This window comes from Phodopus roborovskii, unplaced genomic scaffold (genome assembly GCF_943737965.1).
Source record: "Phodopus roborovskii unplaced genomic scaffold, PHOROB, whole genome shotgun sequence".
Classification (NCBI taxonomy): domain Eukaryota; kingdom Metazoa; phylum Chordata; class Mammalia; order Rodentia; family Cricetidae; genus Phodopus; species Phodopus roborovskii.
This window is the reverse complement of record NW_026126415.1, coordinates 939,341-1,011,429: the sequence shown is the minus strand read 5'-3', so window position 1 is coordinate 1,011,429 and position 72,089 is coordinate 939,341. Positions and strand designations below refer to the sequence as shown.

The following is a 72,089-nucleotide window of genomic DNA, read 5'->3' as shown; positions in this document are numbered from 1 at the left end:
GCCAAGCTAAGGCCAGGCATTCACAAGTAAGACTCCATGTGAATTTATTTGGGAGCTGGGTGGAGCCCTCTCCCCCAAAGAGTGAAGAGTAAAAACAATCAGCTACAAGCATCCTCATTCAAAGTGGTCTCTGACTATGGTGACCACTGAGCTGCAGTCAGGTCTGCATGTTCTGGCCCTGAGGGGAGGCATGGAGAATAGGAGGTCACAGTTCTGACAACTCACTGCCCACCCCTGCAGTGTCCTCTCCGCTCACTTACACACCCGTGTGAACTTCTCCAGTGTTTAAGCTCCTCTTATTAACAGACTGTACCTTTCCGGGCGTCTATTGGCGGCCATTACCACCCTTATGAAGTCTACCAACTCTGAGGGTCACAGGTAGATAACTTAGCTCCCCCTCCCCAAAAGAACCATCTTTTATTTTTATTTATTTTTTATAATGTTTTATCTAAATTTGCAATAAGCTTGTTTTACATGTCAGTCCCAGTTCCCTCATCCTCCCCTCCTCCCCCGCCCCCCAACCCCCATCCCATCCCCTTTCTTCTCCCCAGGGAGGGTGAGGCTTCTGTGGGGCATCCTCAAAGTCTAAGAACCATCTTTTAAAGTGCTCATTGGAGAGGACTGAAAAGACATATATGCCAGATGCTAAAAGTGCAGCATATGTTTCTTAACCAGCATGGACGTCTAAGACAAAATGCCGTCAGATGCATGGTATAAAGGCCACAACAATTTATTTTTCACTGTCCTGGGGGTTGGAAAATCCAGATCAAGATGGTAGTAAATTTGGTCTGCTTCCTAGATTGTCTCTTTCCGCCCTAACCTCCTGGCAGAGGTGGAGAGTCCCTACAGGGTTGTTTTTTATTTTTGTTTTGTTTTTTGATCAGGGCTTTAAACCCATTAGTGAGAAACCCTGTTGTATGACCTTAAAAACCCCTACCTCAATTACTAACCCTTGGGAGATTGGATTGCTCCGCACGATTTAGGGGACACAAATACTCAGACCACAGACTGGCTAACAAAAGGATCTGTTACTCTCTTCCATAATCTTTTATGTACCGAGATGGTGAGAAAACATTGGGTATACATTTTAGGTGACTAGTAAGTAGCATAGACAGCTTAATAATTTTAAGCCATTCTTACACTGAGTTTATCTATTTAATTACTTTGTGTTTGGACACATAAATGCATGCTACAGCACACACGGAGGACCAGAGGACAATTAATTGAACGTTCCTCCATTTACCATGTGGGTCCTTGGGTGGAACTCAGGCCATCTGATGTGGTGACAAACACCCTTACCCAATGAGCTATATGCTGCTAGTCCCAGATTACTGACAGTTTTAAAAAAATAAGAGTTTAATACTTGCATCCTACCGGAGTAAACCACACTGGGTTGGTTCATGAAGCCCCCAGGACTTCCCCAGGCCACCACCCTCCTGACCAGGTCAGCATCTCTAACCAGCCATGACAAGGTCCTGAACTTTGTCATGTGACCAGCAGCAGAGACAGACACTAGTCGTCACATTTGAAAGCCAACTCTTTGACCAAAAGGCCACATCATCTCCTCTATGACTGCTTTGCTTGTGACAGAATTCAGTTGCCTGCTCTGTTAGATTAGGTCCTGTGTAATCACCCAGTCAGTGGATGGTTGCATACACAGTGGCATCTTCAAATGTGTGCGAGTGACAAATTAAAAAACAAAATAAAAACAACAGGGAAAGCATGGTTCTTTCCATCACCTCATTTACCATGCTCTGTTTTTGTTTTGTGCTGGTCTCAACAACAATTTGATTCCTAGGCCACTGGTGTCAAACTGGCATTCACAGTGTTGAGGCTCACTTTATTTCAGTGGATAATTTCCAACTCTATGTCTACCTGCTCTTTAACTAGCAAAGTCCAGGAGCCACTGATGACCAAAGGGAGATGTGTGCATAGACACAGGGTAGAGAGAATAAGACATGAAATGAGCAGAGAGACACATTCATGGTTATAGACAGAGATGCAAACACAGAGCGAAGCAAGGACAGACAGACAGACAGACAAAGCCTGTTGTGAACAAGAGGCTGTGTTGTGTACTCTGGGTCACGACAAAACCAAGGGCTGCTAATAACAACAGTGAAACTAGGAAACCTCGCCAGCTTCTTACAAAGTATCTGCCCATTTTACTTCTCCAGGGAGACTCAGGGGGCCCCTTGGTCTGCAAAGGTGTCTTTCATGCCATAGTCTCTGGGGGCCATAAATGTGGCATTGCCAATAAGCCTGGAATCTACACCCTATTGACGAAGAAATACCAGAGTTGGATTAAAAGCAAGCTTGCCCCATCAAGTGCAAATTGAGTTTGCAAATGGTTTTTCCTGGATCTGCCAATCACTTGCTTCATTTCTGGGATGTGCTGGGAGATGAACTTCATCTACAGATGTAGCTGGCTGCAGGAAGACTGTGGTGCAGCTGGGGCTCTGCCTTAAAAACCCGTTTCGTTTATGCTGTCTAGACAGCAGTGAATAAATAATGACTGAATTTGAGAGAAAAATTTTTTCAATCTTTTTGTTAAGGAACCACGCTCTTTTTCATGTGTATTGATGATTTATTTTTACCACACTGATTTCATCCTAAATAAAATATGGAAGCCTGTCTTTGTCTTTATGAATATGAAACAATCTTCACTCTGCTTCCAGCCACACTCCTCATAAGGCGTCTGCATGAGGCAATAATGGTACATCCTCCAACGACGTTTGTGTTGGTTTTCATCCCACGCTATTAGGGTGTTTTACATTATTGTTAGACTTTTAAAGGTGTTTCTAATGTTTTAAATGCTTTCTAAACAAATGTTTAATTATACTATATAGTATTAATTATAGACACTCAAATACAACCAATCTTCAGAATTTATTCATCCTGGAAACGGAAGTTTTATACTCAATGAAAAACGTATATCTCATTTTCTTCACTCCTCATTCCCTAGAAGCCTCCGTTCTGCTCTGAGCCTTTAAGAAGTGTAGTGCTATTGTGAAAATAATGAACAGAAATACAAGCTCAGTGCAAAAACTATCCTCATATATATGCACACAAACATTTGGATGGTAACTACTGACTTATGTCATACTCTGTTCCAGAAAGAGTTTATCTAAATGTGTAAAATTTCTGCAATAGAAAAAACACAGAATTAAAAATCAGTGGGAGAAAGGGGAAAAGACAGCAAGAAAGAGGATGAGGGAAGGGCAGAGAAAAGAAAGGAGGGGAGGGAGGGGAGGGGAGGAGAGGGGAGGGGAGGGGAGGGAAGAGGAGGGGAGGGGAAGAGAGGGGAGGGGAGGGGAAGAGAGGGGAGGGGAGGGGAAGAAAGGGGAGGGGAGGGGAAGAGAGGGGAGGGGAGGGGAAGGGAGGGAGAAAGGAGGGAAGGGAGGGGAGGGGGAGGGGAGGGGAGGGGAGGAGGGGAGGAGGGGAGGGGAAGGAAGGGGAGGGGGAAGGGAGGGGAGGGGAAGGGGAGGGGGAAGGGAGAGGAAGGGAGGAGAGGGAGAGGGGAGGAGGAGGGAGGGGAGGGGAGGGGGAGGGGAGGGGGAGGGCCCCATGACAGTGAGTTGCTGCCTGAATATTTGTTATTTGTTAGGAAGATTCACGTCTGGCCTTGTGCTTTGGTCTGTGCAGAAAGAACAAGTAATATGTTACATAAACTATGGTGTCGAGAAACAAAGTTAAGTTACTTGTGCAAAACTTAGGCTAGAGAGAACTTTCTCCCATGATCTTTTTCAGAACACTGTGACAATCTACACATCACTGAGGTGTCACATGAGACCCATTCATTTGTGTGGTTTAAGATGCTAAAATGAATCCGAAATGAGATAATAAAAAAATGTAATAGTATACCATGTTTCCCATACCATGATATTTTTGTAATAGATTGTATTGGCCTTTTGCCCCCAAAGTCTGGTTGAATGGACTTAAGAGTGAGCCTGAAACTCAAAGCAAATCAGTTAATCAGGCATGATGACACATGCCTACCGTCCCAGCACAGAGCAAAAGCAAATGGATCAAGAGTCCGAGGCCAGCCTGAACCTCAAAGAAAGACCATGTCTAAAACTCAAACATCAGCTGATTCTAATAAATTGAAAAATCAAGAAGAAACTGCTAATATGTAATATTCATAACATCTTACAATATATTCTGCCTTTTAAACTAGTGATTTACAACCAAGGTTTAAGTCCCTGGAGAAACTTAACTGTGTTGGCTTGTCAACAGCCACTGACCAGACTTGTGACATTTCTAATTTTAAAGGACTCCAGGTGTGGGGAATAAGGAGTTTTCTCACACTCAAGCATGAGGGCCACTTTTACCCTCATTTAGGGATGTTTGCTTCTAGGAGACAGCACTGTCAAGCTCTCTCACATGCATTAAGAAATGGATGTTTGGTTTGTGTCTGTGTGGTTTGGTTTTTGTTTGGTTGGTTGGTTGGTTGTTTTTTTTTTTTTGTTTTGTTTTGTGTTTGTTTTGTTTTTTGTTGTTGTTTTGTTTGGCGTAGTTCTTGGAAACCATTAACTAGCACCACCCTGTACTGCGGAGGATTACAGGGGCTGGGAGATGGCTCAGTGGACGGGATCACCGATAAGCACATGCAAGGACCCCAGCTCCCTGGTGCACACATAAAACGCTGGCCATAGCCTTGTGGGCTGGAATCCCAGCACCAGCTAGGTAGAGACAAAGGATCACTAGGGATTGCTGCCCAGGAGCCTCGCCCAGAACAAACAAACAAAAAACAGTGAGTTCCAGATTTAATGAGAGATCTTATCTGGGGGGGGGGGGGGGGCAGGGTGTGGGGTGGAGAGTGGTAAGACTAGAGTCCTTCCCTGACTTCTGTGCTCCTGTGCATGTGCATACAACACACACACACACACACACACACACACACACATGTGCGCCCTTCCCTGACTTCTGTGCTCCTGTGCATGTGCATACAACACACACACACACACACACGTGCGCCCTTCCCTGACTTCTGTGCTCCTGTGCATGTGCATACAACACACACACACACACACACACACACACACACGTGTGCACCCTTCCCTGACTTCTGTGCTCCTGTGCATGTGCATACAACACACACACACACACACACACACACACACACACACACGTGTGCGCAAACACAAATTTAAGATCCAAGAGAATTAAAAAATTAACTAAAATTCTGGAACTACTTTAATAATGAAACACAAAAGCAAGTGTCTTTAGATATTCTAGTTTATATCATCTATATTTACCAGAAGCATTGAGGATGAAAAATACTGCTTGTTACACACCAAACTATGTTGTATAATAAAAAGAAACACTGCAGACTCTCTGCTCTCACCATTAAAGTAATAATAGTCTGTATCTATTCCCTCTGAAACTTGAAACCATATCATCATTAATCTATACCCAAGAAGACTGTGACTTCCCCTTAGCACATGATGAAAACCCTGGGAAGTTGGTCCTAACAACTGTGAAGTGTGTTTTATTTTAGGTTCCATGCTGTTAGCATCTGCTACCAAGGTGTAAAACCAGATCAGGCTGGAAAAGACAGGCTTCTTTCAACAGCCACAGCAGAACTGATAACCCTGAAAGGGGACCAATAGTGTATCCTGACAAGCAGCTGACAGGGTACCCATTGGTTGCTCACTGTCAAAGGCATCCTTCATCCCTTATGAGAAAGTATTTTGATAAACACACTAAAGTTTTCCCCAGCATAGTCTAAAGTAATAGGTAGTATTTTAATTTGGTGGGTATGTCATTGAATGTTTACACGATCCTTTCTACAGTCTCAAAATGAAGCTGAGAGCTAATTCAAGGCAAATACTCAGATTTTAAAAGTGCTCAAGGATTTCAGGGGATAGTAGTTTGCCATGGTCGTTTGGAGCCCTTCCATTTTCTCTCCTTTGGGGGCATGTGCCTTCACCACAGAGGTAAAAGATGGCCTTATTTTCATCCACCCACCTCAGTAATGTGGACAGCACTAACACTGAGTAAGTGTAAACACTATTTGTGAAATAAACCAATGCTCATTCAGATAAGCCCAGAATCCAGCCTGGGAACAGGGGCAGAGCCCAACCTTCCTTCCTACTCTGTGCTTACAATTGCAGCTCACTCTGAAATGACTTGGAGAACAGTGCTTAGAACTTTACTGATTTAAGAACTATCTAATAAGAGGAAGATCATTCTTGGTTAATCCGAACAGCTCTCTGATGGGAGATGAGAATTCTGGGAAATGTAGGCAGATGGAGAGCCCAGGAGAGGGTGCAACAGGCACTCTCCCATAAGCCAAGACCACTTGGAAATACATAGATTAATAGAAATGGGTTAAGACAGAGCCAGCCAATAAGAAGCCCAAGCCACTGGCCAACAGTTTTATAATTAAGTCTCTGTGTGCTTATCTGGGGTTGAGGCTGCTGTGGGACCAGGCTGTTGGGGGAAAAAAAAAATCTCTGCCTACAGCTCTGTACTGAGATTTTCATAGCATGGTCCTATAGCACTGACGTGCTATGATAGGATCACATCAACTAAACAGCAACTGAGACCCTGAGGTGTTTATAATGTACAGCACAGGAAGAGGGCTTCACTGGCTCAGTAAGAGGTCCCTGGGCCAATGGAAGCCTTTGCCATCCCTCTGAGCCTCACCCCGAGGGAAGGCCTTACCAAATTCCCATTGGTCTGAGACATCATTGCTTGACATGGCTGTGCCCATGTCAACAATACACAATAATTCTGGACTTTGTCCAACCTATATCCATTCACTCAAGACCTCCTGTGCTCCTCAAAGCTCTTACTGGATCCAGCTCTGACTTTGGGAATAATAGTACCATGAACTGAATCACACCCCAGTCCAAATCCATATCCATGGACTGATGTCCTCTCTGTCACTGTGGTTGGAGCCAGAGCCTCTAAGGAGGTAACTGGGGCTGAAGAAGATCATAGGAAAGCATCCTAATGAGAGACAAATGCTCTAGTCAGAAGGACACAGGGAAGTTCATTTTCCCTCTCCATATGGAGACGCAGTGGCAAGGTGAAGGCCTTCCCCAGAAAACAAGTTAATCTTGGGCTTCCTAGACTCCAGACCTCAGAACAGTAAAATTCATCACTTAAGATATATTTGCATAAAAACCACAGCTCTCATCTTAAAGGGAACAAGAGATGGTGTATTTTAGAGCCATTATGGGAACACAGACATAGGCTATCCCAAATTCCGTGTTCCAATTTGGATGCAGTTTCGTAAGTATTTTAGTTTTGCAGGTCATAAATCAGGGCCAATTTACAATACACTGGTACACCAGAGAAGTGGGTATAGCGACATGCTATCTCACGGTGTTCTTAGCTCTTGGACTGGTGGAAGTCAGGGTTCTGCTAAGTTTTAATTTTTTTTTTAATTTATTATCATGAGGTGTTAGTTCAGCTACAGAAGGCTAGAACTAGCCCAAGATAAGGTAACTAGCCTCTGAATCCACAAAATTCTAGTCTCTCCACAGAACTGAAATCAGCCTCTGCGGACGGACACAGGCTCCTCCTGGGAGGTTTCTGTCCATAGCCACACACAGTTTCCTTTCAGGCACTTCTATTCACAGTTGCCTAAGGTGGGTCTTTAAAGGGCCCAAGCTTCTACACAGATACACAAGGGGGTAAGAGCCTGAGGCCCGCCTGTCTCAGGACAAAGCATCCCGAAGTCTCCCAAGGCTCAGAATTTCCCAGAGTGCAGCTTGGGAGAGGCCAACACGCTGCAAAAAGAACTCCCAGGGCTTCCGGGATGAAGCTTCAACACCTCCATTTCCTGTTGACAAAACCTACTTGTCTGCTGCTGCTTTCTTTGGGGGCTTTCTGCTGAGTCATTTCTTACCAATTTCTGACCGGAGCTGTATTTCCCCCTCTCCCCCAGAACCCTATAGAGACTGGTACACAGCAAACGAAAGTTTATTCTTTAATTTAAAATTTTAAATTATAGGGGTGGGGTATGTACATGGGTGCTCCAGGTGTTGGGTTCCCCTGGAGCCAGAGCTACAGATGGTTATGAGATTCCTGGCGTGGGTTCTGGGAGCAGAACTCAGGCTGTCTGCCGTACCTCCTGCCCCCAGGGAACAGTGAGAAACGGCCCACAGCTATTGAGATTAATACTAGCAGGTGCGGCCCTTCTTAAGAGCAAAGGGGGCTTTGAGTATTGAGTAGGGGGATTGATTGTGACCTCTGTAGGGAAGGCTTGGCTAGCGGGCCCACGATGGTCCTTTACAGCTGCCTGGTCCCATCCTGCCTACAGTCTTATGACAGCTGTACAATCCCAGGTGCCTTTCTTGTCTGGCATGGAATCAGGTCTGAGACCCAGCCGGCCTAGTAACAATCAGTTAACTCTGAATTGGCAGACTCTGCTCATCGTCACTCCTAAGGTCTCCCGAGGAGGAAGGATCACATTCATTTTCTGGTTTTAACCATGCATGTCTGTGCCACAGCCTGTTGGAGTCAGTGTGTGTATGGTGTTCACACTGTGGCTTGTCCTTAGAACTAATAAAATTGCTCTCTGGGAGTTAAATCTTGCACCCCCTTTAGCCTGGATTAGAGATAGCAAAGACGTTCTCAAGAGGCGTGGAATTCCGGAACCTTCTATAATGTGCTCAGAGGTCATGATTCTCATTTGGATGGAGAAGCATGAAGAAGGGGGATGAAGAGAAGGGGCTAGTGCAGGCTGAGGGCCGCAGCTCTCACCCAGGGAGGGAGTGTGGGCAGGGGACATCTCCCTGTCCCTCTTTGGTCTCCCGTGGTCCCAGTGCACACTCACGGGCACGTTCGCTTTTATCTGATCATCCCTGTGCCAGCCGTCTCTCATTGCAAATGAATGGACATTTTGTTCTTCTACCTTCAAGACTTTTGTCCTGGGTTGGGGGTCACTTGTGTTTCCTTTGTGCTTATGTGGAGACAGAAGACAATTCGGGAGAGTAGGGCCCATCATGCGGGTCCTTAAGAACCAAGCTCAGGTCATCGGACTTGTCAGCCAGTCTTCTCACTCACCCTTGAGTTTTGTTGTGAGAGACAGATTGGTCTTCGATTTGCTAGGGGTGAGGATGGAGTCTCGTTTCCTGCCGTGGTAAAGGTCAGGCCTTGCACTCTGGTCAGTTCGCTAAGATGAACAACCCCGTGAAGTTCTCGCACACGCCTGCTTTGGCATCACACACGCGCCTTGGTCCATGCTCTGGGTTCAGGAAGCCTTGCGTTTCTCTTTGCTTTGATCTTTAGCTGTGATCTGTCTGACTCACTCAGCAGAACATACAACTGCTCTGTTATTCAACAGACATCTCTTCTGTCCTGATAACAACAACGTTTAATTAAATTTGAAGCCACAAATATGCATGGCCAAAAGATGGCACGTCTAGCCTCTCTTCCTGCTTGTAATGACCGTTAAGAAATAAATGGCTGGGAACATATAGGAAGGTCCTCTAAAGAGAGGTGACTCAGCAGGAAGCAAAGGCCTTTTTTTTTTTTTTTTTTTTTTTTTTTTCTTTCTCCTTCACAAGTCTTTGGATTACAGGAAAGATTGATCGTCAGACCTCCAGCAATAAAGATGAACCGAGAGGCAGACTTAAAGCCAAACGCTAATGGCATCAAAGCAGATAGGAACCTGATGACCAATGGCCCCACCCACCCCCATGCCTAAGGACTTCTTTCAAATAAAATACTTAACCCACTCTTGTTCTGTAGCTGTGCCGTAGAAGTTCCTTGTGAGTTCTGATTTTGTTTCCACGGTTACATTTCACCATGGTCAGCCATGATCTGAAACTGTTAAAGAAAGAAAAAAGAAGAAAAGAAGCAAGGAAGGAAGAAAAGAAAATTCTAGAAACATGCAATTCATAAATTGTAAATTAGATACCATAACATTCTGAGGAAGGTGAGATCTTCCACATGTCTACTCCACGTGCAAGCCAAGGATCCACCCTCTGTCGTGCATCTCCACCCTGGATTTAACCTGCTTGTTAGTCGTGAGGCAACCGTCTCTGTTGTCAGACCATCACAGTGTTAAAGCGTTTGTGCTTGGGCGACCTTTACTTTCTCCAACAAAATAACCCAATATGCATTAGTGGAGTAATGATGGCAATTTGGATGTGCCTAAGATAAGCCATAGAACGCATCCTTTAAGCAAAACAGAGTGAATATTCTCAACAGAAAGGGGTAAGGTTGAATACTGAGTCTACTTTCAAACCAGGCCATTGTAAAGAAGGTGAAGAATGAGTCCTGTTTTCCTGATGTACAGACTGACAAATGTATAGAGTGATGAACTATACCAAACTGATAAGCACACAGACACAGTGCATGGTATGTGCTTAAAGATGGAAGACACCAAGTATAGGGTTCAGTACGGTCCGCCATTTCAGGCACATGCTGGGACTCTTGAGACATCTTCCCATCCCCCATGAGGGGGAGACTGTAGTATACATCCCACACAATCCCAAGAGTAAAACCAGAAGCCTACAAGTTCTACCCTTGATGTAGACAAGTATGAAGGTGCATAGCATGAGGTCCAGACCCTCCCAAATCCCAAATGGCCTTCAGATTTCCACCTTACCCTACTTAAATAAGAAGTGACTCAAAAAATGGTATTTAAATATAATTGAAAAAGTTTCCTCCTGACTGACAGATCTTTGCCATGCCCTGCTGTGTGGCAAGTATGGTTTTTTTTAATATTTAAAAAAAAATAATACGTTTGTGGGTCTAGAGAGATGGCTTAACAGGTAAGAGCGCTGGCTGCTCCTCCCCAGGACCCGAGCTCAGGTCCCAACGCCCAGAACCAGCTGTAACTAACTCCAGTTTCACATCCACGGCCTCCTCTGGCCTCCTCGGGCACTGCACGCACACGGTGAGTGGACATGTGCAAGCAACACAACCTGTGTGAATCCTTTTTAAAAGTAACACACGGTAGTCAGGGGTATTTTCTCCCGTCTTCTGTATTTTACAAATGGATCTTGTCGAACTGCTTTCTGTAAAGTCCCTGTGAATAATGCTGTCTGGCATTTGAGGCTATTATCTGCTCTATTATTTCACATCATTTGAAACGATATAGCAGTTTTTCCACTCAAAATGTAAGGGCAATTCCACTGGAAGACAGCTGGATGCAGTAGCATCCGAGTGCTGGAAGTGTTGTAGAAATCAAAGCTGTCTGCCGGGATAAGATGACAGACAGCACGAAGGGTGAGCGTGGTAATGAGCAATTCATGCCAATTCCAGGGTCTTCACCACGAGCATTTAGGGTGACTCTGCGTCACTGACTTAGTCAGCGTTACACAACCGTCTGTTTCGGGTCAGAAAACCGCCTCTTATGCTGGTCACTGGGGGAGAAGGAAAGGGAACCCCTGCCCTATCTGCAGGCATGTTTGCATAAAAATAATAAAAATAAACACAGGTATGAGAGCAAACAGATGCGGGTGCTGCTGTTCGGCTCTGAGTGGCCCCGGAGGCCATCAAGCCACAGGCTGTGCACCCTGGGACGCGGCCAAAGTGTTCACGCGGTGGGGTATAGTGCGCGTTATCTAAAAGGACTGTGGTGATCTCCCCTCCTCTCCCCTCCCCTCCCCTCCCCTCCCCTCCCCCCCCCCCCCCCCCCCCCCCCCCCCCCCCCCCCCCCCCCCCCTGCCCTCCCCTCCTCCCTTCCCTTCTCATCATGTCTTGTGCACCCCAGCAAGAGTTCTAACACTGGCTCCCCTCCCCCCATCCCCTTACACACACACACACACACACTCTCTCTCTCTCTCTCCTCTCTCTCTCTCTCTCTCTCTCTCTCTCTCTCTCTCTCTCTCTCTCTCTCTCAGTTCCTGGCTGCAGGATGTGAGCAGCTCCCTCTACCGTGTGTCCCTGCAATGAGGTTCTCCCTTATTGCAACCAAAACAATTATTCAAATCTACCTTGGACTGAAACTTCCAGAACTGTAAACCTTTCTCCCTTTTAAGCTGATTATCGAGGGTATTTTGCTACAGTAACAGAAAGGAGAGAAACACAACTATAGTCCAAATTTTGTTACAATGGAGACATATACAAAAATGATTATTATTATGGCGAGGCGAACATTGCCAGGAACTTCACTCATCTATAAATCTCACACCAATGAGCCTATTCAGATAAAACTTGACTCAACAGTGTCCAAAGGTGGAGAAAGGAGAAAGAGCTCGATTGCCAGATTTGTGCTCCCTACCTTTGAGCACATAAAAGCAGACAAGAACTACAGTGACTGCTGTAGTCAGGCCATATTCATGAAGGTGAGCAGGCCACCCCTATTGAGAACTCAGCTCTCATCCTTGGTAACAACTAAACAATGGGGGCAGCAGAAGTGTCCAGAGAGAATGCTCCATTTCCCTTAGGGAGTCGTGGCTCAGCTTATCCCCACGAATCCAGACGACTGTTATCTGTCCGTTATGAAACTTTAAGTATAGGGGGATCAAAAGAATTTGTGAACCCCACAGCGAGACATCAGAGCTCTAGGGTATACCCATCCCAAAGTTTACTTTACCTACAACTTCTGTTCCCCCAATCTTCACTTTTAAAGTATTCAAATAACACATTAATGTAGACCCAGCTGGTGGGTTAGTTTTGATAGGTCTCTACTCTGCCTTGTCCAACGGTTGGGGGGGGCAAGGACTTCCAAGTCCTCCCCCGCAGCAATATCAAACCCCAGCAATCTGCACGGACACTGGGCTCAGGTTTGTTATGTGCAGGCAGCGTTTAAATGCAAGGTCTCTATTCTTATCCCAAGGACTTAGCTTTCAAATCTGAATAGTTAAAAAGTAATACGGCTGATGTTAACTGTCTGAGTTAGCAACAAAGCAGACTCCCAAAAACATTTTAGATAGGAATAGTACAAACTTAGTGATGTCACTAAAATCCATGGTGTGGTACCCACTAGTCTATTGGCTCCGTGAGAAGTGGGTCTCTAGATCTTCCGTTCAGTACTGTACAGCCAGAGTTACACTGTGACTATGTGACAAATATCTTCAATGGCTAGAGAAGCGGTTGAGTGGATGGACTGGAGAACTTACTATAGACATAAATATTTGAGGCCAAGGGGTGTCACTGCAGTAGCAGCTAAATTGTTTCTAAAATCAGAAAATAATATCAGGAAAACAGTCCATACGTTTTAAGACTGGGATTGTGGTTGGAGGCATGGGAAATAGAGAGGGAAGAAAGAACAGAGGGTAGGAGACCTCAACCAGAGGCAGAAGCCGCCATCTTGGCTTGGAGTCTCCTAAAATCAGATCTGAGGGCACAGATTTGTTTTGTTTTGTTGCTGTTTTGTTTGGTTTATTTTATTTTTATTTATTTTTGTTTTGGTTTGTTTTGTTTTTTTCTAGACAGGGTTTCTCTGTGGATTTAGAGCCTGTCCTGGAACTAGCTCTTGTAGACCAGGCTGGTCTGGAACTCACAGCGATCCTCCTGCCTCTGCCTCCCAAGTGCTGGGATTAAAAGCGTGTGCCACCAACGCCCTGCTGAGGGCACAGTTTTGTGTGCACATTCTAGTTACCAAGTGATCACACAAAAATGCTAAGAAATAGGGAAACGGGAAGGAAGAACAGTAAGGCAAACAAGCTTGATATTTATGCCACTTGCAGTGGATATGGGCACCAGTAAATCCTGCTACAAAGGCTTTAGAGACACCAGACTGCCTTTATGATTACCATGGCTAAGGCTTGGCTAAGCCGGCTATCTCAATTGCACATGAATTGGTGATGAGATTTGGATGACTTAAAAATCATCATCGTTAGTTTTATACTAACACATGTGGTGGTAGCATGGTCTTTAATTTCCAGGGGAGACTTTTTTAGGCATTGCATGCCCACTGAAATGAAGGAGATTTTAAAACCCTGAAAGGCCAATTCCTACTTATGCCAGCTGGTAGCATCACAGACAAATGTATTAACACAATAAGCCTTCACAACAAGGCCATAATGTAGGAGCTATTGCTTGTCTCACTGAGCAAATGAAGTACAGAGAGACTGACAATCCGTTCAAGGTCAGAGAGACAGGAAATGACAGAGTGTGGATCCATACCCAGCGCATCTGATGTGAGGACCTATTTGTCCAGCACAAATCCACACAACTCTCTTCATTACCAACCATGAGTCGCAGCTTCCTCTTAGAAAGTCTCCAGCCAATTGTGCCAGCTACTGTAAAGTCTCACCGCTCTCCCCAATGCCAGCACATCCACCAGTCTCTCCTGTCTGGACTGAGAGAATGGGAGAGCCCAAATCTCAGGAGCACGTGGTGTAGAGATGGGAAGTTCATGCCGAAGCAAAGAAGCTAATCGGAGTTCTGTCACCAGAGTTGTTGGGGTCAAAGCCTGGTGTCTGGCCACCCTAACAAGCTAGGCTCAGCTACCACACTTCAATGGGCCAGTTACACAGACCAAAACAAAATGTAGACTTGCTCTGTGTGGCCCGCACCGCGAAGAGGAGTGAAGATACCCGGTTACGCCACCCTCACCCAGCCCCCATCTGTGGAGTGTGCGCATGAGCGTTAGGTTTACACAGAAGACTAGAGGTGTGCACCCGGAAGCACGAGTGACCAGGTGTGACCCTGCCCGCCCGTCACAAACATATTATTGCCTGCTTTTACTCTCTCCTGACAAGTTGTCAACTGGGTGCAATCTCTTCCCGATTCCTTTGACTGGCAGGAGGGGGCTTTGGGGGTCATTAACAGCGGTTCCTTGGGGATCGTTAGTTCAGTTGTCTGACGGTCAAAGGAAGGAGCAGCAGGTGTCACTTTAGAAGACCTTGCCAGAGGGCCACACTGTCACCACGCTGTCACCATGGACAGAAGAGTCATGAGCTCCGGAAACCAGTGAGATGAGATTCCGATCCCATCTCTGCCATGATCAGTGAACTCTTGATCAGGTCACTTCATTTTCCCAGGCTTACCACTTCTCCACCTTTCATACATAAGGTTCATAACAGCCCTGAAAATACTCTGATCCTAAAGTCAAAATATGCTCTAGATTATTTTGAGCAATGGGCACAGCCTGGATGCTGCAACTGCCTCCTTCTCAGATGCCGAATCATTTCCAAGCCACAGCCACAGATGTCTGCTGTCAGATGCGAGTACCAGAGGCCAAATGGCAGAAGCGGGCCCCTGAAGAGCCAGTCAGCAACCACACGAGGTTCCTCGCCCATCTCACTTTCACAGGTTTGGCAGCCCCGGATGCTTCTTGTACTAAGGGAGCCTTTGGAAAAAGTATCGTAGAAAAGTCACTTTTCTTTCTGTAAAAATATTTATTGGTATCTACGGAGACAGGAAACAGATGACAGGTTATAAACATAGAGCAAGCCTAAGTGAAATCAGAGAGCTGGCTCCTGTTTGTACTCACCTTTTGTGATGAACCTTGCTAATTTGTGCACTAAAGCAGAGATGCAACTATACAGAGTCCTCATGGGACTTATAGCCAGCCTCATCTCATCTCCACCTCACGCCCCCGCTCTGGGTAATTCCGAGGCAAATTCTGCCATCATATTTTTGTCAGCTGTAAAGTACCTCAGTATGTCGATCTAAAAGATGAGCTTTCCATCTGAAAGCATAACAAAACCATCATTACAGGTTTTAGAAATTGTCTTTTAGAGTCTTTTTTTTAAATTGATTAATTATTTTGTTTGTTGTTGAGGTTTTTGTTTTCTAATGTTTTGTTTGTTTTCAGATGTGTGGCAGAGGTCTCATATGTAGCCCAGGCTAGCCCCAAACTCCTAATCCTGTTTCTGCACACATACACACACACACACACACACACACACACGCACGCACACACACACGCACGCGCGCGCGCGCACTTTCCTGATGAGTACTAGGATTATAGGCACGGCCCACACTGTCTACCAACACTGGCTCCTTAATCTCAAACAATATTCCACATTCAATTTCTCCCAATCTTTCTTAACAAGAAGCTTGCTTAGTTTAGAATCCAAATGTCCCCCATATTTGAAGCTGACTTGCATGTGCCTTTGAATATATACTATGGATACTGTCGTATTTTCCCTCAAGATTTAATCACTGAGGGAACGAGGTCACTGAGGTCATTTGTGACATAGTTTCCCAGAGTGACATTTGCTACTGCAATCCAGATTGCCATTAACAGTTTCACCTCCCATGGAGTGGACGGTGGGCTCAGCATCCGGAGTGGACACTTTGGTCAGTCACTGTGATTGTCTCTCAGTCAGGACGCTGATGACTACCTCCTGATTCTTGAGACATGACAGTAGCTATCAACTTTGCCTAGACCTTTCTTGCTTTAGGATGCTGCTTCTTGTTGAATTGCACTTTTTTCCACGCGAGAGTTGGGGTTGTGTTCATTGTCATATGGCAGGTAGGCTGTTTGTTTTTGAAAGAAATGGTACTTGCCATTTGAAACCAGGCCTGTGGGGTATTCATTTAATTGTATCTTTGCATTCATATACATGACAAGAGGTACAAGTGCTCATTTACTTTCCAGTACTGTATACCCAGAGTGACCCCATAATGACAATATTGACACTATCTCTCAAATTATGTTTACTAAACACTTGGAGTGGTTATTTCTCGTGTGAGGTCTGGTTTTTGTTGGTGGTGGTGGTGGTGTTGGTGGTGGTGGTGGTTTTTTGTTTTTGTTTTTAATGTTTTGCAGAAAGTTTTCTTTATTTAAGATATATTCCATTAAGAATTTATAGTTAGGGGCTGGGAAGGTTGCTTAGTAGTTAGAACATTTCTTGCTCTCGCAGAGGACCCCGTTCAGTTTGCAGAACCCGCAGGGTGGCTCACATCCCTCTGTATCTCCAGTTCTGAAAGATCTAATGCCCTCTTCTGGCCTCCTTGGGCTACACATACACATAGAGGTAGGCAAAACACTCACATGAAAATTATGTGAGTTTGTCACTTAAGCTTCAGATCAAATCTACCAAGCATGAGAAGCCTAAAGGAATGTGACTCTGACCACAGCACCATTGCTTCCCTTTCTGTGGGTAGCTGGTTTTATTTTCTGAAAGCTCATTTTCCCCCACTTAGAAAAACACTCGAGAAGAGAGGAGGCAGAGAGAATTTAAAAGTGGGAGGATGGGGATTCTGTGGAATGCTGTCCTCTGGATGTTCATTCCATGGCTATTGCTCTCACAGATTCACAGCAGCTAGGATCGTCTGTATAAGACTAAGCCAGCTCTCCAGACACCTTAGGCTCCATATATGTATCCAGTCTACTTTACTTTCTCCAACTTTCAGTCTCCTTTTTAAAATTTAAATATACAGAGATAATTAATTCCTTGGGTCCTGGTCTTACCTTACACTGAAGGGTAAACAAATGAGAATTTTTGTTTTTCATTAAAAAAGAGAGAGAGTAGAGCTCAGACACTCTCATCGCCAGCAAGGTGCCAAATGAGAGAGGCTGCCAACAAGCATTACAGCTCTTTGTTATAGTTCTTGGCTCTCAGTGGGCCTTGGGATGCCAACCAAGATGAGTCTTCAGAAAAAACGAGCAAGTACCTGATAAGAAGCAGAAGCGGCAGGTCTCCAAGGCAGAGGCAGCCTTTCTCCTTTGACAAGGGGTCAAGGAGTATGACTATCAAAAAACCTATGTGCTGGGTTTATATAGACCTAGGTGGATCCTGACTGGCAAGAAGTGTTGTCTGTATGCAAATGAGGTGAAGAATAAGAACCAATCAGGAGTGAGACTGTCAAACTCGGAGAAGGGGGAGAGAAGCTGACAAATGGGTTTCCAATCAGGTTAGCAGCTCCATTTCAATGGCTGCCTCACCAGGTATAGGGAAGTAGATTCTAGGCTGTTAGGAGAGTGCTTGCTACAAAACAGATTGTGCCCTGAGGGAATCTATCCACAGCTGCTGCAGATTTTTGTATCTGTCCCTGATTCTGGATGATTCTAGGAAAGTAGCCTAAGGCCAGCTCTTTGTTTCCTGATGCTCTCACAGGGTTGGGGTAGGGGTGTGCTCTAATCCCCATCCACAGTAGGAAAAAGTATACATGCTCCAAGAGAAAATAGAGAAAAATTTATTTACTCCATTTTCTCATATGTAGAAATCTGAGGTTGTAATTTTAAATTCCTCTTTGTTAACAATAATGTATGAGACAATATTTTACCCTTCTGACACTGAACAAAATCTCTTTCATGTATTTGTCAGCTCAATGATAATTCATAGATGTCTTACCATATGCCCAGCTCTCAAAGACTATCTCCACTGTGACACACTTCCTCCAACAAGACCACACCTACTCCAACAAAGCCATACTTCTTAATATCACCACTCCCTTTAGGAGCCATTTTCATTCAAACCACCACACCCTGTCTTGAAAAAACGTAAAACAAATCTTAATGAAGAGTAGTTTCCTGATGGATAACAGGGAACATCATCATAAACAAAAGAAAGAGCCTTTAAAAAAAGGATAAGCCTTGAAAGAAGGAAACAGCAAGCAAGTCCTTGTAGGTGAAGCACTGAATAGAAAAAAAAAATGATGAGAGAGAGAGACGTGAAGAGCATGTATAAGGCAGATAATGTAAGGTCTGCACAAAAAGCAGTGCTGAAATTTTCCTTAATAAAACCATTACACCACATGGGTGGGAAACCCTTCACATTTCTCCTTGTACAGCTGAAGAACTGTCTCCTTCTATAATTGTTTGTTGATAATTACTCTTTATAGGTATCTAAAGTGGTCAAATTCATAGAATTGAAGAGAAGAAAGGTGGTTCCTGTTGGCTGCGGGAAGGATAATGTGGAGTTCCCAACGAACTAGCACCAACTTTCCATCCAATGAGTACGCGCTAAAGATCTGCCTCACACAGACCTACCATCAACAGCAATGTATTATGCATGCCATTTATTAATGAGGTGGGGGCCAATCTTATGTTAGTGTTCTTATCACAATAATTAGTTTTCAAATAATACATTCCTTATTCAGCCAAAGCCCATTTCAGACAAGGGTTTGTCGATTCCAGGGTCCTGGGACGTTACCACAATTACAACCTAAGAAAGCTAGGCCCACTGCATTTCTCTCAACCAATTAGTGGTCAGCCAACAACTCTAAGTCCCAGAAAAAGTTTGCCATAAAGTTTATTTGTGTTACTGCTGCCCTGAAAACAATAAAGGAGTAAGAAAGTGATAGAGCAAAGATATAGGAAAAAAGACTTTAAACTAAGGCTCTATCCTTAATCTTATCACAAGTAGGAGACCCACATACAAAGGATGTGGCCTGAAATTGATGGGCTTCAGCCAGAACAAGATGTTCATCTGACAAGCCACAGCGGCAGCAGCTATAATTGAGGGGAAGAGTTGGACCTCTAATACCAACCAGTATTGTTGCTGTGGACTCTCTTGGACAGGCTGTCCCCCTAGTGTGGGTAATTTGATGGCTACTTGACCCTAAGGCAGAGCCACAAACCCCATTTTTATTAGATCTACATTAATGCTCATGCTTTAGGGAGAGGAGACCGGAGCTAACAACAAAGACTCCAGAACATTTTCCCAGAGCTACAAGCTAAACCTCTAAATTATGACAATAGTCATAAAATATTTGTTGAGTGTACAAGCTCGTAATTTAGAAGAGTCAAGAGGAGGAAATCTCAAGAGAAGCCAAGTATTTTTACATGTTTTTTGCTTGTTATGTTCTTTCTTTACTCCTAGCACTCCAAGATTCCTTCTTCTATCGTTTCTCTTCTCTTTGGAGAACTTACTAGTTCTCTAACTAACCCTATGCTGTTAGGATACTTCTCATGACCATGAACTGTCTTTGGTAGATATAGGCATTTTTACTGGGTAAATGAATCTTGACTGACACATTTTTCTTCATGGTACTACTTCCTTCTAACCCCATGGCTTCTGATAAGATACCACCAGTCATTTGAATTGCTTTCTTCTCTTATTGCTTTCAAGATATTTCCTTCTCTACTTTTAGAAGTGTGTGTGTGTGTGTGTGTGTGTGTGTATGATCACCATGTGGAAAGCATGATGACAGGAGCATGAAGCAGCGGATCAGGAAGCAGGCAGAGATGAATGCTGACACTTAATCATTTTCTCCTTTTGACTGGGTCCAGACCCCCAGCCCACCAAGTAGTACTGCTCACACTCAAGAAGGGTCTTCCTACCTCAGCTACATCTCTCTAGAAATGCCCTTACAGACACACCCAGATTTGTCTCCTGGGTGGTTCTAAATCCAGTAAAATTGACAATGAAGGGTAGCCATCAGGAAGATTTTGTACCAACAGGTTACAAAATGTGACTGCCCTTGCAGAATAAAGGTAGCAACAGGAATGCTTCTGGGCATGCTCACTTTTCTCTGAGAAACTGAAACAACAAGATACTTTGAAAGTGTGTTAATATAGGAGTTTTCCCTTAAAGGTAACTGTCTCACTTAGCAGCCAGCAACTGGAGACCTGGATGGTTAGGAGAGGCAGTTTTGGTTTTTGTTTGTTTGTTTGTTTTGGTCAGAGAATGGCTAAGCAACTGATTGGTGCTATGATGTAGACATGGACTAACCCCCTAAGGCTTTTGTTTTGAAAGCTCAGTCCCTAGCTGGTGGAACTATTGTGCGGTACTTGGATGATGAAGACATTATTGTCAGTGAGTTAACAAAGTCCTAAATTCATACTGAATGGTCAGTAAGAAAAGGAGCCTGGGTGGAGGAGGCAGATCACCTAAAATATAACAAAATATGAAATTTGGGAGGCACCAATTGGATATAAAAAGGAAATTTCAGACTTGATCTTATATGTCAATTCATAATCAAAATGCATATTACATATATTAAGTTTAAGCTGTCTGTATAATGTGTATGAAACACAAATGAAGGTCATACTTAGACTTAATTCCAAGCCTCAAAAGATCTTATTATGAATATAGATCTTTAAAAATCAGGAAAAGACATCTGAAATTGAAACACTCCTGGGTCTTTTTATTTATTTTTTTTTAAGATTTATGTATTTGTTATATATAGTGTTTTGCCTGCATGTTCACCTCCAAGCCAGATGAGGACACCAGATCTCATTATAGGTGGTTGTAAACCGCCATGTGGTTGTCAGGAATTGACCTCTGGAAGAGCACCCAGTGCTCTTAACCTCTAAGCCGTCTCTCCAGAACCTATACTCCTGAGTCTTAACATGAGTTCTATATGTCCATATAGATTTGTAATTTTTTACATGTTTTTAGAGCTTAAAAAATTATTTATGTGTGTGTCTATGTGTGGGTAAATACATGGGCAAGGGCAGGCACCCATGGAGTCCAGAAGAGGGTGTAGGGTCCCTGGAGCTAGAGATACAGGCAGTCACATGTCCGGTGACACAGGTCCCCGAAACAGCCGTCCTTGATCGTCACTGCTGAGCATCCTCCAGCCTCAGGTTTGTTTCAGTCAGGATTAGGAAGACAAACATAGTCTGTTTCTCTTACACTTTTGCGAATTTGGAAAAAAAAAAAGAAGCAAAACATGAAAATAGAGGAAGATTGTTTGAAAGGAGAGAGGGAAGGACAGGGATACAATAATGAAGGGGTAAAACCTGTCAATGTGTGTCATGTACATTATGAAAATATCACAGGAAACTCATCATTAAGCACAATTAATGTATGCCAAAAGGAAAAATAAAAATATTTTAAAAGCAAAACAAGAAAAGAGTCTTTTCATTGGTTTAAAATTTCTGAGTTGACTAATTCAATGCTATTTGTTGAACTGTGGCTTCTTCTGTCTACTAAGCATTCTACAGAATGTCAAAGGTTCACCCCAATATTCTACATAGTTCTATCATAATAAAATATAGAAAATTTCAATTCCATAGCTTTATCTGTTTCAAAAATTGACTTCAGCACCAGACATTGGTGGTTTACCTATTATCCTCCAATCTCAAGTGTCTAGGAAGATCACAAGATCGAGGTCAATGTGGACTACTTAGCAAGACTTGTCTCAAAATAATGTGTTAAAAGCAATGACAATAACTTTAATGGAGTCAGAGAGCATATAGGAGAAGACTGAAGATAGAGAAGATAAACTGCTCTCAAAAACTCCGTATTTTGTTTATTGTTATTCCCAAAAAATGAAAGGAGCAAATGGACACTTTGAAATCAGCAAGATGCATTTGAGGATGCCCATGTCGAAGATATAGACAACCCAGCTCTTAGAGCTTTCATTCATCAGTGTGTCCCTCATGGCCCACACGGTATTCAGAACAATGGGTAGTTAAGGGCACTCGTTCAACCTTCTACAGAGAGAACATCCTTCCAGGTGAAAGGCAGTCTGTCTAAGGAGTGACTGCTCCACAAAGTGAATTTACCCCATGGAAAGATCAGCTCTGCTACAGAAACCGTGTCCTCAATCCCAGAACTCTAAGTGAGAGCTTCTCAGCGAAGTTCATCTTAAAGGACAATGTACATGTTTTTAAATTATACACCTCATTCCCAGACATAAATGAAAGTTGCTGGTCTCATTCTATGATAAAATATCCTGACCAAAGCAACTAGAAGAATGAAGGGTTGGCATGGGGTCATGGAGGGAAGTCGAGGCAGAAGTATTGTGAGGCAGCTAGCCACGCCTGCTATCAGAAATCAAAGGGAGGGGGCAGGGTTCTCCGACTCAGCTAATATTCTCCATTTTGTGCAGCACAGTGCCTGAGCTCACGAGATAACCCTATCATATGTAGCTGTGTCTTCCCACCTCAACTAACCTAACCTAGGTAATCCTCACAGATACTCCAGAGCTAACCTAACCGAGACAATCCTCAAAGATGCTCCAATGGCTAATCTTATGTACACAATCCTCACAGGCATGCCTAAAGAAGTGAGAATCACAATTAACCATTTCAAAAGGTCCACATACCACCTCATATTTTATAACAACTAAATGAACAACCACATTAAGAACTATTTCTCCTCAGACTGATAACAGCCCCAGCAACAATGAATCTGCTTTTCCTGAGGAAATACTGCAGTTATTTACGTGGTTGTTGGTCACCAGCTGATGTTGGCCAATGCCTGGCCCCTACAACTGTAAGAAACATGGAATCTTTCCACCATGATTCACCTCTTCAAGGTCTCTAACATTTCTCCCCCCGTCCAGATCTCTTTCCTTGGGATCCTGGGTATAAATTTCTTTATATTAGCTTTAATCTTTTTTTTTTTTTCAGTAAAGCTTCTCTGAGGTTCTTGCACTTCCAACAGCCCAGAACTGAAGACAAATGACTGCAAACCTCTCACATTCCACATGAATGCCTCTCTCTCCACCTTCAGGAGTTTTATTCATCCCCAGTCAACAGTGGTCAGGAAATATTAAATGGAAAATTCCAGGGAGAAGGAGAAACCACATTCACATAACTATTACTGATTCTACTTGATTACTAATTCTACTTGATTACTAATTATTCTACTTGATTACTAATCTTCCTAATTTTCTTATTGTGTCTAACTCTCAAATTGATACTTATTGTAAGTATGTATAGGTTATGCACTCTACAACCTCAGACTGAGGAAGGTCTTAGAATTTATCCCCCATAGGTAAGTGAGAGATGACTATCTATAACTAACAATCATGTTTTTGTTGCCTTGCTGGAAATGATTTGTCCAGAAATCTTTCAACAACTTCTTTCCAGACACTGTTTAAAATAATATTTGAGAGTAGCAAACTTGGAGAGATGAACATGCATGAAATGTCCTGGACATTGTATGGCATGGATTCAGACTAGGAACATATTCCGAGAACATCCAGGAAAGGGCAGAGAAAGAGGATAAGGGAGTGTGGGAGCTAGAGGGGTCAAGGACATCACAGGAAGCCTCACACAGCCAACCAACCTGTGCGCATAGGGGCTCACAGAGACTGAACCGACAACCAGGGAGCCTGCATGGGACTGACCTAGACACTGAATATATGTGATAATTGGTCCTCTTGTGGGATTCCTAACAGCCGGAACAGGGGCTGTCTTGAACTCTTCTACTGGCTTTTGGGACCTACTCCTCATACTGGGTCTCCTTAGTCAATCTTAATAAAAGGGGAGGGACTTAGTCTTACAACTTAATATGCCATGTTATATTGATACTCATGGAAGACCTGCCCTTTCCTGGATGGAGACAGAAAAGAAGGGGGTTGGGGTGGAACTGAAAGGGGAGGGCGGGATGGGGAATGAGACTGTGGCCTCGATGTAAAATAGATGATTAAAAAAAAAAAAAAAAAAAAAGATGAGCAGTATCTAGAAACCTCGAATGTTGCAGGTAGGAATGTAAATTGTGTAGCCCCTGTGAAAGACTGCATAACAGATCAACAAGAATAAAAACAAAAATAGAATTTCCACACATTCTAGTTACTCCATTGTAGAATATATACCCAAAAGACTTAAAAAGGAAGGACTTAAATGGGTGTTTGTATACCCATCTTCACACAGCATGATTGACAATAACTATAGTCAAAAGCTAACTACATGCCCATAAACATGTGAATCAGTGAACAAACCATGGTATATACTTAGTGGAATGTTTTTCATTCTTAAAAGGGAAATAAATTGCTGTTTTTGGTAAGATGGCTCAGCAGGTAAAGTCACTTCCTGCCAAAGTACCTGAGTTTGATCCCCAGGACCCATATAGCAGAAGGAGAGAGCCAACAAGCTGTCCTCCACCTTTTGCTTGTCCCCCATGGCCTGCGTGCGTGTGAGTGCACAAGTGCCTGCAAACACAATGCATGCTTGCTAAAGGAACAAAGTTCTAATACACACTCCTACACAAACGGACCTTGAGAACATGTCACAAACACTGCATGATTGCATTTACATAAGGCACTCAGAGTAATCACATTCATGATGGAAAAGGGGTCATGAGACAGAGGAATGGAAAGTTAGTGCTCAATTGGTACAAAATTTCAGTTAGGAAGATAAATAAAATATTGCACTAGAGCCAAATGTGGATATGACTATACTTAATGTCCTTGAACTAGCCCTTCACAGGTGGCTGAAATGACAAAATCCATTATACATACTTGTGTGCATGTGTGAAGGGAGATGTCATTCTGTAAATATGTTTCTCTTATTGGTTAATGAATAAAGCCCTGTTGGCCAATAGGAAAGCAAGATAGGTGGGACTAGGAGACAAGGAGGATTCTGGGAGATGTAGAACATGAGAGAAGAGGTCCGGACCCTCTCTTTGGTAAGATAAGGCCACATGGAAACACTTACATTGATAGCAATGGGTTAATATTTAAGACAGAACTAGCCAATAAGAAATGCTAGTAACTGGCCAACAGTTTCATAATTAATACAGTGTCTCTGTATGTTATTTTGGGACTGAGACGGCTCTGGAACCAGCCTGGCGGGAAACTGCTCATAACAAAATGGCGCCTACAATGTTGGTACTAAAAACTTCCACTTAAAACCTAACAAAATCTTTTTAAAAGGATTTTAAAAACAAAAGAACAGAGACAAGCAAGGCTTTTTGGTAGCAGCATTTTCTCGGGTGGGCTCCGTTTTGCTGACTCAACATAAGCAGCAAAAAACCAACCACACGGCTCTTTAAAAAGGCCCTGCTAACCACTGAATGGTGTGTGCGACAGCTGCAGTGGCAGTGACCACATCTCCGAGCCGGCAGCATGCTGCTGGATGGTGGCATAGACCAAGGCGGTGAGCATAACTCTCACTGCTGGCAGTAAATATACCCCTGCCATATTGGAAAGCAATGTTATTGTTTATCAGATAAAAGACTGGTGGCCAGAAAAAGGTAAAGATTTACAGTTAAGATAGATTAAGATAAAGGACAACCTCTAAAGGTTTACAGTGTGTTTTAAAATATACATAGGCTTTGGAAAGAAAATAAAAAGAATATTTTGTTAAAAAAGAAATAAAGTGTCTGGACAGTAGTGATACATGCCTTTAATCCCAACACTCAGGAGGCAGAGGCAAGCAAATCTGTTGATTTCAAATCCAACCTGGTATACACAATAAATTCCGAGACAAGCAAAAGTTACTTAGAGAAACCCTGTCTCAAAAAATGAAAAAATAGAAGTAGAAGAAATAGAATAATGAAAAAGCCACATGAAGATGGAAAGCACACAGAAGGTCTCGATAATGCATGCTATTGTGTTGTCTTTAATTTGCTTAGTTGCTAAGGAAGGAACAACAACTTGATTATCAATGCTGCTGAATTAATCCAACTGACATATTCTAAAAATGCTTTGATTTCAAAATTTAAGTCTAAGGACAGGTTACTGGAAAGGAAATAATTTCTATTTTTGTTTCCACAGAAAATGAATGCTGTGGATTCTTTCCAGACTAACATAGTTTGATCAAGCAAGACCCCCTGAAACAGCATCCCAGGTGATCCAATATTCAAAACAGCTGGGACAAGGCAGCCTTGCAGACTAAAGCCAGGATTTCTGGGTCTTCTTGGGATCCCCATGACAGCGCCCCCTACCAGCAGGAAGCAGTTTGGAAAGAACGACGCCCAAATCCCAAATATTGTTTATAAATGTTTGTTTTGATTTAAATGGGGTTGGTTATAAATGGTTAATGACCACAACCAATCTCTTTTTAAAGGTAAAAAGGGATTATGGTATAGATATGATTACTTTGTTTTAGAATGGATTTTCATTTATTGGTACAATTTAAGGTCAATTCTGTGGTGTGTATATTTCTCCTCTTGTTTAGTTAGGTATTGTGTTTATATAGCTTCTTTTAAAATGTAATGTATAATTTAGTACAGATTATAGTTACCTATAATAGTCAAAACTTAGAGTTAAATTAGGTTTTCAAGATATACACAGATATATTTGAGATGGATAAATATTCTTCAAACCTTTCAAAGACCTACAGACTATGGTATTTAAAATGGTTTAGAGTTTTTCTTGACAGTGAGACATAACTGCTCCTGGCAACACCACCTACATCAAAAAGGAAGATGGACATCAAAAAAATTCATTATAGAGTTTGCTTTCAATATGGCAAGACTAGCCATTTGAACAAGATACTGCTCTTGTCTGGACTGTTTGACTTTGTGATGTATAAACTGGACATGCAGGACCCACAGGAAAGTGACTGCTGATTCAAGATGGACATTGATACAGAGTTCCTGCTTCATGGAAGAGTCTGCCAGACAGTCTGCAGGACACAGAGAAAGCTGACTGACAAACTGCCAATACAGGTGGACAATTTAAAGTTTCCTGCTTTGCTGAGGAGTCTGCCAAACACATTATGGCCTATAAGCTGAAGATAAAACATTACAGAAGAACTTCAGGTGACTGACCAGGCAGTGAGTTATCTCTGTCATTTCTAGAGTTTATATATTATCCTTCTGTGGTCTTTAATGGAGTTAAAGACAGATAGTTATGGTTATAGTTTTCCTTAGTTTTCTTGTATTGGTTAATGAATAAAGCACTGTTGGCAAATAGGAAAGCAAGATAGGCAGGATTATGAGACAAGGAAGATTCTGGGCGATGTAGTAGAGAGTAGTCAAGATGTAGGACGCGGGAAAAGAGGTCCAGGCCCTGTCTCCAGTAAGATAAGACCATGCGGAAACATATTGAAAGCAATGTGTTAATATTTAAGACAGAGCTAGCCAATAAGAAATTCTAGTAACAGGCCAACAGTTTTATAATTCATACACTGTCTCTGTGTGTTATTTGGGAACTGTCGCATGTCCGGGACCAGGCTGGGGGGAAAAAATGCTCGTAACACATGTGGAATGTATTATAATCACCATATTTAAAATCCTGCAAGGGTAAAATCATTAAAAGAAATGGTTTGAAACTTGAGGCCCTCAGTTCAAATCCACAATAAATAAACACACAGATAACCATCATCTGCAACAGCGTGCATTTTTAAAAGAATGCATTATATTCTCAACACCTGCTAGTCATGTGTCTACTTAGTGTCTATAAACAGTGTCTAGAGCTCTTCCCTGTGTGATCTACTCTCATACACACCTAGGTCTTCTTCATGGAAACACACGTACTATTACAGCCTAGATGTGCCGGTTTGGTGTGTATGTTCTCCAAGGCACGGTTCACTTAGAAGTGTGTGATTCTATGTTTATGATCGGAACCAGATCAAGACACCAGGCAATCTGGCATTGCAGGTTGGCAGGTGTCTGCATTGGAACGCACTCCCTCTGCCTCTTAAGAGCAGCTGTGAGAAGGCCACCAAGGAATGCAGGTTCATGTTGGTTTACGACACGCTCCTGTCTTTTGGGGACACAGAAGACTCCAGGACTCAGAATCCTTCCGTCACCAACTCACCTTGCCATTGCACTAATCAAAGCAAGATTTTATCCCTATGCTTTCTTCCACACAGTGCTGAACCCTTAAAGTGTATGGAATAAAGAAGAGGAACGTCTTAATGGCATTTTGTTACCTATATTCCTGCCAAGTAAAATTGTGTGTGGCATCTTAGACATTCTCCATGCGCCCAGCATTTGGACGTGCACCTTCCTTGTTCAGGAGGGTCCTCTGTCCATTTCCCCATCTCTGCATAACTCTGCATGCTCCATTCAGCACTCCGGCCAATTATTCCTTGCTAAGTGTTGAGTGAGAGGTAATTTCTTCTTCCTCTTTCAGAATACCTGGTGTTTTTGTATTACCCTACATTCAGCATGTACCAATTCCTGCTTGTATTTTACATTTTTACATGCCCCCCCACACACACACTTAATACAAAGACTTTTATTTGGTGGATCACTTCTCTGAGCTTTGCTCTCTTATTTTCAAACAAAAAGACTGATGTGGAGGAAGACTCTGTTACAGTATCACACAGTAAGTCTCTTTGAGGAAATAATGGTGTTATCACACAGTAAGTCTTCTTGAGGAAATAACAGTGTTATCACACAGTAAGTCTCTTTGAGGAAATAATGGTGTTCTGTATCTGTGCTGCCCAGTGTGAAAGCCTCCATTCAAAAGTGACCACTGAGAATACACGATGTGGCCACTGTGAGCAATCTCTAATTCTAATTATCTCATTTTAATTAGTCCCACGGTAGTAGCTGGTATACTGAAAGGGCGCCGCTCTAAAACGTTATCTCTAAATGCCCTAAGGTTCTGACATTCTAACATTATAGACCTTTCTAAATTACTCTACCTCGGCCTTATTTCTCCTACCAAACTTGAAAAACTATATTCCCCACTCTCATAACACATAGAGAGAGGGGGAGAGAGAGAGAGAGAGGCAGAGAGACAGAGAGAGAGGGAATGGGGAGAGATCCAAAGGACTAAAATTTGACTTCCTCAAAATAAACAGTAGATGTCTCCATTGTCCAAAATATCAACCATTCAAAGTATGTTTTTAAAAACCTGTGGATAAGCAGACATCTGCCTAGCCAATGTGTATAGTAACTAAAACCTAGAATCCAATTGCTCTCCAGAACATCGGGTCAAAGAAGAGAAAGTGGGCTCTGTGAGTGTGTAATTGGCCCCTAAACTAGGATTCTGGAAATCGTTACTTCTTGCCTGAGGCCACCATTGTGTTGAGCATTTGTGGATAGTGGAGAAGGTTCAATCTCCCATTTCTGAAGAACGTGGTCATGTGACACATGGCTATCAATTTTCAAGTAAACTCAGGTGGCTCTCCCAGAGCCGCTTGGCCCCCGTACCCCTCTGCTATTCCTCGGAGATTCCATGTCTTGCCGAGACAAACTCACAACAAAAATGAAGACCCACGACTGTGTTCCATCAAGTAAATTTTCAGGGCATTCCCCTAGAATGGCTGATGGAGGAAAAGGGCGGAGCAGACTCACCCACTAACCAAGGACTCGCCTCTACCATAACTAACTCATACCTACCCAGCTGTGAGTCGTCTACAATTAACAAATCACATGCTTCAGAAAGAAAGACAACGGCGAGACAGGAAGAAGACAGACATTCCCATTTTGAAATGGGCAAGAAAGGGGTAAGTGGACCACAAAATCCAAAGCCCAACAGGTTAACCAACAGAAACTCTTAAATAACTTCCTTTAACTCCACGGTGCACAGCCTAGACCACTGTCTCTGATGGCCCTTTGCATAGCGTTCCAGGGCCCCAAGGTCAAGAGCTCTGTGTCCATAAATTAGCATCATGCAACACTTTTGTCCTCTGGAGTGGAGGCTGACCCTTAAGCGGGCCCTACAACAGCCAAAGAAGCGAGTGATTCACAAGAAACAGACTCAGCCGGTGGCAGTTCTGGAAGTCCCAAGGCCTGAGGACAAGGGAGCAGTTCCAAGCCCTGAGCATCAACTGCTAAGGGGCCCCGGGGTCTCTGGCAGCCTTGATCTGAAGCCTCGCTCTGGACCAGTGACCCTGAAGGCAGCCTGGAAGACCTCCAAACGACCTTCAGAACGCCTCCCCCCATCTGTTCCCACCTTCTTCCGTGATTCTCTCTTTAGCAAAGGGTCCCTAGGCTTGCCTTTAGCTTGTTCTCCCAAACACACCTTTGCCCTCGTTACTTGGTCAGGGTGAAGTTTTTCAAGTATTTTACTTTCTTCTTTTCTCCCAATTAAAAATTACGTCTTTTAACTATTTTTCTCTCGTTTTACCGCAGGCAGCCAAAAGAAGTTACACTGGCCCCTGGGTCTTTGCTGCTTAGAAAGCTTTTATGCTGGATATCCTACTTCATCACCGTTAAGTTCTGCCTTACTCCAAGGCGAGGACCTGCTCATAACCCTATCCAATCCTTTGTCGCTGTATAACAGCAGGACCTTTACTCTGCTCTGTTGAATTACGTCAAGACAGATGTGTTGCATCTGTTTCCACCTCGCCTGCCTAAGGCGCCTGATTGGTCTAACGAAGAGCTGAACGGCCCATAGCTGGAAAGGAGAAAAGAAGCAGAGCTGGCAGGCGGAGAGGATAAATGGGAGGAGGAACATAAAGAGCGAACGAAAGAGGGAGGGACAGACAGACGCCGGATGGACACAGAGAAGCAATGAAAGTAAGAAGTACAGAAGGAAGAGAGGTAGTGAGCCCAAGGCAAGAGGTAGAAAAAGAGAAGCAGGCTAATTTAAATTAGAAGAGACAGCCAGAAACGTGCCAAGCATCAAAACTAGTAATGAGCCTCTGCGTCATGACTAATAGCTGCCTAGTAGCCCAAAAAGAAAAGGGCTGATACACGCAGTTCTCAACCCGTGGGTTGCAACCTTTTGGAGTCAAACAACCCTTTCACAGGGGTCTCCTAAGGCCATCGGAAAACACAGATGTTTGCATTAGAACTCATAGAAGTAGCAGTGAGAATAATTTTATGGTTGGGGTCATCACAAACAAGGCACTGTATCAAAGGGTCGCAGCGCTAGCGAGCTTGAGAACCGCTGCTCTAGATTCTCCCAACCTTCTTTCCAGTGCTCAGTCAGCGGCCTCCCCCATTTCCCCTATTTGTTATAATGATGTTCCAATCCTCCACATCAGTTTCTGGCCCAGTCTGTTTTGTGTTGCTGCAACGTCGGGATACCTGACTCTCGAAGTCTAAAGTCAAGAATCTTCACCCACGGTGGAGGGCTGAAGGATGAGGGAGCACACACCGGGCAGAGGGAGGAGGGAGAGGATTGAGATCATCCCTTTCTTGGGAACCCACTCCCAACTAATGGTTACCCTGCTACAACAGCATGAATTTATTCCAAGCTCCCTGAGGGTTCCCGCTTCTCAACACATTGCCTTGAGAATCGAGTTTCCAACCACCAACTTGCACAGAGCACTCAAACTGTAGTACTATCAGATAGGGGCCATCCTTGAAAAGCAATTAGATATAATCTGCTAAAAGGATCTGAAAATGATCAGATGGGCCAAGCAAAGACATTAATTAATCCACGTTGCCTGGTGCCCATGGGAGCCCACTAGCGATTAACTTATCACCCTGTAAAATGGGTGTGTGGTTTTCAGCTCCAAGCTAACTGAAGTAGCTTTGCAGCTATGACCTCCTGCCCAGCAGCTGGGCATTCGGATGACTCGGTGCATGGCCACAGAGCTGCACCTACATTGCTCAGTATGAACACCCTACGAAGATAAATACACTATCTATTTCTTTAAGCTCAGTTCTGCCTGAAAAGTTAGCTATCACAGCTATCGATTAAAAAGCCTAAATAATAGAACAGACACTTAGAAACCAGTAAACTGGACATCCACTTTTATCCTGTGTCTCATAAAGTCACTGTTGATACTTGCTGAATTGGTCACAATCAATAATATTTCTCAGTATAAATGACAAAAGACTGCTTTGCCCAATGTTCAAGTGAAATATGGGTAGTGTGTCAGAACCATCGTGGACTCTATGTTTTAATTATACAGGACCTCTAGATACCCATCACCTAGGTTACACTGTCAGTTATCAAATTTTACCAATTCAGGGACTTTTGGCAGGTAGAAACATCATAGCCTATATGCCAAATGATATGTTCATATGTTCAAAATAATCAGACAGACACAGTTGTTTGGGGGTAGAGGAAACACTAAGCTAAGAGCTTAGTGTTTTAACACTAAGCAGGGCACTGTCCCCTTCTATTGAGTGGGGCTTCCGAAGGTGTATCACGTTGGGCTATAGCTCCAGGTCTCAGAGCACTGAGGAATGCTGGGAAGGCAGGATTCCCAAGCTGCATTTCCCTGTAACCACAGGGAAACAGGCTTCTGTCACCCTAGAATCTACCCACTTGACCCTTCAAACTACATCCACCTGGGTCACAGTGAAGGAGAAGCCAGTTTTGCCCCTGAGGGAACATGTGGAAAAGATTTGGATGTGATTCCAGGTGGCATTTGTGTACAGGATGGGTACCACTTGGAGTTGTCAGTTATGAGCCAGGAAGTACTTTACATCAGCACTATATGGCAACTGCTGGCTAATCAGCTGAGAAATACCCTCGTCCTCCCTAGACCAAGCAGGTAATGGCCATGCCCGTTACTTTACTATACTCCTCTCCACAGCCCCATGAACCAGGCCCAACTGTGCTCATTCATGATGGAGATGTTAAATTATGGGGCTAGCATAGGCAGCATTACTTAATACAATATGGAAAAACATAACATTATGACAAGAGCCTAGATGTCAATGATACTGATCTCCATGTTGTCCATGAGATCTCTGTGGTCAGTAACTCCCACCATGTTCCTCTCCATGAGGGAATGAGGGACTTAACAGAATATTCTAGAAACTGTATTAGAGAGGTAAGACTGCTCAAGTACATCCACAAAGACTCCAACTGAAGGTGTAAGCCCTGCTAACAAAGAAAGTAAAGACTCCTTCATTCTTCCTCCAGAGATAAAACATTCTATTATTAATCATATTTTCTTTATTCCTTCCTTCCGTTCTTTTTCTTTTGTTTGTTTGTTTGTTTTGTTTTGTTTTGTTTTCCTTTGAAAGTTTCTCTGTAGCCCTGGCTGTTCTGAACTCCCTCTGTAGACCAGGCTGGCCTTGAACTCACAGAGATCCACCTGCCTCTGCGCCATTGCCTGCTTTATGAAGACTCTAATTGTGTGACTATTAGTTGGTTCTGCCTGTGTCCGTGACTCCTGTCCTGTCTTCTCTGACTTATTTGTGTTTGATTGATGTTGATTTTTCAGTCACTTTTTCATCCCTCTTGTGTTCCAGTGGAGGCGATTTACCCTGACCTGTCTTCAATCCCTCTACGCTGAGTGGATTCCCTTCTTGCAGTCCCCATCAATCAGCTGATACCTTTGTGTGTCTTTGTGTGTCACACACCTTTCTACTAGTGACTTTAGTATATTAATCCCCCCCTTTTGCCCATATATCTTTACTTGCACATGTTCGTAGAAAGGGCCATTGGTCTGGTTCCAAACCTCTGGTTTCTGCCTCACTATTGATGCTGGGCCGCATTGGAACGCCTCTTGCTTACGCTGTTGTTGCCCTGTGTTGCGACGATCCTGTAGCTTTGGGTCTGTAAGGGACGGTTCCCTCCACGTGTTGCAGCAAATCAAAGATGGCGGTGGATGTTGGGGTGGGTCAACTCATAACCCTGGTTCTGGGCCAGGGTAGTTTCAGTTGGTCAGCCCTCCAGCTCTCCTTTGTGCTCACCACCAGGGGGAGCTCTCTTGCATTGCCCTGACTAGTTCACCCCTTACAGCGATGATCAAGGGGTGGGGCCAGTTTTCCTGATTTCATGTCCTCAGAACTGGTTCTCTGGCACCTACCCCTTCAGGGCCAACTCTACTGTACTGCCCAGGTGCGGTATAGGGGCCACTCCTCTGAGTGCTGCAGCTGGTGGGGGAGGGGCTGCCCTTCCACTGCACCTGCCTCAGCACTGATGGAGGGAGGAGGGTTGGGAAGACTCCTCTTCCCCTACCAATGACAGATGAGTAATGGGGACAGTTCGCCCATGCTCACAAATCTGGGGCTGGCTCACCCACTTCTGCTGACTGAGTTGGTTCTGTTGTGCTGCCCAGACAAGGTGCAGGGCCTGCTCTCCCGAGTTAACATAATGATCTGAACTATTTAAATCCCCCGGGACTGCAACCCCTGAATCTTCTCTGACTCTCATTCTGTGATTCTCGTGTCTCCCAGCTGTGAGGTTCATCTTTGTCTCCACGTGACTTGTGGAGACCGTGAATAGCTTCATGTTCCGGACTGTGCATGACTGACCTTGGTCTCTGCCTCTCCTGTGAGGAACTGAGTTTCAGGTCCTCCTGCTCTGTGACTGCTGTCTCTGCAGTTGACCTCCATACACCACACCTTTCATTTCCTCCAGCATGACCTTTGTCTCAGTGGCCGGGCTTATCCAACGGTGTTTCTTGACATTCTTTTCTACCTCAGACTTGGGCTTCCCTCTGAGTTTGGACCTCAAAGAGACTTCTCGCCTTTGCACATTCCAGTATCTGCTAGTGTGCTCTTTCGTTCTCGCTAGCCTGGGAATCTTACTCTGTGCTCCTGACCCAATCTGGTTATCTCAGATGTGAAGCAACTTCAGTGATTCTATCCTTTCCCTCCAGGCTGGAAACATTTTTCTTCCTCCTTCCCAGGAACACGAGGTCGGGAGGTTGTTTTATTCTCTCTCTCCTCTTCCCTTGGACACAGGTGTCTTCACACATGTCCTGAGGTTGAGAGAATTTGCTGCCCTTTCTCAACAGTTTAGAGCTGTTGCTTCGTAAAGAGGACAAGGGTGGGGTTGTGAGCTCCGATGGCAGAATGTTTGCCTAACACTCATGAAGCCCTGGGTTTGGTACCCAGCAACACATGAAACAGGTATGGCAACACAGGCATGTAATCCCGGGAGACATCATCAAGATCATCATCATTAATGGGGCAAGGCAGGAGCAGAATGACCTACAGGGAGGCTATTTCATCTTCTAAGCAAAAGATGGAGGCGATGTGAACCAGGAATGCAGGAGAAAATAATACCATGAGTGACTTGGTTCCAAATGCATTTTTTATATAAATGAATGGGATTTCCACATAGCTGCAAAGATAAAGACTACTTAAAGACAATACTTCATTCTCTAAAAAAGAGGAAGAAGAAAGAGAAGGAGGAAGCGTCACAAGGTGTTACCCGAGTAGTTTTCCCACCAGCCTGGTCCCATAGCCACATCAGCCCCAAATAACACAGAGAGATGCTGTAATAGATATAAAGCTGTTGGCCAGTTACTAGTGTTTCTTATCAGCTAGCTCTATCTTACATATTAACCCATTTCTATTAATCTAAGTGTTTCCAGGTGGCCTCATCTTACCAGAGAGAGGGTCCCACCTCTGCTCTCTTGGTTCTTCATTTTTACTCTCCTACTACATCTCCCAGAATCCTCCTTGTTTCCTAGTCCCGCCTATCTTGTCTTCCTATTGGCCAACAGTGTTTTATTCATTAACCAATAAGAGAAACATGTTTACAGGATGACATCTCCCATCAACAAGGATCACATACCACAAATGAAATGGAGGAAACAAGAGAAAAGGCTGCTGTTGGGACAAAAATTCAATAGTTTAATTTCAGAGATGTTATGTTGGAGATATCTGGTGGACGTCTGGGGGGTAGAAGTGTCAAATAGGAATGAGGTCTAGAAGGGCTGGGGATGTAGCCTAGCATGTGCAAATCTGGAAAGTGACTGTGTCTAAGTGCTCAGATAAGAATAGCACAGACATTAGCTGACATCAGCAGCATGTGTCTCAGTGGCCTTGACAATGGCAGTTTTGTGGGATGGTGGAGTGGATTTAGGGAAGAGCTGGTGTAGATGGGTTACAGTCAGGGAGTAAAACAGCAAAAGAGACAGAACGCTAACATGAAGAATACGAGTTCAAGGAAATGACTAAACAAAATTAGAAATGAATGACTGTCCCAGAAGGCAGAGCAGGTGCAGCTGCATGGCAGGCAGCAAGTGGTTCAGGCAGTGACTTGCAGAAATGCGCCGCTGCATGCTGGGACATGGGGAGAGCACTGTAGTACCTAGAAAACCCGCCACACAGAAACTTTTGGTCTAGACCACATCTGAACGACCAAGCTTTAACCAAATGAATTTGGTGAGAACCCCATCAAAGTCTGTTCTCATGTTGACGTTCAATCTGAGTCCCCGGTTCAGAAGGTCCATGAGTCACACAGACTCTTTTCCCACCAGCACCTTGTGGGGAGAGCCTGTTCCCACATCGTCCTTTACTGAAGGACGGACAAGAACAGCTCGTACCAACAGCTCTGGCAGAAGCACGGAGCCCACGGCTTTCTGCAGCCTCTACTCCACCCACTCCACCCTCAGCTGCCCTGGTGGCCCTCAGACGTCCCTGTCTGCTTTATGGAAACCCATCATCAATAAGTAATTCACTCTAACATCTTTAATATATTCCTCCCCTCCCTATATGCAGGCACCCTGCAAATTCAGACCCAAGCAACAATTTCCTAGCTGGCAGGTTTGCAACCTCTCCCCTAATGTGAGTTTCTGCCCTCCATGCCAACAAGCATCCATCCTTAATAATCATTCACTCTGGGTTAGAACTGGGCAGTTGTATGAGCATGTGCTCTGAGAGCATTTCTAACCTCCCACCTTGAAGCAGATTGCTGCCCCCACAAACCTTGTATATACAGACACTCTAGAGCTGCCACCGCCACTACATTGCTGCCCAAGGAAATCCCTCTTAATCAAATACAGATCCTTTGCCTGCTGAAAACCTAGCTTGCTGATATTGATGATTACTTTTCTCCTCTGGAAGTATCCAAAATACATCCCAGCACTATGAATCCTAGTCAGTAGGGGTGAAGCTTCGAGTTGGGCAACTGCTCAATTTTTCCATGTCCAATTACAGAAGGGCTATCTTCAGCAATAGGGCCTTTCCTTCATGTTGTGGAGTAAACCAAAGCCTTTGCAATAGCTTGTGATGTTTAGTGAGTCTGCAGGAGGACCCCTTTGGCCAATGACTCAACAAGATGTAATCCATTTCTAGCACAGAGGGGTATGTTTGGTAGCATTAGCTATCTAGTTGGGACATTGTCTTCCCCATTGTATGGTGACTCCACTTAAATTCCTTTGCGATATGTATATATTTATGAAGTATCTATAATAGTAGCCTTCCATATAGCTTCTCAAAAGACCTTTAGTGTTAGTTGTCTGTCCACATAGTCTTCCCTTTAACCTGCCTTCCAACATAATCCTCTTATTCTACTTTCCCCTTTATTTTATTTTATTTTGGTTTTTCAAGATAGGGTTTCTCTGTGTTGCTTTGGGGACTGTCCTGAAACTCGCTCTGTAGACCAGGCTGGTCTCGAACTCACAGAGATCCTCTTGCCTCTGACTCCCGAGTGCTGGGATTGAAGGCGTGTACCACAAATGCCTGGCTAGTTTCCCCTTTATTTATAATACAATGGTCTATTCCCTACGGGAGGAGGAAAGTTATCAACAAGAAGATATACGGGTACAGTAGTGGCACAAATGTTATGTAAGTAAACAACTACTTTTTTAAAAATTGGATTTAAAGTCCTCTGTATGAGCTGGGACCTGTATATGACAGATGCTGCTGAAGTGCCCAAGAACCCGGGTTAGCTATGTCATGGGCCCCAGGGGAGACCTAACACTATTGTTCTGCTAAAATAACATAGCAATAAGATTATTCCTAATGATATATTGCTATATCCATGGATAAATTGCATTGCCCTCATCAGCGAAGCTTCTTGTAGATGATAATTAACACAGAGACTCAAAACTACACAGTGTGTAGAAAGTAGGAAATGTTGGAGTGCTCACCTCTAAATAAAATTTCTTTATCAAACCACTCCTCTCAAAGTTCAGAGATCTATGTGGAGGAGAAATAAAAGAGATTATAAATGTCAGCAGTAGACAACTCCAAAGCAGTAGTATCTTCCAGAAACAACAGGGCTGACACACACAATGATACATACATGAACTCACAGAGACTGCGATAACATGCACAAGAGTCGTACAGGTTCGAACCCCAGTGTGGACATGGGGGAATAGACACAAAGTCCCACCCATAAACAAGAAGCTGCTTGGAATTGTAACCTGTTGGAAAAGAAAAAGCCCGTTGTCTACAGAGGAGTATCAGTGCGTACATCAACCACACTCCAGGGCAGTGCCCAGGGACAGTTAGACAGGACACAGTAAACTCCATGCTTTTCGGGCACTTTTTGTTTTGTTTTGTCTTATTGGGGTTATTTGTTTTTATTTTTGGTTTAGTTTTTTAAATTTTGATGGACAGAACATAAAGTTGGGTAGGGAAGCAATGGGAAATTGAGAGAGGGTAAAGAATTTGATCAAAATACATTGTATGAAAAATATTCTGAATAAATACAGGTTAAAAAAAACCATGACTTGGTCCCTCTTGTCCTTTGACATCTTTAGGTTGTATTTATCATAATGCTCAGAGTTCACCATGATGCACTCAGCTCTCTAACCTCCTCTCTTATTGCTACCCACACTGAAGTTTCTAAAACACTGGCTAGAGTTAACGTCTTCATGTAATCTGAGGTCTAAGGTTTATCCTTCCATCTAGCACCGTGTCCAGCAAATAGGACCCAACCAAAAAACGTACTAAATGGGGTACTTATTGAAATATTTTATATTAATTCTATTGTTGAGAGATAGTATTAATTTTACATTTTTATAAAATTAACATCACTTTTCATGCATATTATAGTGTGTGGACACAACAGATCTTCATTAAAGACTGGGTGAGTAGGCTGGTAGATGGATTGGTGGATGGTTGAGTACAGGCGTTGATGGACAGACAGACAGATGAAGATGGAGAGGTGAACTGTAAGAGAAAACAGTAACGTTGGGAGAGAGCCCTCTGGGTGGTGAGACTCTCTGATGCAGAGAACGTGTCTGTGGTGGTTTGAATGAGAATGTTTGGGAAGGATTAGAAGGCGCAGCCTTGAAGGTGTGTCTCTCAGGGTAGGCTTTGAGATTTCAGAAGTTCATGCCACCCCCAGTCACCCCTCTCTCTCTCTCTCTTTCTCTTATGATTGCATCTCAAAACGTGAGTTCTCAGCCACTGCTCCAAAGCCAGGCCTGCCTGCTTGTGGCATGCCCCTGCCATGATGGCCGTAGATTAACCTTCTGAAACTGTAAACATCAAATCAAGCACATTCTTTTATAAGTTGGCTTCATTAGGGTGCCTTATCACACACACGATATAAAACTAAGACATTGTCTTAATTCAGTCTTGGATGTCAAAACAGGCTAACATGGAAAGTTTTCAACAAAGATATCAACAGTAAATTAATATGGAATTATACAAGTTATCTAAATAGTATTATCACAGTAAAACATGGTTTAATAAGTAAACGTGGAGCTCCAATGGGGCATCTTATATGAAATAATGTTTTAGACATGAAAAATTCAGACATGGAAAGTTCTACTGAGTAGAAAAAAGATTCAGGTATTCAGCAACTGGAACAACCTGTGAAAATTACTTTCATTCCACCTGAAAAATGAACCACATTTCCTTAACCATTGTCCAGTTGGTAAACATCTGTGTTGTTTCTGTTTCCCAGATACTGTGACTAGAACAACAATGAACATAAATTAGCAGCTATCTCTGCAATAAGATATACAGTCCTTGGGGTGTATGCTCTATAGTGGAGCCATGTGGTCTGTCTATTTCCAGTTATTTGATGAGCCTCCTCGCTGATTTCCATGGTGGCCCGCGGGGTCAGGTGACAGTGACCCTGAGGGAGGGACTGAGGATTGAGATGTGAGAGGTGGAGACAAGACAGTGTTGTGATCAAGTCCCTTTTAATGAGTGTAATCACGGGGTTTACACAGTGGAGAAATGAGGGAATGGGCCAAAGGGAGGATGTGAGGGAGGCAGAACGTCCTTCCAAGCAGGATGCAGGAGTCCTGCTATGAGATAACGTGCTCTATGATAAAACTGCAGCTGGGACTCTTTCAGGGTCGGGCTGCATCATATTTAACAAGAGATCAGTCATGGGAGAATGGGAAATTACCAGTATGTTAGTATCTAAGAGAGTAGTAGGAAGGATGGCTGTTAAGATGCTAACTCTGCTCTGGAGTTCCTCGCACTCCAATCAGCAATGAGTAAAAGTTTCCTCTCCCCACATCAACACCAGAATCTGCCATCATTTGTTTGCAACAGTAGCATGAACATCATGGGGGTAACCAGCTATTTTCTGATTTACCTCAAGACCCACTCCATAAGATGAAAGCCATACTTGATACCTTCATAGGGTTAGAGAGGCCAGAGGCCCTGTGTACTCTTATTACCCTGCCAGCTGGAAATAGTCCTGCATGCACTCCTAAGGGCTGGCACGTCTCTGAAACTTCCATCAGGGAAGCTTCCTTTTGCAACAGAAGGCAATTGACACAGAGACCCACGATTGGTCAAGGTTCAGAAACTGAGTGACTGCAGAGTGCTCAGACCTCAATGGGACAGCTACATCACACCCCATCTCCGCCCAGGGCTCGGGGTCATTGTGGGAGAGGGGCAGGAAGGACTGTGAGCCAGGGACAGTGGATTTCTAAGGAAACAGTGTTCTCTGGACCAAACAGGGCACGTGCACACATGAACACACAGCAGCTCTGACATGGCCAAGATCTGCACAAGCTCAATCCAGACAAACTCCCAGCATGGAGCAGGGAGGTAGAGACAAGGCCCGCCCCACCCCCCAACTGAGAAGCTATTGGTAATTGATACAGAAGAAATGAGAACACTGGATTTGGCAATTACTTCTGAAAAGAAGGATCTGCAGAAAAATCTCAGCTGCCTCTGTGTTATTAGGTGACCCGGGGCAGCAGAAGGATGAGGGCCAATCTTTGTGGTTCACAGGCACAGGGCCACCTCTGGAGAGGGCGTGGTGAAGCTGCTTTCCAGGCTCTATTTGACAATCAGTTTTGTTTAGACGACCCAGGACAGGCAAAGGAGAAGTCTTACACTGACCCTGTGGACATTGGTCAGATTTTCCTCAGAAAGCATTGCCTGGCCTTCTCTCGAGTTCCGGGTCCTCCGGGAAAATCTTCTGATAGCTCGCACCCCATGGCAATGGGAATGGCCAGAAATGCAAGACAAGAAATGCATTGGACCGAGTTAAAGGAGTGTTGGGTGGATCTATGCGAAGCTGTTTTCAACCCATGCAGAGCTTGTTGTCATGGTAACAGATGGGGAGCCTAAGGGACCTAAGCTTAGGAAATCACCTGAGAAATCTCATGGGTATGTGATACAGATTTTTAGCCAGGGCCTCCTGTATTAATGGGCCTCCATAATGCATATGAATGGTGCCTCCATCTCTCTCTCTCTCTCTCTGTGTGTGTGCGTGTGTGTGTGTGTGTGTGTCTCTCTCTCTCTCTCTGTGTGTGTGTGTGTGAATGTTAAATAAAGTCTGAAAGCATATAAAAGCTGGGCCTCGAGAGGATTTAAATGCAATGGATCAGTAAGTTCAATTTAATATCACTTCGTGGACGTCTGTCTCCTCTTGATGGACTGGAACCCTCCCCTAGCCTCACCTGAAATCTTCTGTACCTTCAATCCTCCTTTAAGAAGACGTCACAGCTCCTGTCTCAGACCCTGCAGCTCCTCACTGACACCTGGGCCAGATGCGTCCGAGCCCGAGTACCATCATCCTTTGCAAGTGACAGGGAGCACCAGTCTTGCCGGGCCATCTTCCTAGAGCTCATGGTATTGGGTGGAGAGAACCCTGTTCCATTCACTTCCGTTTTAACAGGATGCTCAAAAATAGCGCTGGGAAAATGGGATGATTGTGACTTAATTAGAAAAGAGGGCCTGGATTAGTGCGACAAAGGGGATGGAGCCTTTGAGAGCACTTGCACAGTTAAGCCCTGCACAGGACCCAGGTTCAGTTCCCAGCGCCCACACGGTGGCTCACCACCATCACAGCTCCAGACCCTGGGCACCCAATACTTTCTTCTGACCTCTACAGACACACTTGCAGGCAAACACTCATACACATAAAGTAATAATTTTAAAAACCTGTAACCTCAACATCTATAAAGTACAGGATGGTATGCAATACAGACCCAGAGTAACCGGAGGACGACTAACACGGGGCTCAGATAACTGAGTCATTGGGCTGGATTTTTTATAGGCAGACTAGCCTAACAGATACTTTTTCCCTGTCCAGGCATTAAAATACTAAAGTTTTGTTTTGTTTCACTTACATGGGTACATTTTCTACTAATAACAGATTTTTTTTTCCCATCTGTGACAATTCAAGAAGGCTCTTGATATCTTTGTTTCTAAATAAGAGAGTAGAGAATTAGTTTCCATGCAAACCGGGTAGCAGAAAGTTTGTTTGAGGCTGGAGCCAAGTCCTGGGGGGTCCAATCAAGGATGTTGCCAACCCAATGTACCCTACTCCCTTTCAGCCCTCCAGTTTATGGCCACATGGTGGTCTGGGATGGCTCTACCATGTATCAAATGACTCTCTGTGAGATGCCATCTGCTGTCGATGACAGCCCACATCGTCAAAATCAGAATAAGTCCCTGCTTTCTTAGACACATCCACAGTCCTCTGCCGCTCAAAATACCGCCTGCATCGGAATGGGGGGGGGCTTATTTAAGACATGTTTCCTGGCTCGAAACCATCCTCTGGGGTATGGTTTAAATGTGGACAAAAGTCTGAGGGCAGCCATGCAAAAAGAAAAGCATTCTACATGTTTGTTATTTAAGCATAATGAGAAAAAAAATGGGTAATAACTAAGTGGAAAGAAGTGAGGGAGTATCGTAGGGGGAAACAGGAGAGAGAGAGAGAGAGAGAGAGGAAGAAACAGGGGAAGCACCAACTTAGGCACATATAATTTAAAACTAGGGATGTTTGCTTATATTTAACATGTTTTATATATTTATATAAGTTTATATTATAAAACTTAGAATAACACTAGACTCAAGCCTAGGTGGTACATACCTGTGATCACAGCGGAAGTAGGATGAAGGTTAGCTAGCCTTGGCTACCTAACAAGTTTGAGGCTAGTACAGGCTACATGAGACCCCGGTCTCAGAAAACAAACAAAAAACAGAAGGCAGGCACTGAGCTCAGTTTGAGCTATGCTATGAAGCATGCGTGTGTGGCTTGGAACACAGCCATGGGGCAAATACTCTGGCAGCAGCGCTAGCCAGAGCCCGGGAGCTTGATCCACTCTGTTCCCTGGTGCAGGACACACATCTAAGAATTTGCAATTGCTACTCTTTGTATGAAAAAAAAATAGCAACACCCTATAGCTCAGACTAATGGCTGGAGTCCTTGTCGTACAGTCAGAGTGACATTTATTGTGTAGTAAGACTATTCTTAGCTGGTGCCTCTTGCTGGTAAGCAATACCTGGTATTCCCTGTTCACTCTGGCACAAATTGCCTAAACCAAAGATCCAGCTTAAAATTATATATGAAGTTGTGCTGTGGTACAAAATAAAACTTGTCATGCAAGAGCATCAGCACAATTTATACAAACAAGAAACCTAGCCACTGACAAACTTGGTAACTGGCAGGCCTGTTCGCTGAGTGCCGAGTGGACCCAACAAGCGGCCATACTGTTTCCTCATCTGCCATTGGTTCGTACCCTGGATTAGGAGTTAGTCCTAGTTCTGTTTGCTTCTGTATTTGTGTTTGGGGAGGGGGTCTCCATGTGTGAGGCAGCAGGGTCTGTGGGGGTGGGGGGTGTCTGTGTGTGTGTGTGTGTGTGTGTGTGTGTGTGTAGGAGGGTGTGGGTGTGCAATTCTTGCTTTCCCTGTTTTGCTATAGAAGCATCTCTTCCTTCCAGCTCCTAAAAGCATGCCTTGGGCCACCTTTCCAGCAAGGTTCACTATTTTCCTGAAGCCTAGGCTATGCCTTTGGGTTGGATTTCTCCTTGGGTGTCACTGACCCAGAAGGCCACTAGGAGAAAGACCTTGTTGCACAAATCCAAAGCAGCTGAAGACATGGGAAGTCCCTCCTTCACCAGCAGAGCCTGTCCAGGGACGCCTGCACCACACCCTCTCCAGGCCGTTCTAATGCATGCTTTTGGTTTTGTTTTTAAGTCAGGGACTCCCTTATGGTTGATTTCCCCTGGTGCTACTGGACTGTGCCCTACCTAGCAAGTCTCAGGTGGAAGACGCCAAAAAGGGTTCTTTCTATAAGCCCTGGCCCCACTTTGTGCTTGTTTGTAACTGTGATGCCCTCTGCAGACACTGAGAACATTAAACTAGGAGCTGGGCCTACTCTGTTCTCTTACTTAAATACTGTAGGGTTTTCTTCTCAGGAGAGGCAAGCCTCAAGTCATCGTTGGTGCCCACCCGCATCACGGAAAGAGAAACTTCAACAGATGTTTTCCACTAAAAGGGCAATTCCCTACCCAAGCTGTGATCCTGAGACATCTCAAGGAGATCTTCAACAACTTCAGGTAAATGTGCTTAGACTTTTTTGGTTTTTCTTCCAAAACTTTTAGTAAACAGACGGTGTAACCTGAAACCAATTACTACATGAGTGAGTGTGAGTGCGTGTGTGCGCGCACACACACACACACGCACACACACACATGCGCAAGGCTCCTCAGTAGGGCAGGGATCCAGTACTTTACCCCTGGTTTTCCTTCCCGTTCAGCTCAATGGTTTCTCACAAATTCATACTGTTGCAGGACCAGGCAGTCTACGGTGCCGCTGCTCATCCACCAAAGGCCACCAGAAATCCCCCTTAGTAAGACAGGTCTGTGGTGATTGACCCTCAGCAGGGGAGGTGGCCACTCTGGGAAAGTCCGTGAGAAGCAAGCAGGGCCCTCTTGTAGGAGCCAAACCCTGCCCGGGAGTCTGGGAGAGCACCGCTCTGAACAGTGTGGCAGCAAGTGGACTAGCGATAAGACGAGGCATCGTAATAGTCTTACCCAGCTAGAAAGCAAAGAGAGAGAGCACGTTGTGATTGTAAGACGCGGCCATCTTGAATTTAGGCAATGGGGTCTGGTCATTTGGGGTTTGTGGACAATGACATCAGTTTTGTCCCACTCAAACTTGACTACACAGCCATCCTGTGATTGATCCCTTCAATGGGCTCACCTTGTCTGGTACTGACCGTCTTTGAGAAAGCTGAGGACTACCAGGAGGATGGGGCCACTGCTCAGAGGCTAGTGCAGCCTGCCTACCTCTTCTCCAGAAGACAAGTTGTAAGTGGGACTTCCCCTAAAGGTACTCAGTTCAGACAGAGGCAGGCGGATAAACTACTGGCTCTGGACTGACAGTGTTTAGCTTATCCATGACCGAGATAACATGGGAGCATCAGGGAAGAGCAGGTGGTCAGGAATCCTGCTGGGTACCAGGAAAAAGGGAGGGAGGAGCTTTCTAGAAAGGAAGAACAGACAGCATGCTTGAAATACAATAGCTTGGAAGAAGAGGAGAGAAAAGGAGTTAGGATGGGATTCAAAATTGGGGGAAAAGCAGGACACAGATTACAAAGGCTTTGTAAACCCTGGTTAGAATTTGAACTTTATAGGGGAATGTTTTAGGAAGGAAGGTGATGTGACCAGACTCATTAAGAGTGATGTAGAAGCCAGGCATTGGTGGCATGCCTTTAATTCTGGCACTCGGGAGGCAGAGGCAGGTGGACCTCTGTGAGTTTGAGGCCAGCCTGGTCTACGGAGCAAGTTCCAGGACAAGCTCCAAAGCTACTGAGAAACCCTGTGTCTCAGGGGGGAAAAAAGTGATGTAAAGAGGCTGGAGAGATGGCTCAGTGGTTAAGAACACTAGCTGGTCTTCCAGAGGTCCTGAGTTCAATCCCCAGCAACCACATAATGGCTCACACCATCTGTAATGAGATCTGGTGCCCTCTTCTGGACAGTAGAAATAACAAGCAGACAGAACACTGTATACATAATAAATAAATAAATAAGAGTGATGCAGAACATAGGATGAAGCAAGACAGAATCAAAAGAGTGAGCAGAAGGGCTCACATTTCTCACAAAGTTGCAAACGGGCTGATGGTGAACTTCATAAGCAAGAATAAGAGGGAGCCTCACCGCTGGGGGTAAAGAGAGACCCATAGGGCTCCGTTTGCCCCTCCCTTGTCCCCGTATTTCCAGCCTAACCTCTCCCTCTATTCTCCTAGAGTCCACCAGCCCTGGCCCTCCCTGGGTCACCCCTCATCCCTGTGCTAATGTCTGCCTGCTTCCTGGATGGTGTGAAGCCGCTCCATGCACACCCCTTGTTTACACTTCAGGGTTTGTTTCTTCTGCCTGAGTCCTAAGCAACTCTGTGTTTTCAGCTGGATGGTAAAGCAACTATCACCAACGCTGTGGGAATCCTTTGCCTCCCAAAGAGAGGAGACGCCACACCCAGTGCCATGTGGCTGGCTGGGGGTGCACGCAAAGAGATTCTTGCAAGGTTTCCAGCATCTTAGAGAAGTCAATGTCACTGTGATTGACCAGAGAGTCTGCAACATTCCAGAGCATCACGGTTTCAAACAGCTGGTGGGTAACAGCATGATCTGGGCCGGCGGCAAGTAAGGGGAAAACGATTCATGCAGAATGTCTAGCCATCCTTTGACTCTGGGGAATGAAGGGTTTACAGGGAACTCCTAGGAAGAGCTGCCATTCCCTTTTATGTCTAAGGACCCCTGCATGTCCCTAGAGTGGAGGACCCATTCTCCATTCCTTGACAGACCCCTGGGGAGTGGCCTTTATTTTCTAATACTCATTTTCAATACATGACTAGAAATAAGGTGAAATGAGAACTAAAAATTTTCTGAACAAAAAAAAAATAACCTTTTCTCTTTTTTGAGATATCAAAAGTGCCTTTCTCTCTGAGATGACTTAGCTAGGGTCCTCCTTGGAGAAAGGCATAGTTGGGACTCCACCTCAGACTTTCTAATTGCCCCAAAATGTCTTCCCCTGACATATGGACAAGAGAGAAGTTTTTTAAAAATTTTTTTAAAGGGACAGCAATGTACTTGCTGCCAAGTCTGTATTTGCTCCTCAGATTCCATAATGAAGGAGAGAATCAACCCTCACAAGTGTCCTGTGACCTCTGCACTGAGGTACATGAGCATACATACATATATACAGACAGACAGACAGACAGACAGACAGAGACAGAGAGATAATCAGAAGTGTCCTCTGACCTCCGCACTGTGGTTCATGGGCATACATACATATATACATATATACAGAGACACAAAGACAGAGAGATAATAATTAGTGTTATTTATTAATACTGGTTAATTATGATTATATATCAGTTGTTAGTGTTAATAATCATTATTTAACTTAAAAAGAGTACACAGGTCAATGAAAGGAGACTTATATTCTCTCCTTGTCTGACTGCTAGAAATGATTCTTCACAAGGCAATGTTGGCGCACACCTTTAATCCCTGCACTTGGGAGGCAGAGGCAGGGGGATCTCTGGGACTTTGAGGCCAGCCTGGTCTACAGTGTGAGTTCCAGGACAGGCTCCAAAGCTACAGAGAAAACTTGTGTCTGATTATTCACTGCTGCAGGCTGAACTGCCTTCCGAAAAGGCAAATGACTAGAAAAGCTAGATGCCCATAAGCTAAAAAAGCCCCTACATAGATGCTGAGGGCTGACGATGGTGGAGAAGGCTTTTGTTTTGTCTTCTCTTTGAGAATCTCTTCTTCTTGATTTGTTTTCTCATTCAGTTTCGTTAGAGTGTGTTACATCTAACAATAATGTGTTTCATCATGAAATTTTCACACCACACACACGCGCACGCGCACGCACTCGCACACACATGCACGCACGTGCACACACACTCACATGCACACACGCCATGTACTATGACGTATACTGTGTTGCCCTCTCTGTCCTCCCCCACCTGCAGGCCAGGCCCCTTGCTCTTTCAGGCTTCCTCCTCCCATCCTATTATTCCGCCCCTTTAGTTTTTGTTTTTGAGACAGGAACTTACACTGTAGCTCAGACTACCCTGGAACTCACAGTAATCCTCCTGCCTCAGCTTCTCATTCTCAATTTTTTTATCTAGTTTCTGCATATAAGAAAACAATGCGCTATTTGTCTCTCTGAGTCTTATTTATCGTCACATGCTTATCTCTGGTTAAAGGAAATTTAAAATTTGATTTTAAATCGGGAAAGAGAAATAAAAGGGATGGATGGATGGATGGATAGATGGATGAATAAAATAATTAGTAAATATCTTGGAAAAACACCATACTTAAACACATGCATCCTGTTCCAGGGAGATTCTGGAAGCCCCCTGATATGTAATAACATGTCCAGGATGTCACTTCCTTTGGGAAATGTGCTGACCCCAAGAAGCCTGGTGTCTACATTCTCCTTACAAACAAGTATCTCAGCTGGATAGAGAAAGCCATCGCAGGAGCCACGTGATACCACTCCATGGAAGCAGACCCCGAGGTTACCGCAAGCAAAGGGTCTGAACTGTCACCTACGCCGAGAAGCACTTGTCAGCGTTCCTAACCGCCGCAGCCACGGCCTGTGTGCCACGGCCTGTGTGCCACGGCCACCACTCACCGGCTTGCACTGGTCGCTCTATCAGTCTCTAAGACTGCAGCTTCCCGGGTACCTCCTTTTGTGGCCAGAGCGAGCCCTGAGAAGAGCGTTCAGAGTCACTTTGCTTTGTTCATAAAGTAGGGGCTGGTGCTGCCTAAAAGAAACCAACCCCGGGAAAAGCCAAGATATTCTCCGCTCTCCTAAATACAGCCCCCAAATACCTATGGCCCTTACTGTGTGCGCGTGCGTGCGTGCGTGCGTGCGTGTGTGTGTGTGTGTGCGCGTGCATGCGTGTGTGTGTGCGCGCGTGTGTGTGCGTGTGTGTATGCGTGTGCGCGCGTGTGTGTGCGCGTGTGTGTATGCGTGTGTGTGCGTGCGTGTGCGTGCGTGTGTGTGCGTGCATGCGTGTGTGTGCGTGTGTGTGCGTGTGCGCGCGTGTGTGTATGCGTGTGTGTGCGCGCACGCGCACGAGCGGACTTTTTTATTATTTAAATAGATTCTTCTCTCACACAATACATCCGACCGGAGTATCTTCTCTCTCCATTCCTCCTAGCTCCTCCCCTCCTCCCCTCTCCCCTAAATCCACCCCCACCCCATATCCTTTCCAGAAAAGAGGAGGTTTACAAGAGACAACAGGTCAAAACAAGACACAATAAGACAAGGCAAGCCAATAGGAGGGTCTCGAGAGCGCAAAAGAGTCGGAGATACAGCCACTCCCTCTTAGAGTCCCTGGAGAACACCAAGCTGACGGCTATAGCACATAGACCGAGGGCGTGGTGTGCCCCTGCAGGCCCCCCTGCCATCTCACTCCCTGTGAGCCGGATGCACTCTGCTTGGTTGATTCAGTAGGTCATGATCGCCTGGTGTCCTGCATCCTCTCTGACTCCTACTCTTTCCTTGCCCTGTTCTGTGGAGTTCCCCAATCTCCGAGGGGAGAAACTGTTAGGAACTGCAGCCAGCTGACCTCTGCCCCCGACGATGGGCGGGAAGCTCATGGGGCCTTGTCAGCCTTACCTGGCTGCCAGAGGACTCAGTTACACATGCCCAAGACCCCCTTTTAAAGCAAGCGAGCCAAGGGCACCTCTCTCTCTCTTGCTCTCTCTCTGCCCCCCCCTCTCTCTCTCTCTCTCTCTCTCTCTCTCTCTCTCTCTCTCTCCTGCTTTTGGTTGGCCACCAGCTACCCCCTCTTTCTCTCCCTTCTCTCAATAAACTCCACGTGGGCGCTGAGTCTCCTGTTTGTGTTTCTTAGGCATTACCTGCAGCAAAAGAACAACAGAAATCCCATAGAGACCTCCGATTTAGACTCTCTCTCCACAAACTGTCTGGCTGTGGGTCTCGGCACCCACTTCCATCTGCGGCCAGAGGAAGCCTCTCAAATGATGACTGGACAAGGCCCTGATATGAGTGTAGCAGAATGTCGCTGGGAATCATTTCATTGGTTTTATGTTTTATTTTATTTCCAGTCTGCTTGGTTCTACCCTAGGTCTCTGGGCTATCTGGTGTGTCCAGTTCCTAGCCATCCAGGGTTATAGGGCATGGGCTCCCTCTAGTGGGGTGAGCCTCAAGTCAAACCAAACATTGGTTGGCCACCCCACTTTTCCCCCACCTACAAGCAGGACAGATTGTAGGTGGAGAGTTTTGTGGCTGGGTTGGTTTCTCCTTCCACAGTCTGCAAGAGTACCTTCTCACACCAGAGACTAGAATGTGCAAGTAAAGGCTCCATGCCTGCACCAGCTTAATCAACCTCTCTGTGTTCAATAAGTTGAGTGGAAGTTGTCATTGACAATGCCCCCCCCCCCGTCAGTTTTCAGAGGGCGACCTTCCCCTGGCACCGGTCTGGGTTGTTTAGACATCTCCATGGGATCTCCTTCCACAACTACTTAACCAAATGTAACCCTACCCCACCACTGGAAGCCTTGCCTGGCCAGTTCAGACTCTGTCCCCCATTACTAGGGCTTCTCACCTGGGTCACCTCATTGAGTCCAGGAAGTATCCACTGAACAGGGTTTCCACACCATCCCCCAAAGACCCACAATTCCAGCTGTCTCTACCTGCACTCTCTCCCCCCATCACCCCCCGAAATTCAGCCACCTCCCAGCCCCGTTTGAACATCAAGCCGCCCCCTCCCGGCCCCCAAATCTTCCCTCTTAAACCTGTTTCAACTCTGGTGTTTACATTTCTAGAAAATTCCCCTAGCTAGCTTCATGGCTTAACATACCCAGCCCCCTTCAAAACACTCTGTGGTGTCAATGTACACCTCGCTCCTGGGATGCGTTCACTGCCTCCTTATCTTTCCTAATCTGTTACATACATGTTACCTTGGTAATGATGTCTCTTCCAAACACCTTTACCCCAAAAATAACTCTGACCTGACTTCTAACATCAGCGTAGAGATTTGCCTAAGCATTGGGGGATGGTTGCCTTTGTATAACCCTTCCTGTCCTACATGCTTTTGCGTGGATCGATTCTTGGTGGAACATTACATTTGTGGGATTCCTCCACCGTGTGACTATGCCACCATGCACCTGTGGAGCAGAGGAAATGATACACAAAAGGGCACAATTTTACCTACATTCCCAACAACAGAGTAAGAGCCTTCGCTCTCACCTGCTGAAGGGCCTTCCTTGGTTCCTGTGTCCTTGAAGACGCAGATTCAGCCAAGATGCACAGACAGCAGAAGCTATTTATCAACGTAAAGTGAAAAGCGCATCCCACACCCTCTTGAGAAGGACTGTGGATCTGTCAATCAATCCATGTGTCTCCGCCCTCTTCCCCCATCTCTCCCCATCCCATCTGCTTGTATTCAAAATATGACCATTGGATGTGACACCTGCTCCTACTATAGAGTGCCGCGTTCTGCTCTAAGACTAAAAATGGTTCCATTTGACCCTGAACTCTGAACCTTCAAAAACCGAGTTAAATAAAACTTTCCTCTTTGTAAACTTGGGTATTTTTCTGTAGTAATGCAAAGCTGAGTAACAGATCTACATCACTTCCTCATCAACGCATCTTGTGATTTAAGAAGAGCAGGCGCAAAGGGGGAAGAAGCCATGAGACAGGCTGCAAGCAGGTGAGAATTTATTAAGGAAAGGAATCACAGAAAGGGCGAAGGGGGGCGGGAGACCGGCCTCCAGGGATGGGAGCAGCGGGAGAGAGGAAGGGGGGAGAGGGGAAGCAGAGGGGGAAACAGAGGGGGGAGGGAGAGATGGGAGGTGGGCAGGCCCTTTTACAGGGAAACACAGTGAATGTGCACAGGGGGTGCTCTTAGTGGCTGCAGCTGAGGACGCATCCTGTCAGAACCCCAAGGCCGGCCAGTACAGATTCCTCGATTTTTTTACTGAAAGGTGAGGAGTTAGAAGGGGGTAGCAGAGGATGTGGGCATGAAGACTGTGTTCTCAAAACCACTTCCTGCTGTCCTGGGGGAGGGGGTTCATCTTTGGGGGATCTGGGAAAGCTGGGGTGCTGGCCCCATCCTGGAGTAGCCGGCTGCTTCACTGTCCAGGTTCTGTGGAAATGTTAAGGTGTCTCCTGACCCTGACAAAATGGCGTGCTTGGTGGATCCAAACCGACCCCCTCGGGCTTAAAGCACCTGATCCTTTCCCATCACCACAGCATCACTGGACATGTTCGCTAGCCCTGTGCCTCCAGCTGTGGCAACCATAGATGATCAGGAATGATCAGTGGGTCTCCAAAACACATCCCGAAGGGAGCAAGGAGGTATAGACGATGATGCAGCTCCCATGAGTGAGGCGGAGAAGACCCAAGGGTCTGCAATTCCTAACATCCCAAGAATTCAGAGAGGGCCGATTCTGAGACAGGCACAGGCCACCCAGTGAGTTGTCACTCAAAGGGCGGAGGCTAAGGGCTCTGAGCCCAAGGACAAGCCAGTACAGATGTCTGTACCCACTCTGTAGAGGAATGCTGCTTATTTTACATTTCGCTTGCATTTTCTTGATGAATTTGCCTTCTGGGGATGCCATAACAAAAGACCACAGACTGTACAGATTAACAGCAAAAATTAATTTTCTCATGATTCTGGAGATTTACAAATTCGAGGTCAAAATACATCAGAGCTGTTCTGATGCCTAGGGTCTATCTTCTTGCGGTGTCTTAGCCTGATCATCCTTCTCTCTGTCCTAATCCTTTCTTAGAAAGACAATAATGATACTAGATTAGAGCCCACCTAGACAAGCCCATGCACTGCTTCCCTAAAGACCTATGTCCAAGTATAGCTGTCCAAGGTACCAAGGGTTAGATCAGCAATATATAAAATTTTAGGAGACATAACTCAACCCATAACACCTAGTGACAAAAACAATTTTATGGTGGGTGAACAATTTGCATGTTCCCCTTTATGGTTTAGATGTCTTATCAATTTTTATTGCCTTATTTGCCTTTTTGCTATTAGTTTATGGGCATTTCATGTGCCAGTCTCTGTGACCTCCATGGCCAGTAAAATGCTGATCCATCAGAGGCAGGAAAGCAGTTCAATTCAACATAACCAAGTTGCTGGTGTGGGTTCAAACTTCAGGAGTCTGACCCTGAGTAGTTTATTTTAGGGATATTTAAGCACAGCCAACTTGGTGAAAACTTTCCTAGTGACAATTAACTCAATACATTGTGCACAACAAAGCAAACATAAGTCTTTCTGTGGAACAAAGTAAACTAAAGTTTGACTAACTCAAAACTTTTTGTAAAGTACATGTAAAGACACTGCAGAAAGATGAGTTGGATGGATTGGCTGGAAATTACAAGATTGGGGTAAGGATCTCAAGGAGGGTCCAGTATGGTCTCTGACCACATAGCACTGTAGAGCAATGCTCACCAGGCTAGAAAGCATGTCTGCCACCAGCCTTCTGGGCAGATATAGATGTGTCATTCCTTCCCTTGAAGGAACAATCTTTCATGCTAACATACCACGTTCCCCTGGTGCATGTTTGCAAACACAAGGCCCTCCGTGCTGCCAAAAATTTCACGTATTTTAAATGAGTCTCTGGTTGACATTTTAATTATGTAGAACTAATAAAATGCTCATAACATTGTTGAATAAAAAAGTTAAATTGAAATGAAAATAGCTATTGATTGAAAATAGATGGAATGTGGGTGGGAACATGAAAATATATTTTGTAACTGCCTGGCTCAAATTCATCGTGGAAGGCAACATGGAAGTGCTTTATTCAGCCTCTCGACGGGACAGATCCAGGCTCTGATCTGGACAAAGGAGATCTTGAGCACGGTATCCCTTCACGCTGAAGAGTGTCTCTTTACTGTCTGGAGGACAGAGCAAACTTTGCTCACTGAAACACAGACACTTGTACAGCCCATGCCAAAAAGAAGCTAGGTAGTCAACGGCGACTTGAGAGCGTCCTCGGAAAGCGGAAAGCCGGGTTGGAGCTTTGGCTTCATCACTACATGAGGAATGCTGAAGCCTCACTAATCTGAAAATAACCCTGTTCCTCAACAGCACTTACGTAGTCTTACTTCTCAGTCAAAGGTCAAACTGTAAATAATAGAGGAGAAAGTGCCGAGCAGCCATGCCTCACTTGCTGAGTGTGTGTCAGGTGTTGTGATGGTGTGTGCACCGGCTTCCTGTGTAACCCCGTAACACGCAGGTTACCCAAGATCAGCTTCTCCCTCGGGATTTTGGAAAAGATAGAGAGGTGGCAATAATAGCTCTTGTCTATGGTTCTCTGAAGTTCTGTAAGAGACCTAGTGAATGTCACTTTGTTTCTCTTTCCCTCCTAGGATAAAATCCCTGCCTAGGTAAACAGAGGGTAGACAACCCTGTGAGCATCTAAAGAGACAGTGTCAAAGGAAGTCATGTCACACACACAACCCTTTGGCCTGAGTGCTGGCTCCTGCCAAGCAGGAAGGGTGGAGTGTGAGGTTATCTGTACTTTATCCCACAGAAACTAGCTAAAAGCACGCCTTGTCTCTGCAGCCTGGGATGGAAGAGTAAGAAACCACAGCCTTGACCCAGAGGTCCCGCCTGCCCCCACCCTGAAATCTCCTCAGAGTGCGAGAGAGGCCATCTGAGTTGCCTGGGCCCCATTTCCCTCAAGCTGTCAGTGAGAACACGGCCAGGAGTATTTTCCAATCTTTATCATCCCCGAAATAGGCCAGGCAGTCATTGTCCTCACCTCCTTCACACACCAGGCTCCGCCCCAATGTGGGCTTTGAACCCCCACACACATCCACCACACACACATGTATTCTCAGCCCCACAGGCAAACACTTGCCCACAAATGAGGGGCTTCTTTACATCCTGCAGGCAATTGCTCAGCGAATCCTGTCCTAGACACCCTTTCCCACACACATCTTAGCCCCCCCCAGCCCTCAACTGCTTTATGATACTTAAATCCATAATGGCAACGCTTAGTTTGTTTTATCACCTTTGCCTCTTGTCCTTGACATCTGACACCCTATCTGATACACACACACATTCAGTCAACACTTGTGTGACTATTCAATCGATATGATTTCAACCACTTTCCCCAATAATTCGCTACTGCTACATGGGAACAGATCTGCACATTCAAGCTCAAGCCCGTGTAGAAATATGCACTGACATTTGGAAAATATCGATTCACTGAGCTCTACATTCTTTCCAAAGGTTTCCCTACATGAAATAAAGGGTCGTGTTTATTAATACCTCTACCATCCCATCAAGGGTCTTTGAGGGTTAGAAAGAGGATAAGCCCTGTGTCACAGACATGAGTTCTCCAGTCTTTCACATGAAAGTTCTACTTTTGTCATTGACTACAAAATGATGAAAACTGCTGTCTCTAAAGAGGCAGGCTACTTTACTCACAGTGTGCAATGTCTTTCTTCGTATAGTACTGTACAGGCATTTGCGACAGTTACCCCTGAAGCTAAACTATCTCAGCGTTTGTACTGATGAAGCAAGGACGCCCTTGAGGGAATATGTGTTTTGTCGCTCATGTTTCCTGGGAGTTCCAGACGGTGAAGAATGCGCTAGGGCTGGGGCGGGTGAAGAATGCGCTAGGGCTAGGGCGGTCTGCTGTGACTGCACTGCTGTGTTCTAACGCCCTGGGACTTTGAACCATCGATGCTTTTGTACAATCAGTACAAATGCCGATGTAAGAGCCAAAGGCCAATGTCTCCGCGTTATTATGGGAATAGTTCTGAAGATGGAGAGATGACTCAGGGGTTAAAGTGCTTGCAGTTCAAGCATGAGAACCCAAGTTCAGGTCCCAGAAATCCCCACAGACGCCAGGTGGATGACACAGCCCACTTGTAAGTCCAGCTGCAAAAGATGAAGACAGGGGCTCCCTAGAGCAAACTGGTCAGCAAGACTAACCATATCAGAGACTTCTGGATTTCACTGAGAGACCCTGCCTCAATGATTAAAGGAGAACAGCGCAGAAGGTGATCCCTGATATCAACCTCAGAGCCCTACATGCTCAAGTAAGTGCTCGCTCTCTCTCTCTCTCTCTCTCTCACACACACACACACACACACACACACACACACACACGAAAAATAAGGAAATAGTTTGGCCTCACAAACCCCTGAAAAGGTTTCACTATACCTTACAAGTTCACAATCACACATTGGGGTCTACTGGTTTGTAATATTTCAGTGGGCTCACTCATTGTAGAATACATCTGAACATTCATAAGAATGGAAAGAAAAGTCACACACAAAAGCTTTTGAAATCTATATCCCACTGTCAAAACCACTTGGGAAAGGACTTTTAGAACAAAGTTAATGGACTCACATTTTTTCAATTTCAGGTGAGATCAAAGTGTTCAGGGTGATATGGACATAGACAACACTTTTCTATTTCCTAAGTTTTCACAAAGCTATGGTAACCAAGACAAGTAAGTGGGAGCTATACAAACATTTTGTAGAACTGAGAACTTAGAAATAAACCTTCCTCTTTATTGTCAAATGAAATTTAACAAGAAGTACAAACAACTCTTCCAGGGAAAAATATTCCCTTGAAGAGCTAATGCTGGGTTAACTGAATACTCACATACGAAAGATGAAAATGACCCCTACCCCAACCACACACAGAGCCACTCAAATGGGGGACGGGAAACTTGACACACCTGAGTTTAGTGCTCACACCCCACAACTCCCTCCAGGTCTAGAAGGTCCAGTGTCCTCTCTCAGATACACAGGCACACAACCATACACAAAATTACAAAAGCATAATAAATATTTGTAAATCAATTAATTCAAACTGTAACAAAAACATTCAGAAATGGATCTAAATATTAGAACAAAGAAGGTAAAACTCAAAAAAAAAATGTAGGTGGGACAGGTGATGGCACACGCCTTTGATCCCAGCATTTAGGAGGCAGAGGCAGACAGATCTCTGTGAGTTCAAGGCCAGCCTGATCTACAAAGCAAGCTCCAGGACAGCTAGGTCTATATAGAGAAACCGTGTCTTTAAAAAAAAAAAAAAAAGGGAGGAAGGGAGGAAAGGAGGGAGGGAAGAAGGAATGGAGGGAGGGAGAGAGAGAGAGAGAGAGAGAGAGAGAGAGAGAGAGAGAGAGATGGAAACCCCTCCAATCTGCCAATCTGGGTTTAGTTGGTGACTTTCTAAATATGGCATCCAAGACACAAGTGATTAAGAGGGCTGGTAAGTGGAGCTTCGCCAGAATGTAAAACTTCTTGCTTCCAAGTTCAGCATCCAGAAAAAGAGACAGTCACAGATGTGGCTAAAGCGTTTGCAAATCCTACATGTTATGAGGGACTTGTCCTTGGAGTAGTTAAAGAATGCTTATTCTTTGTGGGCAAAAAGACAGCAATTTTAAAATAGGCAAAGGATGCAAATAGATGTTTCAGGAAAGACACACGAGGAGTTCAGCAATGAGATGCTATTTCACGCCCACCAAAGAAGAGATTATCAAAATCGTGACAACATTGGCAATGATGCAGATAAATTAGAGCCCTTGTAGATTATGGGGGAAAGTCCAGTACAGTTCCTCCACTTCAGAAAACAGTTTTAAAGGTCCTAAAAAAGTAAAACACACAGTTACTATGAAATTGCTCAATTACCCAGCAATGCAGTAGTAGGTATAGGCTCCAGAAAATTATGAAAATAGGAGTTTGCATTTAAAATCATACATAGATGTTCACAGGCCCTCAAGAGTACGGATAAGCCATGTGTCCATCAACTAATGAGTGAATAAATACAATGTGGCTTACAAAGATAATGAAGTATCATCAGCCATAAAAATGAATGAAATATTTACAGGTATTACAATATGAATTCTCAAAGGTGTTAAGTGAAAATAATTAGCTGCAAAAAAAAAAAGAACTCCTTTATATTTTATGATTGTTCTTATCTGAAATGCCCAGAACAAACAAATCTATGGAGACAGGAAGTAGATTTGAGGGGCCCTGATGGCACAACAGCTAACTGATGAAAGATTATTGGGGAAAATCAAAATGTCCCTCGGTTAGATCAGAACAGGGACTATACGGCTGTGGACGCACGCTCTAACGGAGGGGAACAACGGTACGCCAATTACACCTTACCAAGCAACTGGAAGCCAGAATGAATGGAGAATCCATGGCCACAGTCGTTTAGAAACAAAATTGACAGTGTCTCCTTCATCACTTGGTACACGTGTGGCTTTGAAGAAGAAAAAAAGTGAGAAGAAACCTATTCACCAAAACCAGAAGCAGGGTATCTCGCTGCTATTACTGAAAATGATAAAAGCCTGGCCACTGTGATATCTGGGAAAAAGAACCTCAGGTCCTCAGCAGGGTCCCTTCTAACATCACATGGCTTCTAAAGAAGAGCCCACTGGCTCTGAGGTCACCGGGGGTTAACTGTGGGGCCCTGTGGTTTAACACCAGACACCCTCGGGGAACCTACGGCTATGTGCCTCACTATCAAGACCACTTCCTCAGCTCAGACAGCTCAAGACTTTCTTCTAGAAACCAAGCCAGCACTGTTCTCCCAAGACTGGCTATGTGTTCTGTCTGTTTTAGGAAAGCAGCTTATCCCAGTGTTAGGACAAAATAACCTAACTTCTGCTTTCCTTCAGAAGTGAGGCAGGAGCGTCTGTCCATAAATCTTCCTCTGGACCTCCTCCTGTGTCTTCCTTATCAAGTCTGAGGACCCAGGAAAATAGCTCAAAAGGAATGCGTCTGGTGACCACATTTAGAACATTAAAAAAACAAAAAAAAAACTGTGTGTGTGTGTGTGTGTGTGTGTGTGTAGAGACCAGAGGTTGACACTGGGCTTCATCCTGAAGTACTTCCCATTATTCTTTGAGTCAGGGTCTCTCACTAAACCTGGAGCTTGCCAGTCCAGTTCTGGGAATACAGGCACACACTGTTACACCCAGGATGTTATGTACATTCTGGGGGTCCATACCCGAGTTCTCCTGTTTATGTGGCAAGGACTTGACCCACTGGTACACTGCCTGGCACCTAAAACTCTGATTTTTTTTCTTTTTTATATTCTGACTACACCCTCCCCATCCTCCTCTTCCAGTCCCCCCCCCCAATCATCTCCCTCCTCCAATCCCTCCTCTTCCACCTCCATCCAGGAAAGGGCAGGTCTCCTATGGGAATCAGTAAAACATGGGATATATCAAGTTACAGGAAGACTAAGCCTCTCCCCATGTATTAAGGCTGGGTGAGGAGAAGTAGGGTCCCAAAAGCCAGTAAAAGAGTCAGAGACAGCCCCTGTGCCCGCTGCTAGGAGTCCCACAAGAGGACCAAGCTACACAACCGCAGCGTAAACACACTGCCCAGGTCAGGCCCATGCAGGCTCTCCAGCTGTTCGTTTCCTCTCTGTGAGCCCCTATGCGCCCAGGTTGGCTGACTGTGTGAGCCTTCCTGGGATGTCCTCCTCCTCCTCCACGGGTTTCTGAACTCCAGCTAATGTTTGGCTGTGGGTCTCTGCATCTGCCTCCATCAGTTGCTGGATGACGCCTCTAGGATGACAATCTGGTCACAGGAGACCACCGCTTCAGGCTACTCACCCACTATTGCTAGGAGTCTAAGCTGGGGACTCCCCTGCGCCAGGCTTCCGCCTGACCCCAAAATTGCCTGTCCCCAGCAGCAGCCCGCCCAGCACTCTCCCCCAACCTGATCCATCATCTAAACCTCTGATTTTAAAGTTTCCAAAGAACTTCTGCTAACGGACATTGATGATAATATTGCTGGTGTTGAAATTATCCCGACTGAGTCAGAGACCGCGGCCCTCTCCACCTGGCAGCACTAATACCCTGTGATGAGAGATCACGGCCGCTCTCCTCTTTTTCAGTTTCGTTTTCCAACTCTGAAAGAGAAGAAAGGAGACCACATCCTTTGTACTCTCATATATAGGTGGAAAGAAACAAACACACAGTTCCCTGCACATTGATGTGGGCTTAGTCACAATGAAGAACTTCTGTGCTGCACGGGCGTCTTCTCTTATCACTGCCGTTTTTCTTCTGCTAATTCCTGAAGGTAAGACAGACTCGCATCGTTTCCAACACAGCCATAATGGAGCAGACTTTTGTGATGCTTTAACAACGGTGCCTATCCATAACTGATTCAATACCCAAAGCCTGGGAGCGGTTAGCATTACTTTTTGAATTGTATGTGTCTTAGAAAGAAAACTATATATATTTATTTGTAGTTTCCAAAAGTTAGCAAAAACCAACTGGTGATTGCTGTCATCCATAGCTTGAATGTTGCTTTAATAGACAATGAGAACAGGAGCAAGGAATGAGTGAGCCATTCTTGAGCTGGGGAATCAAGCTCTACCTTTTGAGAAAGGAAGCAGCGGGGACTTCAAATACTCCGTCCTTTCTTCCAATACTGCACAGGCTGCTCTGCAGAGCTCAGCTGAGTCTGAGCTGGAAGCAGATGCCAGTGGGGACTCGTAGGTGCTTCTTGCTGTTGCTTTTGGTGAGCGTTTCCCCAGCAAGTCTTCCAGACTCTGGGGAAGACCTGTGGCTGGCTGCAGTGTTTTCTCTGGGGCTGCTCCTTCCACGAGCACAGTAAGTTCGCTCCTGCCTGAGCCGTGCTCCCGCCCCTGGGAACACCATCGCTCCTCTCGCCCTGACTCCGGGAGAACAGCTTCTCATGGTCCTCCGTGCTCCTTGGAGAACCTCCTAGGAAGCTTGGTATGGGGTAAATGGCTGGTAAATACAGAGGCGGCCATGATTTCTCCCAGGACCCATAAGTGGTGGGCAGGAATTCCAAAAGAAGTTCTAGGCCAACCTTTATACCCAACAGCGAAAATGAATTTTAAAACAAGGTTGAAAGATGTCTGGGACCGAAAGTGGACCCGTGCCCAGCCCAGCCCAGCACATAGGCACTCAGTCGTGTCAAATCCCCCCCCCCCAGACGTTAGAGCAGGTTTTCTTTTCCTTTATAATTGCATTTTGCTGTTGTTGTGTGTGTTCTTCAAGTACAACCATAAAAGTAGCATTTTCTTTTTTCCTGTTACACTGTTTTCTGTGTTCAGGAGGAACTATGTGAACCCAGAAAGGAAAGATGCAGGAAAGCAAGCTGTGAAAATTCATAACTAGTCAGAATGATCTGGAAGACTTTTTAAACACATGGTCTGAACATCACAGAGCTCCTGCCTCATCGATCCTAAAATGGGGCAGGGGGCTTGCTAATTTAAAAGCTTCTGCCTGCTCTAACACTTACCACAAACCTTTCTCAGTGCAGTTAGTGGCAGGACCCGGCCTTATGCTTGGGCTAGCCTGTGCTCAGGCACAGAACTCTACAGAAGAGACTGTTCTCGAATTCATGGCCCACAGACACTCCTTTGTAGCCCAGCTCTGGAAGGGTCGCCCCAGGGAAACTTGGGATGTGGCCAAAATTCTTTTGGTTCTAGACAAGTCTATTTCTAGAGCCTGAAATTCTGCCTTCCCTCCTCCCTGACGGAAGGTGGGCCATGTGCCCTTTCCTGGCCTCTGACCCTCCTTAATCTGGTGGGAAGTCCCTGGCCTACCGCTGATACTTGTGAATTTGGCATTTAGTTTGACTTACTTGTGGAATAAGAAGTGTTGGTCCCTACTCAAGAAACCATAACTCTTGGCCAATGGTCAGGAGTATTTTAGGAGACTCGGAGAATATCTTGTGTAGAAGTTGAAGATCTGAAGGATGTCACAAGGATGCGGGGTCCTCTCCATTGTGTGCACGCTGTCTTTGTGACTGTGCCTCTCTATCGTCCAACGGTGTCTATCACTCTGGTCCGGCTCATGAAAGTTTTAATAAAGTGGCTTATCTACTTACAGCACCTCTACCCCTCTTCCTTCTACTCCTGATAGCTCATTTGGAAAGGGTTTTAACTAAACCATGTTTGGCCTGAGGACTGAAACACAACCTCAGTTGTGACCTGTGTTATTCTCTCTGCTTGTGAATGAGAGTGATGCTCTTAATACCCAAAATCTCACAATGACCAAAATCTTCACAGAGGGTCACAGAAACAAGGTGCTAACATCAATTTGTATGTTGTTTTTGCAAGTGTGGGGGGGGGACGGGCTTCTACAATCCATTCCTACCGGGCTCCTCCGATTAACACTCACCCAGAAGGGAGTAGGGGCACTCAGGGCTGCATTAGCTCCGTCAATTCCTCCAGCAACTCCTGATGGTATCGGCCACTGCACAGCTCTCTGCCCTTGGCAAAGCTTGAGCTCTGAAGCTACGGTTGCAACAGTTCCAGCAGAATGGTTCCTGGAACACCAGTGATGGGCTTCTGTGAATGTGACAGTAGGGACTTCTTGGGAACCCCAATGGGTCATGACAGGGTCAGACGCCCAAAGGTCTGCGTAGAGGAAAAGAGGAAGGTAAACAGAGGTAGTACCATTCTCTCCAAATGCAAAAGGCACGCCTTGTCGCAGAGTGCGGCTGTTTTGAGGAGCTATTTGGAGTGGGAACTGACCTGAGTTGCCTTTTTCTACTGGGCAGGTGGCTGTGTAAGAATCATTGGAGGAGAAACAGTGGTTCCTCACTCAAGACCTTACATGGTCTTACTTAAACTTGGCCAAAAGACCACCTGTGCTGGCGCTTTGATTGCAAAAGACTGGGTGCTGACTGCTGCCCATTGCAAAAGCCCGTAAGTTCTTGAGACTCGAGTTCTGTGGGAATATTCTAATGAGGAGAAATAATAAAAATGAAAACACTACACCTCACTAATACATTGGGAAGTCACTAGTATTTCCACAGGCGCGTGAAGTCCTTAGCCAGTCACACTGATCTGAAAGGAAGGTAAGCCCAGAATTGTCGCAAGGAGCCAGTCAGTGAGGAATACAGACTCTGTAAGCTCTGTCTGAAGGTCCCCACAAGGAAAACATAAAATAAAAAGCAGAGATCACAGTCTCGGAGGGCAGAGGGAGGCGGACGTGGATCTGGGAGGAAGTGGGGGAGGAACAGGGTTGACTGCCATCAAAATACATCGTATCGACGCTTTTTTAAGGAAAGGAAAGATAGTAAATGGGTCCGTTAAGTGGAAATAACATCACTTTGGCAAGCATATAAAGCGAGGCGCACTAGTGAGAATTAACAAGCTAGCAAACTGGGTAAAGCAAAAGCAGCAGTGGGCCGCCAGACTCCTCCCTATGTGTCATCACACAGCGCCCACGTCTTCCGTTTCTCTAGAGCTAAGTCCATTCGCTGTGTGAAGTCCATGTGGAGGAGGAATCCCCACCCTTCTCTGCCAAGCGGCCTCTTTCATCTGTCACCATGATGACAATCCCCAGTACCTGTGCTCCTGACACAATGCCACATGGACCACATACGTTCCATCTAACTGAAGCTGACTAAAATTACAAATTCGCTCCTTTGGCCATGCACCAAAGTCCTAGTCCCTATCTGTGCCTCGTGCTTTTGGGACCATGAAATTTACAGAACATAGTATTATCAAAGCGTGTTCTGGAATGTAAAGCTATGATGTCTTATGTGAGACCAGCCTCAACCGGAACAATGGAGAAAAGGCCCCCTGAGTATTGCTCATTTTGTGTTGTTTTGTGTTGTGAATGACAAGAGCTATAAGTATGACCACACTGGGAAACATCTGCACCCTGTGTGGCATGCCCATAGGATCCCTTGCTAAGCCTTCTGTTTCTGGAAGCTTTCCCGCCTGAGTTTGTTTGCTTACAAAGGGATCTGCTAGGAACTGCTTTCCTGCCTCTGGGTCTCCTGGGAGCTTTGCTTTACAGGGATTTGCAGCCTAGTTGTCTACCACAGCTAATCGGGGAAAGAAAAGAGTGGAAACAAAACCCAAGATCTGGGTTATCTTGTTATAAATATGCTGTTGGAGATGACAAGTGTGATGACTCCGATGTCATCTGTCCCCTCAAACGTTCATTTGCTGGAAGTTTGGTCCCATGGTAACCACACCGAGAAGTGGTTGAGACCTTTAAGAGACAGATCATGGGTAAAAGTGGGCTTTGGAGTTGGCAGTCGCTGTGAAGGGTATCTTGCTGTAAATCTGGCCACTCCCTTGCTTCCTCTGTCCCTCAGCTGATCCCTTTCGTGAACCCTCATCCTTCCTCTTCTGCACCATGAGCTGCCACTGTCCCAAGTCCCTCGTGAGAAAGAAGCCCAACAGACGCGGTGCCTTGCTCTTGAACTCCAAAAAGCTGTGAGCCCAAGGAAATACTTTATAATACATCGCCCTGGAGAGTTTGTTAAGTCTACATAAATCTAAGACAATAATGATAACGGATTCGTATATACCATATCCCTCAAGGCAGGCATATTCTTTCAAGCTACAAAATTTCTCCAAAAGCAACATTTACATCAATGGCATAATGAAACTGTTCGACACATATCATGACCAGATCCTGATTTAACCAACAACTAGTATGGTATCTATTACAGGAGAAAGGGTTCTCAGGTCATTCTTGGAGCTCACTCAATAGACAAGGATGAGCCAGAAAAACAGATATTATCCATTAAGAAAGCATTTCCCTACCCATGCTTTGACCAGTATACACACGAAGGTGATCTGCAGCTTTTACAGGTACGTAACTTTGATGGTCTCTTTCCCTTTCAGTAACAGAACTTCTAAAAAATATCACCACTTACATGAAAGTATGTTTCTAGTCCCCCACCTGGCACAAATAAGGAAACCCCACAGGGATAGGTAAGAAGTTCAAACATTAACATTCATTGTAGTTGGCATTTTCACTGGGCTCCCAAATAGAGAGATTTATTATTCGTTATGAATGCTCAGCCTTAACTTGGGCTTCTCCCACTAGCTCTTTAACTTAATTTAAACTATTTCTATTCATCTGTTTTGCCTCAGGGCTTTTCGCTTTTCTTTCATTCTGTTTGCCCTACTTTGCTGTTTACTCCGTGGCTGGCTGGCTGGCCTCGGCATCTCCCCGGCAACTCCCCGGCATCTCCCCGGCATCTCCCAGGCATCTCCCGGGCACATCCCCGGCATCTCCCGGGCACCTCCCGGCGCCTCCCCGGCATCTCCCGGGCATCTCCCTGGCATCTCCCTGGCATCTCCCCGGCATCTCCAGGGCATCTCCCCGGCATCTCCCCGGCATCTCCAGGGCATCTCCCGGGCACCTCCCCGGCATCTCCAGGGCATCTCCCGGGCCCCTCCCCGGCACCTCCCCAGCATCATCTCCCTGGCATCTCCCCGGCACCTCCCCGGCATCTCCTGGCGCCTCCCCGGCGTCTCCAGGGCATCTCCCGGGGCCCTCTCCGGCGTCTCCCCGGCATCTCCCCGGCATCATCTCCCTGGCATCTCCCTGGCGCCTCTTTTTCTTTCTTTTCCCAAGCCTAAATTCTTCCTCCAACCTACTCTCCTGCCCAGAAGTTCCCTCACAATTGGCCATTCAGCTTCTGATTAGACCACTTAGGTGTCTTAGGCAGGCAAGGGGAAACAGCAATACATCTTTATATAGTTAAACAAATGCAACACATCTTTGCATAGTTAAACAAATATTCCACAACATAAATAAATGCAACACACCTTTATATAGTTAAACCAATGTACCAAATCAATTAATCTCATGCTCTTAACTATTTATGTTTGTTTTCCAACAGTTAAACAAAAAAGCAACCATTAACAAAAATGTGGCTATCCTTGCCCTGCCTAAAAAGGGGCACGATGTAAAACCAGGAACCAGATGCCAGGTTGCAGGATGGGGGAAATTTCAGAATAACTCACCTTTGTCTCCTACTCTGAGAGAAGTCAACATTACTGTCATAGACAGAAAAATCTGCAATGATGAAAAACACTATAATCTTAATCCTGTAATTGGACTAAACATGATTTGTGCGGGAAACCTCCGTGGTGGAAAGGACGCATGCCAAGTAAGTGAGACAAGATGGAGTGTGTTAGCTACTGGAGCAAGGCACGTGGGTGCAGATGGTGTGGCGTTGTGCTTGGTCACGTGGGAGCATTGGCTTCTACAGTTTCCAGCTGTGCTTGTTTGCTGGCCTGTTTGTTGAAACAGGAAGTCTCACTATGTAGGTCTGGCTGTCCTGGAACTCACTACTTAGATGATGCTGGACTGGAACTCAACAGAGATCCGCCTGCCTCCGTCTCCCTAGTGCTGGGATTAAAGGCCTGCACCACTATGCCCAGCCTTCTACTGTGCTTTCTGAAATTTGGTGAGATCTAAGTGAATAAAATAACATACTGGGCTCCAAAGAGTTGGTAAAAGTAAGACTCCACTGCTGGGAAAGGACTTTGGGCCACCTACTACATTGACTTTGTTCCCTATATTAAAAACAAAACAAAGAAACAAAACTCTTAGAAGGAATGGTGTGGTATTTCTCAGTTTTCACTGAGATTTATAGATACAAACAAGCTACATACAGTTACAAAGAGTTCCTGGACAGACTTAAATCTTTCCCACTTCAACACAACCCAAAAAGTTCACCTGACTTTGCTGTGGACATGTTTGAAATGCCAGTCATTCCCAAGCCTGGCTGGGGACCTGGGACTAGATCCCGTAGCTTCTTAGCACACTGAGCAAAGTAAACTGTCTCAGGCATGACCCTCTCATCAGAGAATGTGTCCCCAAAAACATGAGGGACAGGGCCTGACTAAAGACAGGAATTAAAAAGAATGCTTTCAAACCCTCAGTTCTTGCCTTTCCCAGAGCCTCCTGAGGTGAGGGTGGTGAGTCTATCATCAGGGAAGTCAGACAAACTATCTCTTCAGGACCAGCATTGGCTAAATGCCAAGAAGAAATGGCATCTGAGCTGAATTTGCTCAGGGAGAGAGTATACCTCAGCATTCTCACACGATCCATTACGTCATACAGATATAAAACCAACCTTTCCCTGAAAGGGGGACTTTGATTTCCTTCCTTCGGGGAAATAGTTATTGCGAGAGGAGCCGAGATCACAGCAGTTACTTTCCCTAAATATAGTGTCTGTGTGCGCCTGTTTCACTCCATGCTGAAAAGATGACCAAGAGGGATGGCTTTCTGGAAAAGGGAAACCCATCTTAAAATTAGTGGCTGAAATATATAATATAGCTTTCATTGATCTATAAATATTAAAATATTGCTAAGCGTCTTGATGTTTTAAGCAGCGATTTTCAGTGAATTCTGGGCTGATCTTCACACTAAATGTTACAGAACTTCTTCATAACCCATAATGATCTCACCTCATCCCACCCCTCTCCTTCCCCCAGGGAGATTCTGGAAGCCCTCTGCTGTGTGATGGCATTTTCCGAGGCATCACAGCTTTTGGCCTGAATGGGAAGTGTGGAGATCCCCGGGGACCTGGAATCTATACTTCTCTCTCAAAGAAGCATCTCACGTGGGTAACTGCAACCATGAAGGGCACAGTTTAGATGTGTGAGTTTCATTTTATCTGCTGTCATGTCTACATCTAATCGCAAATAAAATCAACTGAATGACCGCACAGGTTTCTCTCTTGTAATGTTCTTGGGCCAATCTCCATGAGCACAACCAAGAGTCAGAAGGCATAGATAACTCAGGAGGGAGATCAGAGAGCCAGGGCCACAAGTGTCCTGCATGTGTCCCAGGGCAGGGGACTTTCTCCCTGGACAATCACTTCACGCTCAGCAGATCTCTCTGGCAGCAAGCGTAGTGAAGGGCTCAGGCAGTGTGAACGCCCTGGAGTGTAGGAGTGAAGAGGAAAGCCTAGCTCCCAGTGTTACAACTCCACTGCATTATTCTCAGTTTTATATATGCGAGAGCTGAGGGGCAGACAGCAGAGATGACTCAACGGAGTTGCGCTAGGCAGGCGTGCTTTGCCTCCTGGCCTTTGGACCAGGATGAAACACAACATCAAAGGCTGAGTAGAATAGAAACTCGAGTTCTAGGCGGTGCAAATGCTGTCCCTGGCCAGCCAAGAAAAGGACGGTACAGAAGTCATTCCCTGGTGGCTTTCATTTTAGCCTTGGATCATCTAGGTCATCTCTTGGCTCCCCTTGGCCGTGAGTCTGGGTTGATGTCACCAACATGGTGGTCATGGTGATTGTCATGCCTTCATAGGGATAGAGTAAGGAATTGTGATCAAAACATTTTCCTGGAAAAAAAAAAAAAAAAAGCCTCATGTTTGCTCAGCGCTTTTAATTTAGTGGACAGCCATCATCCCAGTGGCCATTTTGAGATTGGGTTATGGGAGCAAATTCCTCCAACATTAGAAATGTTTACACGTGTGTATGTAATTATGCATATACGTATATACACATACATAAACAATTCTTGTCCAATCCAAAACCATACACTGAGAGTCAGCTCTTGACACCAACAAAGAAGGAAAACTCAGGTTGGTTAACACTAGTGACAGGGTTTCAGGGACAGTTGCTCACCAGACTCACGGACCTGTGTACGGCCACCACTGCCCAGGACACACCCTAGAGAGTGCAACCCTCACATTAGCACCCCAATAAAGCTGATAACACCCAAGGATCAGGCTCCCTGAACTACAAAATGAAATTTCCATTAGAGAAATTCTGGGATGATGTTTTTGACATGTCATAATCTTTAATATGGAGTTAGAACTTTAATGATAATAAATAGACTATTCTCTACTGAATTCCAATTTTTGAAGCCAGGACATTTATTTTATGACTGATTGAAGCCCTCAACATGATCTGGATGCTACCCTCTTGGGTTTAGGCACTGTTCCTTCACGGAATCTGTGGGAATCTTTGATAGACAGATTTTAGGTGCCTCATCTGCCCAGTCCTGGTAGTGTTTCCTCCAGTTACACTTCCTCCTGTGCTTGGCAGGGCAGCCATATTTGCCACAGGTCGACTTCTGAAGGTGGTAGGCCTAGAGCCACAGTGGTGGCTCGTGTCCATCTTATTGTGACACTTCCTAAATTACAACGTCCCTTTTACCTTCTTGCCTCTGCTGCCAAGGCCAATGATATCGGAAAGCATGCATTCCATTCTTAAAATTGTTGACTCGAACACCTCACGCATTTCTAGTTAAAACACAAATGTGCCTTTCTTCCTGGAAAAGTCACTGGTGTCTATTGAAGAGAAACCTGTTTATATTTTATAACTTAGCAATTCCACTCTTGAGTATATACCAAACTGGTGGATATCTGCCCAGTAATGTCAGTAATATACATACCAGATTAATTACTAACACACAAAGCTGTGAACAACATAAATAGCCACTTACAGTAAGATAAACAAGTTTACATTCATACGGTAACATATATAGCAGTGAGGATGGCACCGTAGTCTCATGAACACACACTTATTGCACAAGTCCACCCATCAGGAGGTAGGCGCAAGTAGAAACCAGTCCATCGTGACATAAGTCGTGATGCGGAGGCTGCTCTCTGACAATACCCACAGATATCCTCTTAGGGGACCACGACTGTTCTTATCTTAATCTGGATTGACCTTACTGTTACCTATTCATGACCTAAGAAATTTATCCAGCTATCCACTAAGGACTTCTATACGTGAAGCTTTATATTACAAAATTCAGAAAGCAGTTGTAGTCAACGCTTCTGTTTTACATGTTATCTAGACTTTTTAAAATTTCTTTATAAAAATTATGTCCCAAACTTCCCACTAAAATTAATATCGGATAGAAATATGTAGATGTTTTTCTTAAGTGAGGCCCCTTTGCTCACATACCAACATTAATTGTAGAAACGACCTTTGGTCATGACAGTATTGTAAGACTGCTAAACAGGAAAGCTAAAATAGAACAGGGGACAGACGCTGGAAAGGAAGTCGTAACAGGCTCATTGCAGCACACAAGGGTAGGAGGGTTGGCAGGGGGTTTGCAGACACATAAGTTCTACCTTCAGTGCAGAGTTTGAACTAATGACAGGAAAGAAATCAAAAAGGAGAGCTGGAAAAGGCAGTTGGAACTATGATGGGAGGACTTAGAACAGCCAGGTAGGAAAGAATTGTTGAGAACTCATTATTACTGAAACGGTGAAAAATGAATCTTGATAGAGGAAAGCGCAAAGAACAGAAGGCAGGAGAGGGGGGAGGAGGGGGAAGAGGAGAGCGGGAGAGGAAGAAAGTCAGAGCAGGGTACGAGACGCCCCTGCGTAGAACGCAGAGAACGCAGCAAGCAGGAGCCACATCACAGCCTTCGACCCCAACAACCTAACACCTAACGGGGCCTGCTGCACTGGCTAGAAGGGCTGGGTGTCTGGTGGCACTTCCACACACAAGCTGTCCCATCTGCCCTAGCAGAGAACAAAGGGGGCTGGGGACAGGCGGAGCAGGCGAGCTGTGACCTGTAGGAGAAAGAAGGTCGGGGCTGAGAACTCAGGCAGCCTGGGGCAGGGCCAGCACCTCCGTTCCCGGTACCTGCCCAGTTCACCAGCCAGGCCAGCCAGGCCTTTCACCCAGCACCTGAGGCCTGGGGCTGCTCCACCTCTGCCCCTACTCATCCCTACCCCCACTCACCCCACCCCACCCCATCACTGCCTGTGGCCATCCTAACAAATGCCCACAAGTTGGGTGGTTCTGCACCTGAAACTGACTCCCCTACAGTCTGAGGTTGCAGTGTGAAGTTCAGGGGAGGAAGGGATGGTGCACCCTCCGACCGCTCAGCCTTGCCACTTCTGATTCTTGACAGCCGCAGCCCACACCCTCCAGCCTGCCTCTGTGAGCACACCGACTCCTCTGGGTCTGGTCTGCTTGTCTTACAAGTCACAGCACACTTGACATTGGGCTTAGGCCTGCCGACAGAGCCCAGAACAGCTCCCCCGCAAGAACCTGAAACTCATCAGTTATGAAAAACCCTTTGTCCACAGAAGGTCACAGCCCACAGAGATTGCACATGAGTGTCTCAGAGGAAACTGTGCCTCGGCCTACACCCCCACTCTGGCTCTGCTGTCATTAGCTTTATCTTCTGCACTCTCAGAAGCCAGAGAGTACCATCACAGTACTGAGCCAAGGCCATCCCTTTGGATGGATTCCAAGAGATAGATGGCATAAACCGATGCAGCTTAGAGGAAAGGGTCCAAAAGCTCTTCCACATTGTGAACACGATTCTTGCTTACAGGACTCTGGAGCTCGTGGCTTCCCTGCTGCAAGTTTGTTCATTATTCCCAAAGGGCAACCTCAGTTACAATTGCTCTGTACAAGGTTAATAGATATTAAAAATGAAAACATTAGCTGGGGAATGCTGAGTCATCATTAAAGTCAACTCTGTATTTCAGAACTTATTTTAGGGCTGCTGTATGCTCTGGAGCTGTTTGGAGGCTGAGGCTATGGTAGGTAGCATTTCTCAAGCTCACCTGACTGCACGGTTCTTTTGACTCTGGCGTGACAAGGTACTCACGCGTATCACCTGGAAAACGCTTTGCAAAACCTAGCCTAACCCAACGGTTATCAAAACCTTGGGCCAAAACAAGCAAAGGTGATTCCATGAGAAGAGGCTAGGGATAAGAGGGTAGGAAAGGTAACAAGGCCAGATAAGATTGAGTGGGGAGGTTTTTGATGGTACCAAACTCAAGAGGGGGACACCTTTTCACAGAAGCATGATTTGTTACGAGTCAGCTGAGAGCTGGGCTCTCAGAGTTCATCTTGTCCTGTGGTATAAGATCATCAGCACAAAGGAGTGTGTATGCACTGTTTAGACCCTGGAGGACACATAACCTAGGTCCTAGACCCTTGGCAGTCTTGTTGCATCTAAATATTCGCTTTGGGCACAAGGTCACATCACAAATCAACAGCAAAGCCACTGTAGCCTGGCCTTTTCACTGGGACTATTGGCTGACTAGTGATGACAGAGACTTATTAATTATAAAAGCTCAGCCAATAGCTTAGGCTTGTTACTAACCGGCTCTTAAACTTAAATTAACCCATCTTTATCAATCTACTTTTTGTCTTGTGTCGTCATTACCTTTCCTCTGTTCTACCCATGCTGCTTCCGCTCTGCTTGGCATAAACCAAGGCAGGAGA

At 45.1% G+C, this 72,089-nt stretch overlaps 2 protein-coding genes across 2 annotated transcripts in view; both read left to right on the top strand.

Moving 5' to 3' along the window:
- Gzmk (granzyme K) overlaps positions 1–2,345 on the top strand; it is an 8,599-nt gene extending 6,254 nt beyond the window's left edge. Inside the window, 1 exon segment of the mRNA XM_051183055.1 lies at positions 2,175–2,345. Coding sequence (XP_051039012.1) covers positions 2,175–2,336 — 162 coding nt within the window. The 3' untranslated portion in view covers positions 2,337–2,345.
- A 57,784-nt stretch (positions 2,346–60,129) lies between these two features.
- On the top strand, positions 60,130–67,584 carry Gzma (granzyme A). Its single transcript, XM_051183063.1, has 5 exons — positions 60,130–60,199; positions 62,660–62,807; positions 64,574–64,715; positions 65,756–66,025; positions 67,359–67,584. Exons 1-5 carry the CDS (start codon positions 60,130–60,132, stop codon positions 67,518–67,520), a joined length of 792 nt encoding a protein of 263 aa, XP_051039020.1. The 3' UTR covers positions 67,521–67,584.
- The last annotated feature ends 4,505 nt before the right edge of the window (positions 67,585–72,089 follow it).

Coding starts and splice junctions, on each gene's coding strand:
- Gzma (XM_051183063.1), top strand. CDS start 60,130: ATGAAGAACTTCTGTGCTGCACGGGCGTCTTCTCTTATCACTGCCGTT. Junction 64,716..65,755: donor GTGATCTGCAGCTTTTACAG/GTACGTAACTTT, acceptor GTTTTCCAACAG/TTAAACAAAAAAGCAACCAT. Junction 66,026..67,358: donor GTGGAAAGGACGCATGCCAA/GTAAGTGAGACA, acceptor TCCTTCCCCCAG/GGAGATTCTGGAAGCCCTCT.